This window comes from Dipteris shenzhenensis, chromosome 15 (assembly GCF_047967505.1).
Source record: "Dipteris shenzhenensis isolate YYH24624 ecotype China chromosome 15, Dip_SZ_1.0, whole genome shotgun sequence".
Taxonomy (NCBI): domain Eukaryota; kingdom Viridiplantae; phylum Streptophyta; class Polypodiopsida; order Gleicheniales; family Dipteridaceae; genus Dipteris; species Dipteris shenzhenensis.
The window spans coordinates 51,557,683-51,629,771 of NC_141610.1; the positions used below are offsets into that span (position 1 = coordinate 51,557,683).

The window sequence follows — 72,089 nt, forward strand, 5'->3', positions numbered from 1 at the left end:
TGCCTCATTGTTGTGCACTAGCAATTGGAGTTCAAGCTTGGAGATGATTATCTTTTGGGAGTGCATCTCATTCATTTTTTCTTTGTATTGATGGTAGATGGTTGTATATGCCTCCTTAAGCTTTCTCATTTGCAAGGTGACCTTTGCCTGTTGAGGAATGTCTTCAGTTGTATTGGACCATTGGGCCAAGACTTTGTGCTTGTGAAGTGCTGGCCTCTTGAGTGGTAGCAAGTTGGTCCTTTAAGATTTCACATTCCCTTATAAGCTCATCAATGCTGAAGGTACGCACTACCAAAGATTGTTTCATTTCTTCAAGCTTGTCTTTGCAATCCTGGAGCTCTTCTTCTTTGTGAATTAGAGTGAGTCGAGCTTGTGCCACTACCTCTATCTATTGAGCATGTGTGGATGTCAAGGAGTTATAGTAGGTATGTAGGATTGCCATTGCTTGTACTGCTGTTGTCAGCTGTGTTTGACTTTGGTGGAGGTTGGAGGTCACATCCCTCACTACCTTCTCTTGAGCTTGGGGAGCTTGGTTCATGTGCACTTCTTCTACCTCCTTCTCATCTATCTGTGACCGAAGTGCCTTGACCTCTATGTCGATTGCCTAGAATTGGTCTTCGATTTCTATTGCAATCTGTCTTTCCAATTCTCTTGCATATTCTTCCTTGGCCAAGCTAGTCAATAGTTCTGACATTTGGATCATTTGGCTAGCTTGATGTTGGAGAATGACAGACGGTGATGAGGTCTGGCGATACTATTGATACAAGTGGTGCCCATGTAGCCAGCCCGATGATTCTGTAGTACTTGGGTGAGGTTGTTCCAATGGTATTTCAGTCCCTTGTGTACAATAGTCATACTATTGATCTGGCACTAGCTCCCCTTATGGCTCATCGATTGGCATGGCATCGATGGGCGGTTTGAGTGCTGATGTAGCCTCAGGCTCTGGTGCCGATCTTTCCTCAGGTGTGGGTGCCGATCTTGCCTTGAGCTCTAGTTGTTGCTGTTGTTGGAGAGATATTGGTTGCAATTGTGCATCGAGCTGTAGCATCTCTTGGGGCAATGCCGCAATCCTGACCTCTAGAATAGGTATTTCTTCTAAGGCAACTGCACTTATCAATGTGATAGTAGGAGAAGTTGGTGACGGCTCCCATACTGGTGAGAAGGGTATGTCCAACTCCTCAATTGGTTTTGGTGACTAGGGGGCCGAATCATTTCTCTTTCTTGTAGTTCTTTTTTTATGATTATAGCCAGTAAGTGTGGAATTTTACATTTTTGGCACAAAGACCCATCTAGTTTCTTTATAAAGAAGATGACGAAGTGCTAGACCCAGTCTTGTTTTAGCTTCCTACTCAGCAAGACAAATGTGTGGAGTGGAAGGTATCGATTCTTACCACACTTAACCCCCAGGATTATGGATAGGAATTGTGCTGCTTCCTTGAGGTGATGGTTAAGGATTGTGCGAAGCAATATGCCGTCTCTATGGATCAGTGTGCCCTTAGTGAGGAGAGATTGCACTTTGAGAAACTTTACATCGATAGGCCGTTTAGGGTATTTAGTACCTTGCGTTGGCAGTGAGAAAGCCTTTTGAATGACTGTATTATCGAGGATAATGTTTAGTGGGCTCTGATGTACGGTGATTGTACCATACTGGCCAACCTTTGCATTGCTAGAGTGGTAAGAATGGAGAAAGTCCTTGATGTATGTGGTCATTGTAGGACTGTCTTCCAAGGATTTTAGGATCTCATGCAAACTACCTAGACCCCTTTGCTCTAAGTAAGATGTTGCTTCTTGGGAAAGAGCATAAGTCAATGTAGGTGGCCAAACAAGTTCTAGTGACTAGGCCCTGTCAATGGCTGAGTAGGCCAGTGGTGACTAGGGTGGCATTTGCTCTTCTTGGTCATGCACTGAATCCTCTTTGGAGCTTTCGCTCTGACGACGAATGGCTGTGACGCCTTGGTTGAGAGGATCTAGATGGCTGCAAACTATGGAGGGGTCTCGTGGTTAAGGTAGTGGGCTCTTTTTGCGCATCCTCTTTAGTGGCAGCATCTTTTCTGAACCTACATCCATGTGCATGTGGTGTACCATTGATCATTAGATTGGTTGGCATGCCGGTATGACCTTTTTGTGTGAGTGTGAGAGATCTTATTTTTATACATGCTTTGAGAGTGTGGAATGACTAACTATATGCTTTTTTTTTGCTAGGATTTTCATAGGGTAGCTAGAACTCAGGCATCACTTCTAAGCCCTGGGTTAAAATCGATTGACACTACCTATATGTACAAAGATGTACATATGCAAGTGACTACTCGTGAAACAATCTAATCCTAACTAAGGAAGACTTGATTTCCCAAATCTTTGTTTTTGTCGGAAATGGCTTGTGTGTTGATGTAGTAGCGCTTTAGTCGGCTCCTGTTTATTGTTGTGTTGAATTGGACTCCATCCAATGTTTCTAGCAGCACACCTCCGATGGGATTCATGATTCATCTTTCATACTCGGTAGGGTCCTTGACCTAGATACTTCAGTTTCCCCTTGTGTACTTTGGCATTGTATAACAGGACTAAGTCGCCTTCCTTAATGTCTTTAGCTTTCAGATTTATGTCAAACCATGCCTTTCTTCTACATTTTTCTATTGTCATGGCATGGCAGGCGACTACTAATCTTGTCTCTGTATGCTTCTCCAACTGATAGAGCCTTTCTTGCAAGGATTCATGGTCTCCCATGCGTTCCTATACTGCTATGCATAGACTTGGTATTACAAATTTGAGTGGGACCACATCTTCAAGGCCGTACACCAATTGAAAAGGTGTGTTCCCTTGAATGTGGTTGTGTATGCCCATAAGGCTGCATTCAGTTTCTCTGCCCAATCACAACGCTGAGGTTCTAATACCTTGGTGAGGATAATGCATATTATTTTGTCGGTGGATTTGGCCTGTCCATTCCCTTGGGGGTAGTAAGGTGTGCTTTTTCTATGGATTACCATGAAGCCAGACAAGAGTTCTTGGATTACCTCATTAACAAAATGTGTGCCTCTATCTGACACAATTTCAATGGGGCATCCGAATCAGGTGATCACATTTTCGTATAAGAATCTTGCTGTGCTTCTGGCATCTGCCTTTCTAACTGCTTTAGCTTCAGCCCATTTTGTAAAGTAATCAGTGGCCACAATGATGTAGCGTGCCTGTGTTCCTTTTGTTGTTGGATGTATGGGACCCACATAGTCAATCCCCCATTTTTCAAATGGTTTTTGTGCAACAACTGTTGTTAGGGGATTGAAGTCTTTGTGTTGTGGTGTAGTAGTCCGTTGGCATACATCACTGCCTTTTACATATTCATAGGCATCTGCCCACAGCGTTGGCCACCAATAGCCTACGAGGAGAACTTTTCTTGCTATGGGTTCCCCTTGGAAGTGTCCTCCTGCAATGCCTTCATGGACTTCACTCAGGATGGGCATGATCTCATGAGGGAGGAGAAGGGAGGAGAAGAGAGGAAGAGGGAGGAGGAGAAGGGAGGAGGAGAGAGGAGGAGGAGGAGGTAGGAGGAGGAGGAGGAAGAGGGAGGAGGAGGAGGAGGAGGGAGGAGGAGGAGGAAGCAGGAGGAGGGAGGAGGAGAGGGAGAGGATGGGTTGCAAGGTTGGAGGAGTTGCAAGGTTAGGACATGCTTTTGGACATGGAGTGCAAGGAAGCATGGACACTTGAGACAATTGCTTGGAATACCAAAGTAGAACTCAACACAATGCCCCAAAGAGTGTGGGCTTCATTCCATTATGGGGTATTTATATAAGCTGGAGAGCTTCTCTCTCTACATGTAGGTATTATAACACATTCTCTCTCTACATGTAGAACTTGCATATAGAAGTTGCATGTAGGAGTTGCATGTAGAACTCGCATGTAGAACTCGCATGTATGAGTTGCATGTAGAACTCGCATGTAGAACTTCCATGTAGGAGTTGCATGTAGAACTCGTATGTAGAACTCGCATATAAAAGTTGCATGTAGAACTCGCATGTAGAACTCGCATGTAGGAGTTGCATGTAGAAATCGTATGCAGAACTTGCATGTAGAACACGCAAGTTGGATTTATAAGAGGGATTATTTCTAGTCTCATGTAAGTACAAGCGGAGCTTTGCCGCTACTCTACACACACATTCTGTTCTACCTAAGTCCATGTTGGCATAGAGACAACAGCTATGCAAATTTAAACACAATGGAACCAAAAAGTGCATGAATTGGATGACAAGCTATAGTATGGATACATTGAGGAGATAACCATGTCTTTGAGATAATAGAAAGAGTGTGCTTTGAATCTCAAAATAGTGGGAATAAATGAGAGGAAGGAAGAAGACATGGTAGCAATCCTAAGCATGAATTGGATGAAAATCTATAACATGGATACACTAATGAGATAACCATGTTTTTGAGAGAATTGAAAGAATGATAGGAAGGAGGAAGACATGGTATCAATCCTAAGCAATGTATTTTGAAAACAATGCACATTTTTGTAATCTATGGTAAGAAGGAAAGGAGAGATACCAAGGCATGTAATTGTGAAATTCCAAGATGGACAAAGTACTTAACCATAAGCAACATCTCAAAGGACACTCTATCTAGAGACATCATGCAAAGCCAATAATATGAAAATCTCAAGGAGACAAAGATGATGAAAAGGCATACATAAAGAATGAGAAGTAGTCATCACAAAAAAGAGCAAAGGAGGGGGTAATAATGCATAGGTACTCGAGATCCTTATGATATTTATATGGAATGTGAGTGGATACGCCCTAGCAATGGAAGAGGAGATGTCAAAAGGTTGATATGCTCTTAACATTAGAAACATGGGAGCACAATGGAAAACGAATCCCATAAATGTAATGTTTCTAAAAAATGTCAATATGGAACACAAAAATATGCATAGGAGGATGAGGTTTCCCCATGAGATGTATGGTAGGTGTAAGTTCCTACACAAAAACATGGCTCTAAAACAAATAAAAAAATGATGGTTTAGAGGGATAGCATTTTACATTAACAAAGAATGGGGGAGCTCAATTAAGCTAATAAAAGAAAGACCCATATAACAATGTCTGTGGCTCCTATCTTAGGATCAAGCTCAATATTCATATTAGTAGCAAAGAGACCGAGCATGTTGGAATTATCAAAATCAACACAAAGCAAAGGTCAAATGCTTCTTTTATAAAGACGAAGGGCACATCAAAAGGTGAATGTAAGTTGTGGTAAGAGCATGTGAGAGCCATTTGCACCCACAATTAGACCCAAACATAGATTCCAATCATTGCTGAACAACGTGATAGAAGATCCCCCAAGACAAGTTCATGTTGTAACCCAATTACAAGAGATTGTCCCCAAGCAACCAAGGGCATAGCCCCAAGATAAAGAAATTCATTGAAAGGAGCAAATAGAAGAAACATCTAAGTTACTTGAGATTTGAAAAGCAAAGTTCTGGTAGTTGAGATTCACCAAGAAGAACTAGAGTACCTCTCAAATTTGTCACAATCACCAAAGAGAGGATGCACATACCTTTGACCATGCAACACATATAGGGCAACTTGATTGTGGAACCAATCAAGCCACCAAGCAAGTGACTCTCAGCCCAGCCTTAGTATTGACTATGCAACTATAACTAAAGAATGAGATGAGAAAAGATGATGCCATAAAGGCATGGGAGATCTTCAAGATCTCAAGAGAAGCATCAACATAAAATGATTTCTTCAATTGGCCCCCTATTGTTGCACTTCTTTGCTAATCAATACTGGTGACACCAACCAATAAGCATGGTGGATACCTTGGTTATAATCCCTATGCTTGACATACCCATCGTTCATGCGATAGTTCCCATCACATCACCATTAAAATCAAGAAGCAAAACATCCAAGAAATCATAGTAGATAGTGGGCATAGTTGTGAACATCATCTTTAAGCACTTAGTGGAAAGCTTAAGCTTGAGAATCTAAAGTTGTCACCCTTCCTAGTTTGTATGGTAGTTCCTCAAGGCATGCTATTTGATGTGGTCATCACCATTGTGGAGCTATAGCATATACTACATGGTAAGATTGATTGTCATTGCCATTAGAGGAATCTAGTGTACATTACATAGTAAGATTGATCGGGGGACTATAGTGTATACTACATGGTAAGATTCATTATCATTGCCATGGAAGGAGATACCTACACCTTGTCGTTGGGATGACCTTGGCTAAAAAGCGACAAAATCTTGCATGATTGGGGTATTGTGATGATGACCATTTGCACTCAAGGATTGAGGTCTAGATTACCACCGATTTGGGAAAATTCCAAGAGGGTTATTGTTCCAAGGGTTAAAAGTCAATGATTAATTCACATAGGATGTAGGGACATGGTTGACGGAGCTTAACCTTTTCTCAATATGGGAAGTCCACTTGTTCCAAGTCATACCCTAGCCCAAGTAGGCCCATTACATTGAGAAAATTATCAAGTACAAAGAACCTCTACCCCAAAAATTTCTTGGAAGATCAAGAAGGCCGAAGGCAGATTATAAAAGCTTGAGCCACTATACAGTGACTTTATACCAATATGCTTCTCCTTGAGCCAATCCAATACTTGAACTTGAAAAGTGAGAAGGCACCTTGCATATTAAGGTGATCCAAGATGTGATGCTCCCTCATATAGAATATCTCTTTATTGAGTACTAGGATGTATTTTCATAGAAATACAGAGATCTCCAAGGTGTTACCCCAAGATTTGTGAACATCAAATACCCTTGCTGCTAGATGCAAAGCCAATATGCCACTAGCACTATTGCATAAACCCAAATTATGCCAAACAGCTAAAGGACAAGCTACGCAACTCATTAAAACAAGTTCCATTTACGCTATTGATAGGAAGTGTTGGTTGTTCCCCATAGTTGCCATGAATGGAAAGCTCTGACAAATTGAATGTGTAAACCATACTAGATCCATTCCCAATTCTATTTTTAAACATTATCCAGGACCAAGTAGTTGTATACAAGTTTTATTCCTTCATGGATGGATATAATGTCTACAACTAGATCTCAATTGGTAAAGAAGACTAGAAAAAGGTGGCATTCATCTTGAAGTGGGGTCCTTATGCTTGCAAGGTCAAGTTTGAATTATGAAATGCACCTTATATCTTCCAAGGAGTTTATGATTAAGATCCTTAGGCATTACCTCATCGAGTAACTTGACACTTATCTAGAAAAAAACATCAATCAATTACATTGTTTCAAGAACGTCTTTATACATGTCATAAAGTAGGCTTCTCTCTAAGTCCTACTAAGTGCCTTTTATGTGTGACGTCTAGCATTTTACTCAATCACTTGTCCTCCCAAGATGGAATAATGACTGGGCATTCAAGAAAGAAACCATTTGTTAGAGGCCTAAGCCAAGAAACTTACAATATCCCACTTCGTTATTATCTTTATTAGCCTCTACCACCAATTTATAAAAGATGTTGCTCAAGTAGCTACACTCTTGTATGAGTTCATCAAGGAGGAAACAAAGCTCAGTGGATAGAATCCCAAGCTACAACTAACAATTTATTGAAGGACTGGGCAACTACAACGCCCATCCTTAGATAGCCTAGATGGGACATCATCTTACATCTACATGTACAAATGCTAGGGCATGCCATTAGAATCATTTTCAAGAAAACCACATGGGCACCTAGACTACCTAGTTTATTATGCTAGCAAAATTATGATACCTTTAGAATGCAAATACAACACAATTGAGCATGAAGCCCTTAGAATGCTTTGTAGTCTTCAAATTTTTTGGCATTTTCTTTTGGAAAATCTATTTATCTTTTATGTTGATCACCAATCCTTATTATATATAATAATCAAAACCATCATACAAGGATGCCTAGTGTATCGGATGTTGTATTTGTAGAATTTAAATTCCACATCATTTAGAGATCAAAACATCACATGTGGGTACATACTACTTATCACAACTATCAATGCCTCAAGCAAACAACTCAATTGAGATTTTAAATGCACACTTGTTTGTAGTCAAAATATGATGAGTTTCTCCATTACCTCTACAACAACCTTTCTAGAGGAGATGCCCCAAGAATAGTGGAGATAGTTGGCTCTCAAATCCTAGGCAACTACAAGACAACTTGTCTCATAGCAGTATAAGGTCCGTCTTTAAGCACATCATTTGTAGGTTTGGTGGCCAAATCGGGTTTATTAGTGAGCAAGGCACATGCTTTATGAATCAAGGTTTTCATATTCTAGTTTGGGATTCTATGATGATGCATTGAGTTGTTACCACTTATTACCATCACTACAATGGAAAATTTGAGGCAACCAATAAAGTTTTAAAGTCCATTTTGCAAAAATGTGAAATCAAATTGCACAGACCAGGGCATCAAACTGCACAGACTAATGTAAGACATTCAACCTAGTGAACTACCTACAAGGTCACCACCATTTTGACCCCATAGTGAATGCCCTATGGACATTATCCACTCATGGGTGCCCAATCATTTGAAGAGATCACATGTGTGGGATCTTGAGTTGCCACCAACCATTCTTAGTAATCATGGGGTGAGTCGCCTACATTATAAGTGCCTCTTCTCTATGTCCATGAATCCACAAAACAAAATCCACAATTCACCTACATCACTAAGAGATCCTTTGACCATCCTTTTCATTGTTATGTTGCATTCACACATTGAACATGGTTTTGACAAGTTGGTACAAGCATGTGCCATGGTTAAAGAGATTATACATGATGCTCATGAAATTGTTAAATTTGTATGATTACATCAATGGCTGGAGACCATGTAGGAATAAGATTTTGTGCATATTGTTTAAGATTACAATCATTGATTAAAAATAATAATTTTTCATTTGAATGAAAGAAAAAATAACACATTAGCATTATGGAAGTCTTTTGAGTATGCCATGAGGATAAGAATTACTGTCATGTTTGCATTGTCATGAGAGCTTTAGACCCAAAGGCCCTATCCATTGGGAAATCTTGGATGCACTTTTGGAGCATAGAGCAATCACTCATTGCTAGGAATTCACCAATGCATCCAAATGAGCAAAACGTTAGAAGCCACTGTAATGCACCAAAATCAAGAAAGTAGTGGTATTTCTTTAGAATGCAAGGGGGGAAATCTCAAATAGTCGTAAAACCCAAAAAGCTCTATGAAGTCATGAATGCCTTCCATAAAGTGGTTTGAGTAGATTATCCAATCTACAGTAATTAATTGTTGTAATGAGCTAGCTAAGTAAAAATGCAAGGAGGGTTTATTTCCATTTTCCAATGTCTCAGTACAAGCCAAAAATACGCCTAGATGGAAATGCTGGATGATGAATGGTGCTAGTTTTCAGCTCCAACATCCACTTACCATGAGGATTTTGGCATGACCATGCTCTAGCTCAAGTTCTAAAAGGAATTGGAGCTAAGATAAGTACATCCACAATACTTATGAGAAATAAATATGCTACTTCAAGAGATGATGGATATGAGGATAATGGATATATGATGAGGTAGAGCAAGAGGTGGAAGGCGCACTGCCAATGAAGAAAATGAGGAAGTGGAGGATGAGGAAGACCTTATTAGCCTTCCAACCATAGTGATGATGAGCAAGATGATGTTGACTCTAATGGTCAGAGCCTTGATGATTTTTGAAGGTCGACTACATTTTTCAACTCTTTTGACAAATGACATAAATGTTTCGAAATTTGAACTTACTTTTGGGATTCATTGGCGAATATGTTTTGAAAGTTGCAACTTTGAAATCTGCTTTAAATTTTATGCTTTTTTTGTATTTAATAGTTAAAGAGATAAATTTTTTAATATAGCATTTTGTCCCCAATACCAAATTGACCATATTGTATACAATCCTCTATATCCAATCTTGTGACTTGCAAATAGTAGTTAAAGAGGGAAGAAGCAATCCCAATGTTGATATTTTCAAGATAGAAGGGTTGCTCTAGTGATGATGTGCACTAGACCAATGAATTCTTGAGAGAAGAGAGTAAAGAAATCAAGTTCTAAGGTTGTCTATGCAAGAGGAAATAGAGGCAAATAATGAATCAATCTTGGGAAGCGTAGCCATGCGACCTCAACTCATTCCCATTTATTGACATTTAAGTGCTATTCTAGCCATGTGACCTCAAATCATTCCCATTTAAGTGTTATTCGAACCATCCCTTAGAGGTTTCACCACTTTGTGTGCTTCTCCTTAGTCAAGGCACTCAATAGAGCATTAGGAATATGTAGTTCCTTCCTCGAGCTTAGTAGCTGAGGCAATTCAATAAGGCAACAAGAGAATACAATTTGTTCCTTGAGCTTAGTAGACAAGGAGATGTTTCTCACACATTGCATCCTTCTTCAAGATCTTTGGCCTCCTTGTTATCATTATAAATTTGAAATCCTCACCCTTTACACCAAGATCTTAGGATCTCTTGACTACAATGCTACCCCAAATCTCTTGCCCTGCTACATCCACACTACACATTTTGCATCTTACCTGTCACCATCATCTTCATGTACTACCTTAGCTATGTCACCACCATCTATATCATCCATGTCACTATTGTCATCTCTAGGCCATAGCCATAGAACCAAATTTTGCCCATAGAGTATATGTGGAAAATTATGGCATGGTAAATCAAATACCATAGCCACCTCTCACAATTAGCCATCCAGTGTATCAACTTGCAGTCATTATGGTACATGGCCAAACTATGTCACCTTATCATGACATGTGGCAGTAGGACCGATCAAACATACATGTGGTGGTAGGTCCCACATCATCACTACCACATATGTAGTCCAATTAACAATGTCTTATAATGCTAAATCATTAATAGTTGGATCAAAAGCCAACACGTTATCTCTCACCTCCAACACTGACATACGGTAGTATAGCAGTAACATGTAGTAGTATTGCATACCTCAACATAGCTGTGGCAACTCATTACTATGCTACCTAAGCACATGTACTGCAACATATGCAAACACACTTCCACATCATCACCTATGCATTCCAAATCATTAGCACTCTTTTTAAAAAGATTTGGGTAGAACTTCAACTTTTGATCCATAAAGAATTTTAAGGTACTATAAAAAGGAAGCGTGTAGGATATCTGGTGCTCTATGCATTGGTCACTTCACATGTGAGTTTTGACCTCACTTTGTAATTTTGTTTAGCTTCATCATCAAAACCACGTCTTGATTGATTGAAGCCTTGTCATTGACCATGCATCATCACAGCTTCAAGCCAACACCTTTTTAAAAAAAGAAATGAAGATCTTTTACTACATTTCTCATCTTGACATGAAGTCTAGCTTGTAGACTAGCATATGTTTAGAGGACCAAACTTTATAAAGTCGAGTAATCTTTGCCTAAAAATCCTTAGTAGCTCCTAGTGGCAGCAAATTAATTATATCTATCATTAGTTTCACACTCATCTGTTTAACACCACCTCAATAGTGATTCACTTGGTAAAGTGATTTCTTTTGGATCTAGGACCATTGCATTATTTTGGCACTTCAATGCCATCCTTGTAAGACCACTTTATTAACTATTTCTAGCATAGTTCTTGCACATATCAGCTTGATAAAGGCTCTTTGCTATTTTTGGAACATCGTTGCCAATATCTTAATATAAGTTTGATCTTCTATATCCAGAGTATTACAAATTGAGCATGTCAAGCATAAGCCCCTTAGAGGTAGCTCAAATCTCCTATCTTTAATCCCATGCTTAGGTTATAAATGTTTGTAGTTTAGCATTCCTTCTTTCCACATTTAGGGACTGTCCATAGTGAAGCATCTCAATGTTACTCTGGGTGAAAGTGGGGTAAGCCTAGCTAGTCTCATTCATTCACATTTTGACTATAGTGATGATATTATAGTCATAATTCTAGATGGAACTTGTGAGTGAAAAGAGCAAGTGTTTAGTCCTTTTTATGCCAAAGGGTATGTACCAAAATACAATTCTGATTCAAAGCGATAAAAATTCCAACTAGGCTAGATAAACTAGCTCAAATGCAACTAGTTTATCACGTGCTAATAGGGATCAGACTCCACTTTTGATCATGTAAACCTCCAAGTAAGCCCTTAGCATGAGGCTCTTTCATCTACATTTGCACAATCTAATTTTTGCAGGGATGACATTCCTTTTTGTTAGTTTAGCATTTAGTAGCTCATATGCTTCTGAGATAGCTCATGCATTCTCTTTCGCAATCAAGTCCATTAGGCCTTCTTACAAATAGCTCTTTGATGAGATAATGTCAAATTCAATTCGATCTGATGCTATTGTAGATTATCTTCAGTTCCTATTACTTAAGCATTTAGGATATTTAGGCTACCTGGCCTTTCCCCATGGAATCTATTATGTCCTTCTACTATCATACCTTTTTGGGTTTATGAGCCATTTCCACAAGGTAAATTATCTTATTTGCAAATACCATACTTGATCCTCTAGCCCCTAATGTTATGATGCCTTTGTTGGTATACATTATTATCTCCCTTTACTCAATAGAGCTTATTTTGCTTTCACATTACTTATGTAGTCCTACCAATTATCTTAGCTTGGTCATACGCTTTGTTGTTAATTTTTCTCTCATTTCCAATTTTTGAGGTTTTGGTTACTTACAATCATGGTTACTTGGTCATTGTAATAGAGCGACCATTGTTGTAGCATAGGGCCTTGGGTTGTATTCTAGTTGGAGATGTAAGCTTAAGCATAGAAAGCGGTTCTCACATTTAGCTTAGTGAAGAAGAATGGTTGTCCATGATGGTTGATATAGGTTTCTACCTCCTTTAGGAGTTTTGAGGATAAGCAAGAGTTGTAGGGTGCAAAAAAAGGTTGCAATGTTCAGAAAGCTGATAGGGTTGAGGAGTGAAGAGCTTGTCTCCTTCATGAGGGGGAAGCTTAGCATTTTACAATCCCCCGATTTACTACATCTGGATAGGCAAAGAATAGGGGGAGTGCACAAGGCTACGCTCCTCCCGAGTTATAATAGGACATAGCTACTTTCTAATACTATCATAAAGTGGTCTTTATAATGTCACTTTAAGACTGAACATCTTTGGGTTTAGATTTGAAGTCCTAATCTATGCTTGCCCATCGCCCACTTGCCTACCTTGCATGTTTCCTTTACTTTGGTGAGTTCACCATTGCTTTGATTAAGCTTGTCTCCTTCATGAGGGGGGAGCTTAGCATTTTACAATCCCCCGATTTACTACATCTGGATAGCCAAAGAATCAGGGGAGTGCACAAGGCTACACTCCTCCCGAGTTATAATAGGACATAGCTACTTTCTAATACTATCATAAAGTACAATTTTCCTTCTAGAGTATACCTGTGCTTGTGTGTTTATTTGACTGATATTGCAAATATCATTTTCACCCATTCTACTTGTGGTGAAAGAAGAGTTTGGAAGGAAAGAGAGGGGGAGAGGATTGGAAATTTTAGCATTCTTTCACACATTGATAGTGTTGAGGAAGCACGGACACAAGGAAATCAAGCGCATGAACACTTAAACTAAACTAAAGATTGAAATCCAAAGAGTCAAAGTTTCTTTCCATTAAGAGGTATTTATACATGTTTTTCAATATATCTCTCCTCAAAAAGTGTAAGCCAAGGATTTTCCATCTCCACACAAAGTATATGTCTCTACACAGTGTGTGTCGAGGTTTTAAACATTTCTCATTCTAAACCATAGAGTCCGTTAGACTCCCCATGGACTTTGATCGCAATCATCGCATCTATCTATCCACCCTAATAGCAATTAGCTTAGCATAGTCCACAAGATCCTAGAATAGACAAAACTCCTCCCACATTTCTAAGTAAAAGCCCGAAAGGCTTCTCCCCAAGAGCCAATGGCCCTGACATCTAAACTTTAAGCAAATTCCTTTTGATATTCAGCACATACACAAATTCCAATCGCTCCCAAGGACTCTATCAGTCCTAACATCTAAAGTTTAAGCAAACTTCCAACACTTACCACTCTCCTTTGGATATTCATCGCATACACAAATTCCAATTGCCCCCAAGGACTCTATGGGCCCTGACATCTAAACTTAGGCAACTTCCAACACTTACCACACTCCTTTGAATATTCAGGGCATATGGACTTCGCACTTTAAAGACTTGAAACATAGAACCTGAACGGTTGAGAAGTTCCCCTCACTATCCCTACGGAGTTCCTTAGCTCCCGCTAGACTTTTGGGTAAAATACATCAATTAAACAAAAGGAAAAGATAACAAGAAATAAAGAAGAAAAAAAGTGGCCCCATTCGTGATTCAAAAGAGGAACAAGCATAAAAGATTCTGATCTTGACAATAAATATAGTCCCCATTTTTGTCCAAATGTCTGCTCTTCCTTGCATGACAGCATGGCAGTCATGCTGCCTCGAAATTTGTCATTGCCAGACCTTAACAAACTTGTACATAGATCAATCTGTGCTTCAGTATCGGTGTCTTTTATTTCCAATATGATCCTCCTTGTTGTAATCAACCCAATCCCTTCCATATGAGAAACCTCTCGTTCCTGCCTGAGAATCTCCTTCCCTAAACCACATCTTCAAAACTTCTCAATGTGACCACTCACCTCGGACACTCTTGTCTTCAATAAGAAATTTTGGCATCCAAAGACCACAAGCTTCTAACCCCTTCCGTATGAGAAACCTCTCATTCTGCCTGAGAATCTCCTTCCCAACTTAAATGACAGAAACCCCAATTTTTCTCTAAGATTTATAGGCCTGTGGAGGAGAGAGCAGCATTCATGCTTTCGCCCCCCGCCAATATCGGAAAAATTAAAAGTAATCCATCAGAATATCTCGTACCAAAACAACGTTCATTGCATGTTCTAAAACAAACTAGAAAGATGAGCACAGAAGGCTCCTTGTCCAAATATGACATATTGCTGCTCGACTATGAAGTTGAGCCACGTTAGAAAAACAATTGTTACCCCGATTTCATTTCGCAAAAAGTGCTGTATTCTCGTTAATTTTGGTATCAGCTCGATCTCTGTATCTATTTGTCTCACAAATGAAAATCATAGAAGTAGAAATCTAACGTAAAGTGTACATCGTTTGTTGCGGAGGTGGAGCCATTACTGCACGCCTATCCCAGGCAGCCTCCTCCCTCAACCTTCGTATATGCAATTCCCTGTATTCCTGGCAGAATGCGCAGTGCCAGCAACAGAGATGAACAAGGCAATCTGGAAGCGGCCTTTGCGGAAGATGGTACCTCGACCGCAGCTTCCTCCGATAACCACAGGAATATATCCAGCCGCAGGCGGTCAGCTGCTGCACTAAGTACCACACGATGCAAGCCGTGCCACAGGAAGTCATGCCATCGTCTAATCGTTCGGCAATCTTCCCCAAGAGCACACAAGGGCAAAAGCATCCGAGCAAGCAAATGGTGGGATCGGCACAGCAGTGACAAAGCCCAGAGCTCCACTCTGGAAGTGGATGTTGGGGCACGGGAAAACCGAAAGCCGGGATGGGTTCAGCTGGATATCCGGGAACATGCTGGTGGTGGTATAGGTTGGACGAATGTTCGTGTTGAAGAGAGTAAGGGATCGGTTGAAAGGAGGGAAGAAGGGGCTGGAAATCTGGTTGAGGGAGGGGAGGGGCAGTGGGTTGGAAATCCGGTTGAGAGGCCATGTGCATGTACAACACCGTGCTTCACCCGCTCTCTCTGTCTGTCACTCTCTCGCTCTCTCCCTCCGTCCTCTCTCCGATGGCAATTCAACTTCCAATCTAGCTAGCTCGACCTTCTTCGTCTCGCTCGCTCTGTCACACCAATAGCCAAGAACATAGAAAACCCGGCACTAGCTCGACTCAACAGAGCACTGCATCACACACTGTCTGTCTCCCTCCGTCCTTCCTTCCTCCCTCCCTCTCCGATGGCAATCTGAATTCTAAACTAGTAGCTCGATCTTCCTCTCGCTGGCTGTGGATCAAAGCAATAGCCAAGAACGAAGCTTACTAGCTCCACTCAACAGATCACTACATCACACAAACACTTTGCTCCGAGGAAGAAATCTGTGCAACGTGCCCTCGTTCTTTGCATTCAACGGCTACCCTTTTTTGTCCTGCAAGTGCTACGCTGTTATATAATAATATTTAAATTTGGATTCTTTATTTGATGATTATAATATTTATTTATTTAATGTAATGTTTAAATTGGATTCTTTATTTTATGATTATAATATTTATATTGGATTCTTTATTTCTTAGGATGATGGTTCCTCTTTTCGCTCATTCCGAAAAGGGATAACCTTGAGAGGCCCCAAAACCACTTCTTCGGCTCGGATTCCCCAGAAAGCTTTTCCTGATTATTTGGATGAGTGCTAATTAGCGCCTTGTAATTCTATTAATGGTCCAAGTTTTCAAAACACAAACTTCCATGTGAAGAATTCATGCAATTCATGATTTCTTAGGCAGCTTGTCTGAGGATTTTTTTAATGCATGCCTAGATTGTCCTACTTTGTCAACTATCCTCACGGAGATGTTCCTTTTGGAGAAGAGGCGAACTTTTGTGGTTCACAAGTTACATAGTCAGAGGTTTCCATTCGAATTGGTTATTCTTGAGTGCGTGCGGGGTCTCAGCAACAATAAAGATGCAACCCCCAAGATCATTTCGAACATTGGCGAACATTTGTAAAGAATGCGAGGATTCTCTTTACCTCTTCACTCCTTGCTTCACTTGTAATCCTTCCCCCACCCCCTCTTCCTCTAGTATCCATGTTTGTCTTTTTGGCCTCTACCTTGCTCTTGTGAGATTTTCTCTTGGATAAAACGACTACTTTCTATAGCCTGTTGCTACTAGTTTTGACTCATGAGTTGGATCCTCTCCGACAATTCACAGGTACATTTGTCCTTGTGCATGGTCTCCTCTTCTTCCTCTTAGTCACCGGCCTTCTCTTCTTTGCTAGCAGTAGCTTCCCCCCCCCCCCTCCTTCCCTCAACTCGATCGGCTAACCAATCTTTCTCTTTGCTTTCCTCTTTGCAGCATTTGCACCCGTTTCTCACTCCGCCCCCCCTTGCAGATAACGCTTGTGGTGATCTCTACTGCTCCAACCACGGCACCAATACCACTGCTCTCTTCAACTGTGGCCAATGCCTACTTCGTAATCACTTGCGACGTCAACTCCGACCCTAGTTGGTGCATGGGTGGCCATCAAGAGCAAAGCCATTGGAATGTGGGAGTGTTTCTCGATGAGGAGGACAAAGGAAGGGAATCGTTGGAGTAAAGGGGTTGTGGGATCGGCATTGCCATCGATTTTGGGGATTTTGGACATGGGTTTGAGGAGCTCAGAAGCCACAGAGGAACAAAGTTCTCCAACCATGGCCATTGGGAAGAGATGGGGGCAAGGAGTGAAACTACACAACTAATCATGGGCTCAAGACACTCAAGCTTAAGCTCAACATCAAACTTACTGAGTTCGAGCTCCTTAAAAAAGAAAATGGCGGGAAGATCACTGTCAATGAACAACTCCTTTTTTTGTGAGGCTCACCACTGGCACACTCATCACTCACACTTCTAAGAAAAACCCTGAGACAGAGTTCTAGCATATTGATGACATTTTCAAGTCTCATTTGTGCCTGCTTGTCAGAGGATTCTTTCAATGCATGCCTAGACTGTCCTATTCTGTCAACTATCTTCGAGGAGATGTTCCTTTGGAGAAGAGGCAAACTTTTGTGGTTCACAAGTTACACAGTCAATGGTCAGAGGTTTGATGGTCACCTTGAATGTACATTAATTGCCATTCGAATTGGTTGTTCTTAAGTGCAGGCAGGGTCTCAGCAATCAAGATGCAACCTCCAAGATCATATCCACCATTTCCAACATTGGCGGATATTTGTCAAGAATGCGAGGATTCACTTTACCTCTTCACTCCTTGCTTCACTTGCAATCCTTCCCCCATCCCCTCTTCCTCTAGTATCCATGTTTGTCTTTCTGGCCTCTACCTTGCTCTCATGAGATTTTCTCTTGGATAAAACAACTACTTTCTATAGCTTGTTGGCTGTGCTGGTTTTGACTCATGAGTTGGATCCTCTCCGACAATTCACAGGTACATTCATCCCCAGGAGGGAGATGATGGGAGGTAGACATGGAGAGGGCAGCTTGATGGAAAAAGTGGTGGTGGAGGGAGGAGCTAGACAAAAAAAGTGGTGGTGGTGGTAGTGGTGGAGATGGTGGAGGAAAGATATCGAGGCTTGATGGAACTTGGAGATCGAGGAGAGATGGAAGTGGCTTGGAAAAATGAGGAGGAAGAAGCAAGGGGGGGTGGTGTTGCTTTTATAGGATGTGGGGGATTTAAGGGTTAATTTTTTGTGATTACTGTATTAATGTGCTTATGTAAGTCAACATTGTTTAGGATGTAAATCTCATCCTCTTGCACCAATTGGAAGCATCTTTTGTAGGGGACCTTTTGGACAAGAGTCCCTCCACCTTTTGGGGGGACCTCTTGGGTCTCTACACAAAGTGAGGGAGCCTCATGAGTCCCTACAAAAAGTGGGGGGACCTTTTGAGTCTCTACACAAAGTGGGGGGACCTCAAAAAGTGTAGGCTTTTAGTCTTTCGCTCTCTAGTTTTAGCCTTTCTCTCTCTAGATCTTGATTTTACAAGTATGATTGGATCTTTTCTATAGAGGATTTTGGCTATCTTCATCCTTTAATATTCATCATACCATCTTTAAGGCTCAAGTTATTACAAGCGAAGCTTTGCCGCTACTCTACACACACAATGATCTCATTGTTGTTGCTCTAGACTGCACTTCTAGGAGGCTGCCTTGTTGCCACATGGTTAACAGCCACAACTATCACAGCCACCGGAGGGGTGATCCCTAAGCTTAGAAACCCCATCAAGGCACTATTCAAAAGGAAGGCTCAGTAAGGTCCTATCATCGAGACGTCTACCACCATTGTCAACAAGCGCTCGAGGACGAACACGGATCAAGAGGCACAATCGAAGCTTGCCATTACGGTGCCTCCCACTCAGCTGGCCACGCCAATCAAATTTTCCCATCTTCTTCCACCAAGAAGTATTAGGTGGCCCACTGCTATGCCCAGTACCTAACTGAGTACCTGGCAATCGACCAGACGGAGAGGTTGCACCAGGAGCTTGCACAAGCCAATAGCAAGAAGCAGCAAGATTATGAACTGGCACGGTTGCGACGTTTGGGACTAGGGTATTCCAGCTATCACAGAAGGTCAAACGCCTCAGGCACGTGCAGCTACTATAGGCCAAGGAGGAGCCTCCGATAGGATCATGCAGATACGACATCATGAGCTCTTTCAACCACCTAGAACCAGCCAAAAAGTGAAGTCCCCATGGACGATGCCATAATGACGGATCTGCAAGCACTCATCACAGGCAAAGTAGGCCGAGCGGTGGAGACAGCACTGCATGCTAGCACCCAGCTACAAACAGATGGCTGTTCTCAGGAAAGACAAGCCAGAGCCAGATGCGAACGTGGCCGGTGCTTTCACTCTCCAACCACAAGGAAAAATGTGCATCATCGTGCCAACCGGCCAATCTTCAACATAGGGCATCACCAGGCCAACCGGCCAATCTTCAACACAGGGCCAAGAGATGACGCTTGTGCCATATGCCACAGCAGCCAGAAGCAGTCTGCCTTGTCTCTTGCAAAGGAAAAAGCCCCCCCCCACGATAGAGCCTCCATGGATGGCCTCCATAAATGGATGGCCTCCTCCTCCTTGCCGGATTGACTGAAGTACAGTCCCCTCAACCCCAGCTTCTACAAGAACACATTCTTGTCCTGCAACGCAACTAGGACGATGCCAAGGACAAACTTAGAGCAACCAGGTTGCATTGTTGGCTCGAGTCCAAGAGCTGGGAGGAGCAGAAGTATGAGCTCAGGCAACAGGTTAAGACACTCAAGTAGAGCGTGAGGAAAAGAGCGCAGATGTGGAGCCAAGGAAATCCAGATCCTCTGAAAGATGTCTCGGCCCATGAGTCGCCCCTGGTCCTGCCAGCAAAGAAAGATGCCCCCCCCCCCAGCTCTAGCATAGAAGAGAGTGCAGCACCTTCCTCCCTCCAAGACAGTTCTGCAACAAGTGCAGGAGGAGCACAGCAAAATGGCAACAACGGTCCGCATACTACGAACAAAAAACAATGACCTACTCGAGAAGCAAGAGCTCCAACAACAAAACCTCAATACTTCCTAGCAGCAATTGATATTCAACTGGCAGATTGTTGACAATGCATGCATGGGCATCCAGTGCCTTGCGCAGTTGGCAGCACAGTCATAGATTTCAAAACCCCTGGTATCTGGCGCTCTCTAGGTTCTCCCAAATACATGCACGTAATCAGGCCTCTCTTCTCTAGCTACGCCATTGCCTCCACCCGTAGCGCCGAATCCGCTAGCCATTGTGCCTCACCAACAAGTGCCTTCACAGCCCGGCTAGCAGCTCCACTAGCAGCCCAGCCAATCAACATTGCAGAATTGGAGATCGTCGGATGACACCCAGTCTTTTATGCAGCAGGCATTGCCGTTTCTCCCACGACAGATAGCTGATAGCATTCGCCCTCTCAAAGATCCAAGTGTTCTTGGTTTGTCTTTGGATACTGGCCTGACTTGAGGGCCTCTTCAGTTGCCTTGCCTACTCCTTCAATGGCTCAGCAACTTTGGAACGATGCAGAGGAACATGCCATGCAATCAAAAGCTCCTCCTCCCTCTCATGGGCTCATGACAATATGCAGTCCAAAGGGGAATGGTGCTACGGAGGAGCATCTTTCGAGTCATTAGGAGAATGGTGCGGCGGCGCATCTTCACAAGCCTTCTTTACAGGTTCTCCTTCAGCAAGCATCTTTTTAGTCATTATTCGGGCTCTCAGCCTTAGCTATGCCATAAATTGATGTAATTTATTTTTCTCTCAGTCCTATTGTTAATATAGGTTAGCTCCCCTTTAAGGCATCTGACCTTCCTCAGGCCTTGTGGATTCTTGGATTTTCAACCGTTCCCTTGGGAGTGCCAAAGTAGTAACCGTCCGACCATCCCAACTGGGTAGGTGTTCCGATAACACCGATAGGTCCAATCGTTGGAGTCGCCCCCCATAGAGTTTGGCCGAGCTTCAGTATAGACGATTCTGTCATACGCACCTCCAAAATCAGGGCAATTTGTTGCTCTACTGTAATGTTGATCCTCACCTGACACCCCAAATATCTCATTGTCCAGCCCTACAGGATCCATTGAAAGCCAAAGGCAACACCCCAATCTCGAACCTCATGGGCCTCCTCCATTTCTACAAAGAAGCCGATCAATTTGGTTTAGTTGATCCGAACCCCTGAGGCCTCGCAATATATGGCAAGAGCACCAAAGCTCCTCTGGATAGCTCTAGGCTCGAAGTTGACCCCTCCACATATAGCATCATGTCATCTGCGAACTCTGAGTCTAAGAGCTCCTCCTCCTGTCGGATTGAAGTCGCATCCCTGTGAATCCCATAGCTTGACAGCGTCGGAAATAGCCAAGCGCCTCGAATACAAAGAGGAAGAGGAAGGGGGAAGCCTTGTTGTACCGAGCGGGAAAGAGAGAATCCCTCACCAGTGTGGCCACCAATGAGCCTCTGGCTAGATTTCCTTACGTATAGGGCTGAAATTCCCCAGATGCACCAGTCTGAGAAGCCCAACCGACACATAGTTCCCCCTCTAGAAGGACCATTCCACCCCATCATAAGCCTTCTCGAAATCCAAGAGAAGGATGGTTAGGGGCTATGACTCCTCCCTGATCTAGTCTATGGCCTCCCACAAGGTGAAAATATTGTCCAGGAGGCTGCGTTACTGAACAAGGCCCGTCTACATGTCGTGGATAATGTCAGAGAGATGGGGACGCAACCTCAAGCTCAAGATCTTGGCTAGGATCTTGTATGTGGTGTCAAAGAAGGGTAACTTGCCTCCATTGGCAGATATGAGATCTATCTCCCCCCTTCGGGATCAAGCAAATCCAACCCTGGCTCAAAGAGTGAGGGAGTGAGCCGCGGTCGAAGATCTCCTAACAAGCGTGCCTCAAAGGGGTGACAATAAGCTCCCAAAAACTTTGAAAGAAGACAAGAGTCAGACCATCCTCCCAAGGACACTTCTAGGGAGGGAGGGCCTTGCAGGCCTCCAATAGCTCCTCATCTGTGAACGGTGTCTCTAATTGTCTACTCATTCTCAATGGTACGACTGATGGAGCCTGGTCCCAAACTGCCTCCCTAGCTAAGAGGACCGAGGAAGTCTCCACCTCTGACTAGAACAACTGTCTGTAAAAATCCATGGTCATCTCAAGGATCTCCTAGGGGTCCAAGTGCATCCATCCATGCTCGTCTTGTAGTCACTGGAGCTAGGTTCTTGCAAATCGAGGTCCCGCAATTTGGAAGAATTGCCTAGTCATCCTATCTCCCTATTGAACCCACTTGTGAATGGTATCATAAATTTGCTCATTGGACCTTTGTGGCTTGGAGCTCTAGCCTCGCACTCTCGTAGTGATTGCTAAGCCACTGAGAGCCTAGATCCTGCTCTTGTGATTGCTAAGCCACTGAGAGCCTGGATCCTGCTCTTTGAGCCTCTCGATGGAGGCTAAGTCCCATAGGTCTCTCTCCCACTCCTGAAGAGTGTGTCTCCATCTGAGGGCTTGTGCTGCCTGAAGCTTTGTGCTAATCCTCTGAATCGCATCAGCCACCTAGGTGGCCCAACCCTCACTAGGCCCTCCCTCCGACTATTGCCAGATCTCTGTAACTGCTTGTTGCACCTCCTCATCTTGAAGGAGCTTGTCTCGGATGCGGACCCCCCTTTGGGGGAGACCTCTACAAGACTAATCTAAGTGTAGCACCGTATGGTAGTGCTCCGATAACATGGTGTCTACCAACATCCCTGTAGAGCACCCTCTATGTAGCACCCAATCCCCAACATAGAACCAGTCCAAGCGCTCCAATAGCCCATCATGTCTCCTCTGTCCAAAGGAAAAGAGGAGGCTACTAGGATCTAGGTGAACTCAGTCTCCCTTCATGGATCTCTACCACTAACCGCGAAGATGAACTGCTTCCAAGTTCTCCTCTCTATTGCTATTGTAGGCATCTCTACGTAAGAAGCATCTCCTTGTTTGTCCTCAACGAACTCTAGACTGTTAAAGTTGCCCCCCACAATCCAAGAGTCTACGTCCGAGAGGCACTCCATCAGATGTCTCCAAAAGGCCGAGCGGTGCTGTTGGCAGGCTGGTGTGTGGACGCTCAGGATGCCAATCTTGGACTCACCCATGTAGAGGCCCATCCATTGAAGAGGCTGTGTCTTGGGTAGATCTGGTCTATTGTTGGGGAAGGGGAGCCTCCACCTGAGGGGGCGAGGTGGGGGGAGAGGCTCCGGCTTTCGCGCCACGCGCAGGCTGAGGGGTTTCCTCCAACTGGGATGAGGAGGTGGGGGGAGGAGGCAAAGGAGGGGTAAGGGGTTGCTATAGCAGAACGTGGAGCAAGAGGGGGTGGGGCAAGGGAGAGGGAGCGGCGGATAGTGACGCATGCTATAGCGCGAGCGGTGGGGGTGCAAACTTTTATAAAATAACAAAATTGCACACAAGACAAATGGGTCCACTTCTCATAGCAATTAGCCACACAAGGTAAATTTTGCATCAATATATAGCTATCCACATAGGACCAATTAATCCGCGCAACCCTTTGCAAAGACTTTTCAATGGTGGGAAATTGGGGCTATCGCCTTCTAGCGTCACGTGACTTAATAACCCCATATACAAGATGCCAAATGAGCGTCACATGTATGTGCTAGTGTTGGCCGCCTCTAGGCTTTGAAGCTTGTGAATAGTTGGGGGGCAGTGTGGGGAAAGTATGAAAAACAAATCGAGCCTTGCTACTCATCTACAAAGATGTAATGCTCTCTATGCTCATAGGCAGACTCCTAACACAAGCCACAACAGCCAGACTATCTATTGTAACATATGATCACGCCATTGTTTTGAAAATCTCCACTTCTATACAACCAACTCATGAAGAATTGCAGATTGCCTTCTACACTGTCCAAAATGGTAGGGTGTCAAACTAGCCATGAAAGACTAACCAGCCACTCATGACCTAAAAACGTGCATGAACCTCCTCTAAGTGTCCGGCTCCCTAATACACACTCATGGCCTCATAAAAGCAAAGTCAGTGCCAATTGGCCCCTCTAGGTGAAACATGGGCTTCTTGTGTGTGTGCGGCGGGGTTGGGGTTTTGGAGGGGGGGGGGGGGGGGGGGGGGGGGGCGGTGCGGCTTGGGTTTGTTGTTAAAGTTAGGAGAAACCACCTTGGGAACCAAAGTTACGATTTTCAACAAAATTTGTGTTTATAAATAGGTTTTAAAATCCACCTTTTTATAGTCCTCTTAGGACCCTTGTTATATGCATTTACATGCATTTAGACATTGCATCTTTGCTTTAACATCTTGCAGAGACTAACTTAGAATTACTAGTGAGAGTTAAAAGGTTAAGGCAAGTTAATAGATGCAAATAACTCTGTTAATTTGTTAATTTGATAAGACAAGTGATACCCTCAGAGACCGCTGAGTTCAAAAACATAAGGCGCGGGTGTGGTCGTGTATCACATGTACAACACTTTTAAAATTTGTGGAGTAAAAATCACCCTGTAATACTTTGAATAAAGAGTATTAAACAATTGCCAACAATACTGCTTTTAAAAAACTGAGTAAATTTTCAATGTAACATTCCCCTCCATACTGAAGTACGATTGTGTGATGATGGGCATTCGACTGTATAACATGGATAAGCAGTAGCAAAATGAACAACATGAATGAGGAAGCCTGCTAACAGACACGCTGATGATAATAACCATCCTGCAAAATCATGTGCACTGTTTTGCTGCATCTCTTTTTCCCCCTATTCTAATAAGCTGCTGAATGACCTCTTCCGTGACCACGTCTGGTGAATACTTTGCCACCATGGTCTGCCTGGCAATCAAACCTTTTGATTTTGCTTCAAGAGGATGGGAGAATATATGTCTCATCAATATCTGAAGGCGATCTACTGATGGCTCAGCCCAGAAATGACCCTTGAAAGGACCTTCCTGAATTTCTGCAAACCCATCAACAGGCAAGGGATAACTGTTTGCTTCTGTCATATATTCAGTCATGCCAGACCAGTTCGTAGCAATTACCGGCAATTCCATAGACATGGCTTCTACATATGGCCGTCCCCATCCTTCCCCCCTTGACGGCAAAACAAATGCATTGGCTGACTTGTACAGACCTGGAAGATCAGCCTGTGGTATATGGTCATCACTAACATAGAGTGCTGGCCAGCCTTGCCTTGGTTCATGTAAACCTGAGTTCTTCACATATTTGATAATTTCATTATCATATATTCTGTCAACATGGTAAGCATTAGTCAAGAGAAAAAGAACAACATTATCTTCAGCTGAAAACTCTTTCATGTAGGCTCTGATTAAAACATCCCAGCCTTTACGAATTTCCCACTTGAAGATGCTTAGAAAAACATAGCAATTGCCAGAAAAAGGCTTCGTTGTTTTAGGCCCAAATACCTGCCCTTTGGTAGGTAAGGCTAAAGGCTTGACTTTTGTGGGGTCAAAAAACTGCACGTCAACTGACTGAACTACCTTAACCAATTTAGAGGGGTCAACCCCACTTCTTGTAAACGTGTCCCTGTTGAATTCACTTGGTACCCAAATTTCGTCCATTCGGTTGCACCGCTTTACATGTTCAGCACTCACCCTGTCAGTCTCAAACATAGTTCGGCCAATGACATAAAAAGGTTCATCATAACCAGTTGGAGGACATGGATTTGTCTGGAAAAGTGGGGGAAACCAAGCTCCAGGCTCGCTGTGGCAAATCACAAGAGTATCATTTAGAGGATAACCTGGCTTAAAGGATTTTATAAGAATGTTTTTTGTGTTTGAAGGCAGGCCTCTCCAAAAAATCTCATTTACCAGGTCTCCATGTTGTTCAATACTTAAGAGTGGAACGAGCCCACTTGATGCCAGTCCGACAATGTAAGACAAGGCTTCCGAGGAGTAACCTCCACCAGACAAAAAGGGAGCCATCCAGAGCAGCCAATGTGAAAACACGGTTTTGTTCTTTAGTAGTACTAAAGAAGTGTGTCTTCTGAAAGGAAGAAATTTTCTTAGCTTCCATGCCAAATTATAGAAACCCATGAAGTAGTGCAGTCTGCACAGTAAAGATCCTGAAGTCGTGCAAAAGCCTTGTAACAGCAGACCAACAGCTACAGCAAATAGGCCTGTTGAAAGAGCAATGCCAGAGTAAACCCATTTCTCGCATGCCATTTTCTGTCACACATTATAAATGGAAGAAACCAAATGACAGAGTTAGTCCACATCATACAGAAGCACTGTAAAAAGTCTATTACAGAAAATATTCCAAGAAAGCTACCTTCACAGTCCAAAGGTCCACTTCGTCATCAATTATGAATTAACCTTACCCAAAGATATATTGCGTGAGATGCAGAATTGTGTACAAGTTAAAGACTAACAAAATACTGAGATAGCATGTGCACAGGAGAGAACATATGCTGAATTGAACTGCTCTTTGCTGCCCAAATACGAAAGTACAACACTGCGGACAAAACTGCCCGAAGGTATGTGATCAAGAGCTGACTATACAGGCAGCTTGCTGCTTCAACTGTGTGCTCCCCTGTGGGGCTCCAATAAGTTGGAAAAGCTAGGGACAAAGGTCTAAAGTCACTACGTCCAGGTAATCACTTCGAGTAAGAATCTGCTGACCTGTCAAACCACACCAATGAGCAGACAATCACAAGATAACTGGAGCCCTACGTGTTGAGCTAGCTAGCAAGCTCACCTCCCAGCCATAAGTAGAGTTCTCAGAACTACCCTTGAGCCTGAAGTCTAGACCACCACGGAAGCTAGTCCGCTTGATAGTTAGAACATGTGTGAAACTGGCCTCTAGCAAACTTAGGGGCAGTAATCCACAAATAATTTCTCATCCACATTCATTACAACCATAATGCATCACTTTCAGGCACTTCCTTTAGTTAGAACCACTGAGAAATAACCTTTAAAACACTGGAAGGGAGGCTAGAATGCCCCTACTCATAAACCATACACAAGAGACATAGATTGGCCCCAAAAACTTTGGCGCCCCTTTCGGTATTTCTTAATTTGCTTCTGTCAATGGAATGTGCTCTATTACAACAAGGGCTCTCCCTTGAACTTGTCCTCACTGGCAATTCCACTGTCCAAGCCAATTCTTGGCTTCAGTAGGCATCCAATTCCAAGTACAACTAGTACCCAATTGCCAAGGCAAGGCTAGGCATTCCAAAGTGTCTGTGACCAAATGGAGCTGTCTAATGCATTCCACAAAGCATCCAGCTTGCAAAAGAGTGTTCGGCAGTCCCAAAATCAAATATCCAGCCTCCCAGGCAACAAAGCAACAACACAAATCCCGAAATGCACAAGTGACCTCAAGGCAAGATGAAAAGCACAAGACTGACCCTTTGGCACCAATTCCAGCACACCCTTTGTATCTGGGTATTTATTCTCAGACCGAATTTGCTGGGAGAGTATTTCAAATCACAAGAAGGAGACAAAGAGCTTCAAAAATGGCAAAAAGAATCCGAAGGAAGGTCAGAACTGATGTACCCGCTGTCCAAGGAAGAGGGGTGATCTCTGGCCTCGCACCTATCCTCTGTCCAGGCCCCCAGCAGTCGCAGACCACCTTCAGCCACAAAGGAGTTGGAAAACAGCAACAAATGAATTCAAACCAGGCGTCAAACCAGCTCCCAGGAGGTCGATTTTTGGCTGGAGCACCTCATAAGGGCAGCAGATCCACATAGCCAGAGGGTAGCAGGAGAAATCGGCAGCTTGCACACACAGAGAGAGAGAGAGAGAGAGAGAGAGAGAGAGAGAGAGAAGCAGAACTTAGGCGTGGAAATGCCCACGGGGCAGGAGAGAAGGCATGGAAATGATTATGAGCAAGAGAAAAGAGCCGCTTAGCCAGCCAAAACCCTCGAAATACATGAATAAGGCATGGAAAACAATCACGGGCAAGAGAAGGGGAGTCGTACAGCCAGTGGAAAACCTTGAAATGCGTGCTAGAGAGAGGAAGGATCAAAATTCGCAGCCAAAGAGGTCAGGCAGCAGGGAGGAGCAGCCGTACAGCCAGCAAACTACCTCGAAATGCATGATAGAGAGAGAAAACATGCATGCAAGCACATGCAAGGTCTTGGACTGCCACGTGGAAAATTTCCTTGCCAGCCTCTAACCCACTCTTTTTGGTCACACTTATTCCTTGCCTTGGGCCTAGCACTTGGGCCTAGTAAATGCACCTAGCACTAGACCTTGGGCCTATCACTTTTTACATTGTTTTCTAGGGACTTTTAGAAGTTTTCACCTCCTCTAGGTTAGTCCCCCAAAGTCAAATTAGTCAAAGTTTGTTTACATACAAAAATCACGTCTCCATGACATACCCCCCTCTTGAGACAGCAAACTATTGAGTTTGCTGCTGAAAATTACAGCAAATAAACAATAATGAAATAGGCATGAATAGCTCATACCACAATGTGCATCAATATACAACTAGCAATGAACATATGGTGTAGGAGAGCGCACAAGTCCATATATATATCAATAAATCATCCATCTGGAGTGACTAGTACACTCATCATAGAGGTCCCGTGGTAGAAATACTGTCAGCAATCAGTACCTCGGGTGAGACATGCAATGTCACCAAGCGACCTCTAGATACCTAAGCCTCTCTGTCCTGAGGGAGTGGAGGTGCTACCCCCCTCTTGAGCATCAAGCAATGCTCCAGACCTTTGCTCTGCTAAGCCTGAACGAACCTCAACCGCTCAACCGCAGTTGGCTCAAGCTGAAATGCTTCTAGGAAGAGCTGCAATAACCCAGGTGAATCTGCCAGTTCACCTTCCTCCGTCCACTTCGCATCCAGTGCAGAATAATTCTTGAACTTCACTAGATAACGATGGGAAACTCTACCTCTGACCTTTCTTTCCTTATGTGCCAAGATCTGCTCTGGAATCAAGATCTCATCCAGGCTGTTCCTCATCAGGTATCTCTTCCAGCACATCCCCATGAAAAGGTTTGAGCAAACTCACATGGAAAGCATTGGGAATAGTCCAGTATTGTGGTAGCTTCAGCCTGTAAGCTCCATTATTGATTTTCCGCAAGACGTGAAAGGACCCATAATACCTCATATTCACCTTGCTATACAGCCTTTCTTATTCCTGAGTCTTGCTTTTTGAAAACACAGCTGGACCCAATCACCTTCTGTGAAAATTAGCTCACGGCGATGATGATCAGCTGCACTCTTTTACTTTTCCTAGCTTTTCTAGAGGGCTGCTTTTACCTTCTTATAAGCTGCATCCAAACTTTCAACATATCTATCTGCTTTGAAGATCTTTTCCTTCGTTTGCAAAATGATAAGGACTTTTCTTCCACCTTCTACTATTTCAAAGGGTGCTTTCCCTGTGGAAGAATGTACTGTGTCGTAGTAGTGGTAACACCTGTTCCCATTTTACCTTAAGCTCTGAGACATAGCATTTTAAAAGATCGAAGACAATAGAATTTGCCTCTTCTGATTGTCCATTTGTCTATGGGTGGAAAGAGGATGAGGTTGATCATACACGGATCCCTATCACTGACAATGAATTGAGGCATTTCATCATACACGGATCCCTATCACTAACTGTCACGAGCATCTACACGCCCATGGCCATGCTAACTAGTACCAGCGCAGGCAACCAGGTCAACGGCCATGTAGGTCCGTACATCCATTCAAGCAGCCCTGCGCAATTAGCAACCAGCACATAGTCAACAGACAGTCAACGCCACATCATCGCAGGTCAAAAAATGCAGAGTTGATTTTTTTGTCAAAAGCCATCGCGTTGACTTCTTGGTCGACGTTGACTTTTTACCCGCCTTGGTCAACGTCGGTGTTGACCAAGTCGGCCAGGCTGACCTATCAGCCTATAAAAGGGCAGCCTTTGGCCCTCATTCTTCATCCACTCCTCAGGCCTTCAAGCCTTCAGAGCAGCAGAGTCAGGCCTCCCCACAGCAAACAAGCAAGGTAGCCTCAGCCTCTTCAGGGATTAGTGAGGATTCACCTCCTCTAGGTAGTCTTAGGTCTAGTCTTCCAGTTTGCAATGAGGGTTTCAGCCCCTTCATACAGTTGTATTCAGCCCTGTGGGCATTCATTATTCAGTTGTATCTATTTCCTCTTCGAAAGTCCACCACATTCTCTCCCTCTGATTCTCTCACTCACATGCACAGCTCACTTTGTGTATTGAGTGCATCATCTTGCAGTTGCAATTAGTATTGAGCAGGAGAGAGAGTGAGGATAGTCTATCTCCCACTACATTGGTATCAAAGCTTCAGTTTTCTTTCCTGAGATAGGGAGGGTCAATTTAGGGGCAGCTCTATTGTTTTATGGTCCAGACGAGATCCGGCAAGGACACCATGAGCACTAGTGTGAGCAGTCCAACACCAGGGGGTGAGGGTTCAGTGCGTCAACTGCCACCACCACCCCCATCGCAGAATCCTGCCGACACTTCCATGTCTGCCATGACAACCATGTTGCAGACTGTGATGCAGATGCAACAGCAACAGTTCGAGGCTCTCTTTATCCGCATGACCCAGCTTCGGGAGATGCGGGAAGATCGTGAGCAGGCCGCTAGAGAGCGTGAAAGGCTAGCTCGGGGAGGCAAAAGAAGAACGCGATCGGGAGGCTCAGGAAGGAAAAGAAGAACGCGATCAGGAAGCTTGCAAAGCTGAAAGGGCAGCTTGGGAAGCAAAAGACGAACGCGATCGAGAGGCTCAAGAAGCCAAGGAACTCCAGGACCGCGAGGCTCAAGAGGCCAAGGAGCTCCGAGAACGTACTGCTCGAGAAGAGAAGGAAGAACGGGATCGACAGCTTCTCATTTCTCTACTTCGACTAGAGGGGGGAGAAAAGGAGAGACTTCCACCTCCAACCAAGCCTTCTTTTCCGAGGAAGCTCAACTTCACACGGTACAATGGTAAGCAGGAACCCTTAGTGTTGACTTCATGGCTCAATCAGTTTGAAAGTTATTTTCAGTGATGCCTACGAAGGACAACGAGCGGTGCATCCTAGCATCCATGCACCTCACAGGCGAGGCGGTCACTTGGTGAGAAGGACCACTATGATGCAGACAAGGAGACACCTCTCTACAGCTAGACGGAATTAGTGAAAGATCTTCGATCATGGTTCCTGCCACCGTAGTACCTAGATAGGCTCTACAGTCAGTTCTACGAGCTACGCCAGGGAGACACCGAGATGGTGAATCATTATGCCAATAAGTTCACTCAAGTGTTTATACAGTTGCAGTTGGAGGACAGTCAGAAGTTGAGCAAATTTCTCCATGGGCTGTGTACAGACATCCAGTGGTATGTCAGAAGTTTTAGGCCATGGGATTATGAGAGTGCATATGAGCTTGCTCAAAATTTTGAGCTCATGCATAAGGGTCAAGGATCCAAGCAGGTCAACAGTAAAAAGTCCCAAGATTCCGCACCAGGTGATGGTGGGAATGGGCAGCAGAAGAAGAGTTGGATGGCGAAGGATAGCAATGGCTATGGCGGGTACTTGGATACAACGACACGAGCACTCTATGCCAAGGAGAACCGATGCTTCCATTGTCATGTGCCGGGCCATAATAAGAAGAATTGCCCGCATTACCAGAAGCTCCTAACAGCAGGAGCCCCGTCAAGTGGTTCGGCAACGACTTCAACAACCTCAATAGTCATTGAGGAGCTTGATGAACAACACACTACAGGGACAACCTCAGTAGCCATCCAGGAGCTTGAAGCTCAGCAGAAGGGGGAGCCTCGTCAGTTTCTCAATATGTTTCAGTTTTATGGACAGGTCAGTGGTCAAAATGTCCTTATCCTGGCAGACTCTGGAAGTTCCGAGGACATCATCTCCACCAAAGCAGCTCAAAAGGCTCAGTTGCCTCTTACGCCAACGGAACCAATGACCTTAAATGGTGCATTTCCAGGGCAGCAAATAGAGAGCAACATGCAGGTAGCTTCAGCCACTCTGAAGATCTCAAGGTGGGTACACAGTTGCCCACTCAAGGTCGCACCTACTCAAGCAGTGGACGTCATCTTGGGAGCACGATGGTGGCCCCAGTTCAAAGTCCGACCAGATTATCAAAACCAAGGCTTGGATGTCAAAATCCCAGGCCATGGGTCCAAGTTCATCAATTGGAGTAAGGGTGTTCCACCTCGACCTTTGATATCAGTCATTCAAGGGGTTCGAGGCTAGCGCCAAGAAGACATAGTATTACAGCAAAATACAGTGTTACAGCTGGATATAGTATTACAGCAGGCAACAGGGTTACACCAAGACCGGGATGCCTCTCTCCAACCCAGTCTTCCTCTGTCCCTATCACCTGCATGCACTGAGGAAAACCACAGAGCCTCATCCTGGAATATTAGCCCACAGCAAATATCCATACCAAAAGTTAGCACCAAATCTAGGCATTCAGTACCTGCAGATTAGGATTCATGAGTTCAACAACCATTTTCGGATTCATGAACCAGGCATTCAGATCAGGATTTATCATCCAAGTATACCACAAACAGTCACCTCCATCAGCATGATGGGAAGCCCCTTTATACCCTAGTTCAAGTTTTAGCAGAAGAGGATGTCACGGGCATCCACACGCCCATGCCCATGCTAGCTAGTGCCAACACAGGCAGCCAGGTCAACGGCCATGTAGGCATCCGTACAACCATTCAGGCAGCATTCAGCAATCAGCAATCAGCAATCAGTCAACAGATAGTCAACGCCACATCATCACAAGTCAGAAAACACATAGTTGACTTTTTGATCAAAAGTCAACGTGTTGACTTCTTGGTCGACACGTTGCCTTTTTGCCCGCCTTGGTCAACGTCGGCGTTGACCAAGTCGGCTAGGATGACCTATCAGCCCATAAAAGGGTAGCCTTTGGCCCTCATTCTTCATCCACTCCTCAGGCCTTCAAGCCTTCAGAGCAGCAGAGTCAGGCCTCCCCACAGCAGACGAGCAAGGTAGCCTCAACCTCTTCAGGGATCTAATGAGGATTCACCTCCTCAAGGTAGTCTAGTCTTCCAATTTGCAGTGAGGGTTTCAGCCCCTTCATACAGTTGTATTCAGCCCTGTGGGCATTCATAATTCAATTGTATCTATTTCCTCTTCAGAGGTCCACTACATTCTCTCCCACTGATTCTCTCACTCACATCCACAACTCACTTTGTATATTGAGTGCATCATCTTGCAGTTGCAGCTAGTATTGCATAGGAGAGAGAGTGAGGATAGTCTATCTCCTGCTACGCTGACAATGAATTGAGGCATTCCATGATACTTGAAAATATTGTGCATAAAAATTTTGGCCACCTGATCTGCTATAATCTTCTTCCTGACTGGAATGAAGTGGTCTTGTTTGTTGACTCTGCATATTACTGTCCAAATCCCATCATGTCCAGTCGGAGTACAAGGAAGATCAAACACAAAGTCCATGGCAATGCTCCGCCAAGGTCTATCTAGAATAGGCAGTGGACATAACAATCCAGGAACCTTTTGCCTGTCATATTTTACTTTCTGACAAGGTCTATCTAGAATAGGCAGTGGACGTAACAATCCAGGAACCTTTTACCTGTCATATTTTACTTTCTGACAAATGATGCATGCTCTTACATATGCCTCAACATCTTTCCTCAAAGCTGGCCAATAGAAGAAATGCTCCACTGCTTTTACCTGTGTCATCAATCCCTCTATGTCCTTCATATGGTGGGGCATGACTCTCTATCAAAACTTTTGGCCTTAGCTGCTTTGTAACAAAGTTTGCCATGCATCATCAGAAAACCATCCTTGAAAGTGTAGTGCTCATGTCTTTGGCCCTCAGCGAGCTGATCAAAATCCTTGCAAAGTTATCATCATTTGCATACTGCTATTTCATAGCATCAAGCTCACTGTGGTATGCAATTATGACAGCTGAAACTTGCGGTTTTATTGATACTGCATCAGGTATTGGCTTCCTTGAAAGTACACCAACAACATTTTTCTTGCCAGGCACATGCACAATCTGAAAAAGGAACATTGAAAGGAAGTTTGTGTTGGGGTAAAGGCACATTGCCAACCCTTCATTAAAAGATCACCTATGACTGTCTTAAGACAGTCATAGGGTAAACCTAATCCTAATAAAACACAACTGAGTTTGTGGTGTGGCTCATCATTTCACACCCGCACATCTTGGAGTTCTCTCTCTCTCACTCTCTCCCTCTTGCTCTTCTTCCCCCTTCACTCCCTTCAACTGGTATCAGAGCCTACCCATTCTCTTCCACTCCCTAGCCCACCCCCCTTTCCGTACGGACGTACGTCGAGCGCCGTACGGACAGCACCGTACGTCATCCGTACAGTCGTACGGACGAGCTCGACTTCGAGCAGCGCCGACATCGCAGGGCGGCGGCGCATTGGCGAAGGCGGGCTGCAGGGCGGCAGCGCATTGTGCAGGCATTGCGCAAGTACAGGGCAGCGCAACAGATCTGGGCTGCAGGGCGGCGGCGCATTTCGCAGCTAGGGCGCGAGCTTCGAGCTGAGCAGCAGCTGCTAGCTGCTAGTCTGTGCAAGGGCAGCCTGTGCACAGCACCAGGCTACGCGAAACCAGAGCGCGCAACGCGCGCTCAGGTACGGTTATCCGTACCTGTTGTACGAATTCCGTACAGGAGTCGTACAGCCGTACGGATCTCCACAGCGCAGGTACAGGCAGCTGTTTTTGATTTTTTGTGCAGCAGGGAGGTACATTTTTCCGGTTTTTCGGGATCTGTGTCAGAAGAAATTTTTTTTTCTCTCCTTGGATCTGGCTATTGTACAAGTACAGCAAGTACGAAAGTACAAAAGGCATTTTTTTTTGTTTGGGGAAGAAAGAGAGTTGAAACAGCATTCTGCTCTTCATTCCTCTTGATTCAGGGTCATTTTTCAGTTCACAAAACTGTCTTATCTTGAAAGTACAGCAAGTACTTTCATTCATCTCGTGCTTGAGGTGAAGAGAACCACAGTGTGTGGTTGATTGCACAGTTATTCTGTTCTGGGAATGTAATGCCTTGATTTTGCAAGAGGACATATGCTTTTACTGGGTTTGAATCTCAGTTCACAGGTGAGCAGATCATAGGGCTTTTGCCCGGAAGGTGATGCATTGTATGCCTTGAGGCAGTGTGGTGCCAGAGAGCACACTTTTGTCTTGATTTCCGCAGTGTCGAGGTGACATTTTCTTGCAGGTCACATTTCTTGTGCAACACTCAGAGAACTTCAGTTGAGCCACGCTTGGCCAGGGCGCATCGAGTTTACTCGGTCCCTAACTGTCCATCGTTGACAGTGCTCAAAAGGTTCCTCATTGAGTGTTTGTACGTTGGGATCTGTGTATGTCATTTCTACACAGGGCAGTATATGCATTACATTGGTGGATGATTTTGTCAGAGAGATTTTCATATTGCATGCTACCTCAGTGTTGAGGTGTTCTCCACTTGATTCAGGTGTCAGATCAAGGGGCTTTTGCCCAGACTTTGTTTGATAGCACTTGGGTTACCGACAGAGATCTTCAGATGCATTTTCTCCCCTTGGTATAAGGGTGATTGCTTGGGATTTATCCCATTTACTGTTGCAGGTTATGTGACAGGCTGAAGTGTCATTTTTTTTTTGGGTGTTTGCCAAGTGGTTTCTGCAATTTAACTCAGTGCAATACCTCATCTGAGGTGGGAGAAGTGATCAGTACAGTCAGTACAGCAGTGTTTACAGCAGTGATTGTGCTTTGTCAGATGATTATGCACTGTTAAGCACTTGTTGAGCAGCTGCAGCAGTCTGAAATTACTGTTTTTATGCCTCTTTGAGCACGGTACAGTGTGTCAGAAGGTACAGTATTTGCAGGGTCATTTACTGTTTTGCTGCAGATTTTCCTGACAGTAAAAACAGCACTATTGTGAGTGCTCCTGGCTCTTGATAGAGCAGGTTTTTTTTTTTTTCTGAGAAATCAGAATTTTTTATTCAGTCTTTTTTACTTCCAGTGAGTCAGATACTTTCCCTATCTGATATGGCATCAGGGGGAAGTGATTCTTCAATTCTGAACATAAAGAAACTGGAAGGAGCACATAACTATGCATTATGGGCAGAACAGTGCTTGAATGTACTTCTGTTAAAGAAGATTGCTAAGCCCATAAGGGTGAAGGGTGTCAAGCCATCTGACATGGCAGCTGATGACTGGGAAGAGCTTGATTTGTCTGCGAGGGCAGCTATCATGCTCACTATTTCAGACACTCTTGTGTTCAATGTACAGGCTGAAAAGACCTCTTATGGTCTATGGCAAAGACTAGAAGAATTGTATGCCCAAAAGAGCTCAGCCAGTAAGGTTTATTGGCTGAAGAAGCTGGTCGATCTTCGCATGAAGGAAGGTACAGCTATGACCTCACACTTGAGTGAGTTCAATGCCATCTTTACACAGCTGATTGCACAGGGGTTGAACCTTGATGAGGAGTTCTGAGAGTTTGAGTGAGAGAGGAGGAGAGCACAGTGACACACAAGTTAGGGGATAAGCAATGAGTAATGTGTGTGCCTCCCCAAGCACACGGTAGACCTTTTATATTAATGGATAAGGTTACAACCACTAAGTACACTGTACTTAGTGTACCTAGCAAACAAATGTACTAACTGTACTTAAGTGTACTAACTGTACCAGGGTGGCATTAGTGCCTTTACCCCCACAACCTCCCACTTAAAGGCAAAGTGCCCTTAAGTAAATAAAAAAAAACAGCATATACACAATGGAGTACATAGCCCAGTTGGGCTCATCCTATACCCATCAAGTGTCGACAGTGTGCTAACCGCTCTGCAGGCAAACCTTTTGTCAACAGATCTGCTGGATTGTCATCCGTATGAACCTTGACAAGCTGAATCAGCTTATCATCTATCACCTTTCTGATGAAGTGATACTTCACATCAATGTGCTTTGTCTTTGCATGGAAGACAGGGTTATGTGCCAACTGAATAGCACTCTGGCTGTCACAATGCAACAATGGAATATCACCTGTAATGCCCAAATCTCCCACTAGCCGAGATAGCCATAAGGCTTCCTTGCATGCCTCTGTAGCTGCAATATATTCAGCTTCAGTGGTGGACAAAGCTATGCACTGCTGTATCCTTGATACCCACGACACTGCACCTCCTGTGAATGTATATACATAACCGGTAGTAGACTTTCGGTTATCGGGATGACCAGCATAATCTGAATCAACAAAACCATGCACCTTTGCATCCTGCTTGCCAAAGCATATGCACAACCCTTGTGTGCCCTTCAGGTATCTCATAATACCTTTCACTGCCTCCCAATGCTTCTTACCAGGGTTTGCCATATACCTGCTAACCATTCCCACTGCAAAAGCAATATCAGGTCTGGTAACAACCATGGCATACATGAGACTGCCACAAGCTGAAGCATACGGAATTTTGGCCATCTCAGCCCTGTCAACATCTGACTGTGGGCTGTCCATTGCACTGAGTTTCACATATGGAGGCAATGGAGAACTAAGAGTCTTCCCCTTCTCCATGTGAAACCTTTGCAAAACCTTGCCAATATATTCTGACTGAGACAAGTACAACAACCGCTGTTTCCTGTCTCTCCGTATCCGCATGCCCAGTATGTGATTTGCATCACCAAGGTCCTTCATATCAAAGGCCTCATGCAATCTCCTTTTAAGATCATCAAGCTCTTTACGAGCTTTACCTGCAATAAGCATGTCATCCACATACAAGATAAGGATGAGTAAGCTGCCATTTGCAGCCCTTTTAGTATAAAGGCAGTGATCAATATCACTTCTCTTGAAACCTTGGGACCTCATGAAGGTATCAAACTTTTTATACCACTCCCTTGGTGCCTGTTTGAGCCCATAAAGACTCTTCTTTAACTTACATACAAGTGACTCCTTGTCCTTGACTGCAAATCCCTCTGGTTGCTGCATATAAATCTCCTCTTGAAGATCTCCGTGAAGAAAAGCTGTCTTCACATCCATTTGGCATAATTCCAAATCCTCACATGCAACCAAAGCAAGTACAGTCCTGAGTGTAGTCATCTTGACCACTGGAGAGAAGATCTCATCAAAATCTACACCATATTCCTGCTTAAATCCTTTGACTACCAACCTGGCTTTATACCTTGGCTTAGCATCAGGTGTGACTTTCAATCTGTATACCCACTTGCATGGTAGTACTTTCATACCCTTTGGCAGATGCACCAATTCCCAAGTACCATTTTTATGGAGACTGTCCATCTCGGACTTCATGGCTAGTTCCCATAGCCTTTTATCATGCATTTGCACAGCTTCCTTGTAACAGGAAGGCTCCCCACAATCAGTAAGCATTATAAAGTCTGCCCCTGGAACAAACCTTTGTGGCTGCCTTGTCCTCCGAGTGGACCTTCTGACCCATTGGTCTTGCTGTCCAGCCTGGTTTTCACCTAAAACAGGTGGCTGTTCCATCAAATTCTGTGGCAAAACAATGTCTGGAACATCTTCCACATGTGGTACATCATTTAAGATGTCTTCCGCCATAGCGGGCTGTCCATTTGGACCTGCTGCAGCCTGTTGTGGCTGATTTACAGCTTGCCTGAACTCTACAGAATGTCCCAAATCATCAATGTCAATATCTGACACATGTGAGGGCTGTTTTACAGCTTTAAACATGCATGATTCATCAAATAAGACATCATTGCTGCGTACAATTCTTCTACTGACTGGATCCCATAGGCGGTACCCCATCTCACCCTTGTCACCATATCCAAGAAATATGCATTTAAGAGACTTAGGATCTAGCTTGTTGCGTTCTTCTCTGCGTATGTGCACGTACGCAGTGCAACCAAAGACCCTTAAGTGCTTATAGGACGGAGATTTCCCTGTCCAAAGCTGTTCAGGCACTTCGCCTGCTAGCCTCTTATTAGGCGACCTATTTATGAGATGTACTGCTGTCTTCACAGCCTCAGCCCAAAATCCATAAGATAAAGCAGCATGTGACATCATAGAGCGGACCTTTTCCTGTATAGTTCTATTCATGTGCTCTGCTGTACCATTTTGCGGTGGACTGTAAGGAACAGGGAGTTCCCTTTGAATACCTCTAGCATCACAGAAATCACTGAATGCTTTAGATAAATACTCCCCTCCATTGTCTGAACGCAAAACCTTCAGTGTTTTGCCTGTCTGGTTCTCAACCATGGCAAGCCATTTCTGAAACACTGTAAAGACCTCACTCTTCAGCCGAAGAGGATACACCCACACCTTCCGTGTGGAGTCATCAATGAAAGAAACAAAATACCGTGCACCTCCAAGTGAAGGACTAGGCATCTCACACACATCTGTGTGTACAAGCTCAAGCTGAGCATCCTTATGTCCTATTTTCCTTTTATGAGGGCACTGTAATTGTCTGCCATAAATGCAATGCTCACAAAATTTAAGATCAGAAAATTTGAGAGACGGTAAGTAGCCAAGACGAGCCAACTGCTCCATTCCACTTATGCTCATATGTCCCAACCGGCTATGCCACATAGAAATATTCGGCAGCTCGGTTGCATAAATATCAGCATGATTACATACATTGGCATGAAGAGAATACATAGTGTCAACCTTGGGACCTTTGGCAATAACCAAGGCACCTTTGGTGACCTTCCATAAACCATGACCAAAGCTGGTCACAAAACCTTCATCATCCAACATACCAGTAGAAATCAGATTTTTCTTGACTTCAGGAACATGCCTGACATTGTGTAGCATAAGCTGAGTACCATCGGCAAATACAAGCCTCACATCTCCAATGCCAACAATATTGCATGCATGATTATCTCCCAGAAACACGACTCCATTACTGCCTCCTGTGTACCTGACAAACAACTCTCTGTAAGGTGTAACATGGAATGAGGCACCTGAGTCAATAATCCAAGAGTGCATATCTGCAAGACTGCCTGCATGAAGAGAATGAGCATCCAAAGTAGAGAGAAAGAGAACCTCTCCCTCACTGTCATCACCATGTGTAGAATGAATTTCTTCAATCTTCACTGTACTCTTGCCCTTGCTTACTGGTACTATTGCCTTTGCATCTGCATCAGATTCCTTGGCCTTGTCTCTCTTATCATTCTTCAGCTTATAGCATTGCTTCTTTGTATGTCCCTTCTTGCCACAGTAGTGGCACTCAATATCTTTGTTGGAGCGGGACTTGCTCCTACTCTTTCCCTTTTCCTGGGATTTACCCCTTTGCTGATTTCTTCCCCTTGCATTCAAGGCATTGTTAGGCTTTGACACATTCTGAGCTTTCAGCTTTTGCTCTTCCTGCATAATCAGCCCTGTAATATCTGCAAAACTTATAGAAGCATTTGCATTTGTAACAGCCGTGACGAACGTATCCCAACTCTCAGGAAGGGATATCAAGAGTGCCATACCCTTGGTTTCCTCGTCCACCACATACTTCTGATTTGCAAGCTGAGTTATGATAGAATTGAACTCATTCAGATGTGCATCAATGGAAGTGCCTTCCTTCATCTTCAGGTTGAAGAACTTCTTCAACCAATATATTTTTGTTGCTGCACTTTGCTGCTCATATGTGTCCTGTAACTTTTTCCACACACCCCAGGCAGTATTCTCACCATCAACATTCCAAACAACACTCTCATGGAGTGACAATTCAATGATGGATTTTGCTGACAAATCAGCCAGTGCCCAAGCATCATCTGTCATGCCCGTGGGCTTTACACCTTTGTGCACTATTGGAGCATGAAACTGCCTGAGAATAAGAACATTCAGGACCATCTTTTTCCACATAGGGTAGTTAGCAGCACCCTGCAACTTCTTGATGTTAAGAAGTGAAGACTCCGATGATGAAGCCATTATAATCAGCAAATAAACAATTCAACCCAAGTTTGGGTGCCTGACTCACTGCAAACCAAGTGCACACTTGCACTTGAACTGTGCTCAAATATTTAATTCCCGCAGCGGAATAAATAGGAACTGAAATGCACACAATATCTCCCACTTAAACAGAGATGTATCACTGTTTACTGCTTGCTGCAGTTTCAGTACAGCAACTCTGTTTGCATCATTTAATGCACTTTTGTACAACCAGCTTATCTCTGAAAAATCAGAAGCATTTGCCCTTGTAAAATCAGTAAAAAATAGCAATAATAAAAGCTTTTTGTACCGCTGTACGCTGACTGAATTCAGTCAAACCTGTTGACTTTTAACTGTCCTTGACTGTACCAGAAAGTACAGCAACAGATTTTCACTGTTTAACAGTTCAATGTCATGAATTTCAACCTCCTTGACACTCCTAAAACTGTATTTAACAGTTTAGGACAGAAATTGGGCAAAAGCCCCTTGACTGGAGGTAAAAAAAATCACAATTTCACTGCATTACTGCTCTCCTGACATTTATAAGGCATATGCATAAGTCTCTGGCAAAAAAAAAAAAAAAAAACATTCCCTTTGCAAAAGCCCCTTGTTTGACTAGCACATTCCGTGCTGAAGTTTGCATTCACTTCCTGTGTACCATTGGTCACAAATGCATTTAAATCTGCAAAATTCAATCTCCAATGTGGAGTCAGAGACGCAATTCCTGCGTACACAAGCCCAATGTAGGCTCTGGCTACAAAAGCCCCCTTGACTCTGCAAAGGAAATTGAGGATTTCCTCACACAGTGGCATACAAGCTCACTGTATTTGCATCTGACACTAAAGATGCTCAGTTAGAGCTCACAGGACCCTGTGGCTGTTCCTGCACCTGCAAGGACAATTTTGTACCTGCTGTACAACTGTACTACTGTCTGTACCTGCTTGCACGCATCCCAATGCAAAAAAAAAAACTTCTGCTTCTATCCTGTCACTTGTTCTCTCAAATCACATTCTTATCCGCAAAGAACAAAGATGTACCTTGCTGTATTTCTGATTTTTTCAGACAAAGAATCTGATTTTCATTTTCTTTTTCTTCGTCAGGTGCGCTATGAAAGGGAAAAAGCCTCTATACCAGAGGAGGTGCGCAAGACGAGGATTGAAGAGGGAAGGCTAGTCGGAGGCAGATGGCTGTCGGCCCACAGCCGACAGTCGGCAGTCAGCTGTAGGTCGACTGTCGACCTGTTAGAGGTCGGCCCTGTCGGCCTTGCTCCTGGCCGACAGAGATGCGCGCGACAGCACGCCTGTATTGCGCGCTTGCCTGCAGTAGATGCGCGCGACAGCGCGCTTCGCTTGCGCGCTTATCTGCTCCTCCACACCTCCTGCTGGCAGTCCTTGCGCCCGCGTGCTGCTTCTGACCTTGCCTTAGGCCAAGACTAGTGGCCTTCGGCTGCTCTTGCAGATGTCCAGCCGCAGCTTAGCTGCCGGCTGCTGTTTGCCCTTGCCACAGCAGACGGCTGTTATGCAGCCGACCCCTGCTCAATCCCTCGCACGACCTGATGTGACAGCAAGCTGCACGCCTAGCTTCAAAACGCGCAATGAGGTAGATAGACTCGTGCGCAATGCAGCCGCCTCGATGGCTCCTGGAGAGCTACTCCTTCGAAGAAACAAGGACGAGCTGAAAAATGAGATAGACGGAGAGAAGAGCTAGAAGAACTCGGAGGGAGAAGGGGGATGGGCAACCCGGAGAGGGAGAGATTGTGTTCCTCGCTCTGATACCAGTTGAGAGTTTGAGTGAGAGAGGAGGAGAGCACAGTGACACACAAGTTAGGGGATAAGCAATGAGTAATGTGTGTGCCTCCCCAAGCACACGGTAGACCTTTTATATTAATGGATAAGGTTACAACCACTAAGTACACTGTACTTAGTGTACCTAGCAAACAAATGTACTAACTGTACTTAAGTGTACTAACTGTACCAGGGTGGCATTAGTGCCTTTACCCCCACAAGTTCAAGGCTACTTTCTTGCTGTGTACCCTCCTCGAGAGTTGGGACACTTTCAAGACCACCCTGTCAAACTCGAATGTCACTCTTATTTATGCTGATGTAGAGAGCTCTCTCCTTATGGAGGAGATGAGCAGGAAGAATAATGCGGGCAGCAAGTCTTCAAATGCTTTGCAGGTACAGGATAGAGGCAGGACTCAGCAGAAGGGGAGATCTGCTAGTAAGTCCAAATCCCGCAGTCAGTCCCGTGGCAAAAAGGACATTGAATGCTTTTATTGTGGCAAGAAGGGACATGTGAAGTCTAAGTGCTTCAAGTTCATACGGGATCAAAAAGCCAAGAAGGCTGAATCAAAGGATGCAGGAAATGCAAGCAAAGGCAAAGGCAAGGCCAAGGCAGATGACTTGGATGCAGTGAATGTTGCAGCAGAGGATAGTGACAGTGACATACATGATGTTTTATGCTCTTCTGCTGTAATAGCACATGCTTTGGTTATTGATGGCCATGACATGCACACCTGGCTCTTGGATTCAGGTGCCTCTTTTCATGTTACTCCTCATAGGGAGTGGTTTACTTCCTACACAGGTACTCATGGAGTTGTTCATCTTGGGAACAACTATGCATGTCAGATTGCAGGGATTGGCAGTATACAAATAGTATTTCCTGATGGACGGTCATTTATGCTTGATGGTGTTCGCCATGTGCCGCAAATCAAGAAAAATCTGATTAGCACTGGCTTATTGGATGACAGTGGTTACCACACCAAATTTGGGGATTCCAAATGGGTAATTACTGATGGCCAGACTGTAGTGGCTGAGGGTTTTAAGAGTGATACCTTGTACCCTCTTTATGTTTCCAGTGTGGGTAATCATGTTGTTGCCATAACCGAGCTGCCAAAGGTTTCATTGTGGCATAGCCGGTTGGGACACATGTCTGTTGAAGGAATGCAAGAACTGTCACGTTTGGGTTATCTGCCGCCTCTTTCTTTTTCAGATTTGCCTACTTGTGATCATTGTATTTTTGGCAAGCATTCTGTGACTCCTCATAGGAGGAGAACTCCCCAGAATAGAGCACCACTTGATCTAGTGCACACTGATTTGTGTGAGATGCCACAGTTATCACTAGGGGGTGCAAAATATTTTATTACTTTCATTGATGATGCCACACGCAAAGTGTGGGTCTATTTCTTGAAGCATAAAGGAGATGCCTTAGATGCTTTCAAGAAGTTTGTTGCTCAGGTTGAGAATCGGACAGGTCGCAGGCTGAAATGCCTCAGGTCCGATAATGGGGGTGAGTATGTGTCACATGCTTTTGTGCAGTTTTGCCAAGCTAAGGGCATCAAACAGGAACTCACAGCCCCTCATAATGCATCTCAAAATGGTGCAAGTGAGCGGATGAATCGAACTATTCAGGAGAAGGTTCGATGTATGTTGTCTTATGCTGCATTACCCCATGGCTTTTGGGCAGAAGCCGTGCAAACAGCAGTTCACATTATTAACAGGTCGCCAAACAAGGCTTTGGAGTTGAAAGTGCCAGAGGAGGTGTGGTCTGGCAAGCCACCTTCATATAAGCACTTACGTGTATTTGGCTGCGAGTGCTTTGCTCATGTACGCAAAGAACTACGCACCAAACTGGATCCAAAGTCTATCAGATGCATCTTTATGGGTTATGGTGACGAAGGTGAAATGGGGTACAGGTTATGGGATCCCGTTAAACGGAAGATTATACGCAGCAATGATGTCATCTTTAAGGAGGATAGTGTACACAAGGAACCCGTGCAACCTGTGGAATACAGGAGGGTTATTTATGATGATGTTGGACAGCAAAGAATGCCCATTTATATGCAGCAGCAGGCTGCTGCAGATAACCCTGTTCAAGAGGGTATACAGGCTGAAAATCAGCCAGATAATTTTGCCAATGATGCACCACTGGATATGCCAGCAGATGGGGCTGTAGAACAGCCAGATATGGTGGTACAGCCACCCGTCATGCATGAAGAACAGGCTGGACAGCAGCCTAATCCAGAACATTTTGTTAGGAGGAGCTCCCGTGTACAATGGCCTCCTGCCAGGTTTGTTCCAGGAGCCAATAATGTGGCTGATTTTATCATGCTGACAGATTGTGGTGAGCCTTCCAGCTTCAAGGAAGCTATGGGAAGAACGGAGAAAAAGAAGTGGGAGAAAGCCATGCAGTCAGAAATGGACTCCCTACTTCAGAATGATACATGGGACGTGCAGTTACCTGCAGGCAGAAAAGTTTTGCCATGCAAGTGGGTTTACAAAGTCAAAGTGGATTCAAATGCTTTACCGAGGTATAAGGCCAGATTGGTTGCCAAGGGATTTAAGCAGGAGAAGGGCATTGACTTTGATGAGATTTTTTCTCCTGTAGTCAAGATGACTACTTTGAGAGCAGTGTTAGCTCTTGTTGCTCATGACGACATGGATTTATGTCAGATGGATGTGAAGACAGCTTTTCTTCACGGAGATCTCCATGATGAGATCTATATGAGTCAGCCAGAGGGATATGCTGTTAAAGGGAAAGAGCAGCTTGTGTGTAAGCTCAAAAGGAGCTTGTATGGACTCAAGCAGGCGCCAAGGGAATGGTACAAGAAGTTTGATGCCTTCATGCAGTCCCAAGGGTATCATAGGTGTGAGACCGATCATTGCTTGTACACCAAACGGGCAAAGGATGGCAGTCTGATGCTACTCATTCTATATGTGGATGACATGCTTATTGCCAGTAAATCTCAGCATGAGATTAGTGCTTTGAAGAAACAACTGCATAAGTCTTTTGACATGAAATACTTGGGTGATGCAAATCATATTCTTGGCATGCGGATTACTCGTGACAGGTCCAAGGGACTTTTATTTCTGTCACAGAAAGAGTACATTGACAAAGTACTGCAGAGGTTTAAAATGGAGGGGGAAGTCTATTAGTACCCCGTTGCCTCCACATTTAAAACTCAGCAGTAAAGACAGCCCCAAATCAAATTATGATAAGGCTGAAATGGCCAAGGTTCCGTATGCATCTGCAGTTGGTTCTTTGATGTATGCCATGGTTGCCACTCGTCCGGATATTGCTTTTGCGGTGGGAGTCATCAGCAGGTATATGGCAAATCCAGGCAAGCGACACTGGGAAGCAGTGAAAGGTGTCTTGAGGTATCTCAAGGGTACCAAAGACTTGTGCATATGCTATGGTAGGCAAGATGCATTGGTGCATGGTTTTACAGATTCAGACTATGCAGGCAATGCAGATAACCGGAAGTCTACTACCGGTTATATTTTCACATTTGCAGGAGGTGCTATATCATGGGTGTCTCGGTTGCAGAAATGCGTTGCACTGTCAACCACAGAAGCTGAATATGTTGCAGCCACTGAGGCCTGCAAGGAAGCAATATGGCTTACTCGGCTGGTGGGAGATTTGGGCATTACAGGAGATATGCCAGTTTTGCATTGTGATAGTCAGAGTGCTATCATGTTGGCAAAGAATCCGGTCTTTCATCAAAAGACCAAGCACATAGAAGTGAAATATCATTTCATCAGGGAGGCACTGGAAGACAAGCGACTTGAGCTTGTGAAAGTGCATACTGATGATAATCCTGCAGATTTGCTCACTAAGAGCTTGCCTACAGAGCGGTTTGCACATTGCCACCACATCATGGGATTAGGATGAGACCATTCTTATTTTATGGTCTTGTATACAGTAACTGTATATTGCTGTAATTTTTTATTCTTTTCTCCCCTTTAGGCACATTGGCCTTTAGGTGGGAGGTTGTTGGGGTAAAGGCACATTGCCAACCCTTCATTAAAAGATAGGACACCTATGACTGTCTTAAGACAGTCATAGGGTAAACCTAATCCTAATAAAACACAACTGAGTTTGTGGTGTGGCTCATCATTTCACACCCGCACATCTTGGAGTTCTCTCTCTCTCACTCTCTCCCTCTTGCTCTTCTTCCCCCTTCACTCCCTTCAGTTTGCCCACCGCATATGTTTTTTGACAGCCTTCTCTAAGTGAGAAAGTACCTCAAGGATTGATGTCTGTTTCCATATAAAAATCAGCACCTACAAGAAGTGGAAAGAGCATGTATGACAGCCAACATCTCTTTCTCATAAATCTGAAAATACATTCCAGCATCTCTGAGCACCCTACTCTCATATGCAACCACTCTTTAATCGTTGCATAAGAACTCCCCCTCTGCTGTTTCCACAGGCATCATATTGGACAGCAAAGCGTTTGCGTAGGTCTATCAAGATAATGCGGGATCAGATCATAGTCTTTCCTTAAGCTCTTCAAACGCTGCAATTTCCTTGTCACCCCACCTGAAAGGCACTCCTTTCTTCTGTAAAGCATGAAGGGGTGAGGCTATCTCAAAGAAATAGCGGATGAACCCCTGTAATACGAGCATAAACCCAAAAAGCTACGTACTTCATGAATATTCTTCAATGGTGGCCAATTCCTAATTGCTTCAACTTTGGCAGGGTCCATCCTGACTCCATCTTTGAACACTATGTGCCCCAAAAAGTGGATCTCATGCATGAAGAACTCACTCTTCTTAGCATTGATAAACAACTTGTGCTTCCTGAACTCTGCAAACACAACTGTTAAATGCTTCTTATGTTTAGCTTCACTCTTAGAGAGCACTCTGAAGATTTTGTTCATCATTTTATTGAAGGTGGCAGGGGCATTTGTCAACCCAAATGGCATCACAAGGAATTCATGCAAGCCAAATGTGGTTCCGAAAGCTGTCTTATTCACATCTTCACGCCAGTACCCACAAAAACTTTATGCTCTCTGAAGATTATGTTCATCATTTTATTGAAGGTGGCAGAGGCATTTGTTAACCCAAATGGCATCACAAGCAATTCATACAAGCCAAATGTGGTTCCAAAAGCTGTATCCGTATCTGGTGATACCCACCCTTCAAGTCTATAATCCATCTTTCTTTTGCACAAGCAACACAGGTGAACAATAGGGGGAAGAGCTTGGCTGAATCAGCCCCTTTTCCAAGAGAACCTTTACTTGGTTCATGATCTCCTCCTGCTGGGCTGCACTAACTAAGTGGGGAGGCTTGTTGGATGGGGTGCTTCCTAGGATTAATCTATGGTATGATCCTTAGGTTTTTCTAGAGGTAAATCCCGTGGTAGGGAGTCAGAAAAGCAATCTTGAAACTCAAAAAGAAAAGCTGTCCTCTCTTTTTCCAGCTTGGCAAGATTAGATCTTCATCTGGCTGTTTTTCTATTGCCAAAACTAAGTACATTGAAAGATGCTTTTTCATTACATTAGAAATGGCTGCAGCGGATACAACTAATATAGATTCCCCTTTTAGTTTTACATCCAAAGCATGGGTTTTTCCTCTATAAGACAGAGCCAGCGTCTTGTGTCTTGTGCCCAAAAGAGCCCCCACTCCATCGTGCCAAGGTATACCCGATAGAACATCGCATCCATTCAAAGGCACAATATAAAACTCACATAGCTTTGAATGCGCATGCGTAACTTTCCAATTACCAGAGTGACTGCCTCGATGTCCAAGGACAAGCCATATCTGTATCACAAAGAGTCCCATCTCTTCTACTCTGATTCGTAATATTCCAACCAGCTCACGGGCCCCTGGATCAAAGAAACATAGCTATCGGGTCACGGAACTTTCCCCATGCTCTGCATAGCTCTGTGGAATCCCCATTTCGCTTGTCCCCAATCACATCCAGCATAAGATCAGCCGTGGACTTTGGCCTCTTGCCCTTTTGGTCATTCTTCTTTTCTTACCTTTGCTCGCCCTATTCCCTTGGGTGGGTTTCTTTCTCTTTCTGTTCGGGCACTCAAATGCCATGTGGCCCTCTTCCTTGCATATGTAGCACTGGTTGACATCATAAAGTGCATTTTTCTCTTCAGGTGTCATCAGTTGTCAAGGCGGTCCTCGCCTCTGTCCTACAACAAAGCTAGCCTTGGAAGGCTTTCCAAACTTCCTAGAATTCTTAGAGTCTTCCTGGTTTCTTCCCTTAAAGCCCGAAGTCTTTCTTCGCAAGAGCATATGTGGTAGTGGCATTCTCTATGAGCTGGGACATGTTAGAGACTTTAGTTTAGTACAATAGTCTCTTATTTCTTGGCAGCCCACAACAGTACTTTTCTCTCTGCACAGCTCCACACTATGAGCTTACAAGCAGCAATGCTTCTCAGAACTTCTTCTTGTACTATTCCAAGTTTTTGCAATTTGCTGCATCAAGCTTGTGCCAAGCTGTCCTGATATCCACCTCAAAGGTGGTTGTGAGCCAAGCAGCTAAAAACACTTGCAGGAGCTCTACCCGGAAGAAGCAAGTTGGTCCACCAGTGAAGTGTGTTTTCTTTAAAAAAGGTGGCTGCCTTTCTTACCTTTGATGACTTTGTAAAGTTTCCTCCAGCATAAGCTGCATCAAACTGCTGCACAAAGGTTAAGGCCTTCTGCCTATCTTGCATTCCACTAACAGTCTCAAACTTTACTACAGCACACCTTCTTTGAAGTCCTTCAATTTACCCTTAGGTGTTATATTATCATATACAGGTTGCTGCAAAATGGTGGTGGCATCATCTGACCCGTGTTCTGTGCATTACTGCCACTTCCTACGGTTGGGTTGACCATTCTTGGTCCCATCCCCTGCATTTGAGGCATGCTCATTGAATCACCCATCATCCCAGGCATTACCATTTGCATTCTGGGTTGCATTCCTATATTGGCACACATCATATTTGCATTTCCAGACTGCATACCTCCCCTCATGGGTTGCTGAAAACTTTCCACTCCTGGCTGCATATTGCCGAGTAAGTGCCAGGCATTCCCATCCCTTCTATGGGATGTCCCACCATTGCCTGAAAGACAAACTCTCCTCCAAAGTACCCTAGGTGCATCACTGAATGAGGAAAGGTTTGATGTTATTATTGGCCTGTTGGGCATTTCCCATTCCGGGACCAAATGTAGACTGATGGATACTATGCTCTCGCACTCAAGGCATCATGGGTGGCTGTCCACCACCAGAGGGTGCATGACTATGAGTATGCCTTTGTCTCTTTTGCTTCTTTTTAGCTGCCTTCCAGCTTTTAGGAGGGGCATTCAAAATTTCAGCAAGGTTTTGTGTTAACTGTGTCAAGGTGCCCACTGCACTTGCCAAATATGCCTTAATAAGGGCATCTGCATCTTGTTCTTCAGCTTCATCCGCTTCATCTTGGGAAACCTCAGTGGCATGCTCTGAGGGAACATGTTGTTCCTCATCATCCTACTCTTCTTCTTCTTCCCACCATGGCTTATATTCAAAAGCCTCTGAGGAGTCCTCCCAATCACTAGGTGTGTCCACCATTGTGGCTGAAATTTTCGGTTGTAATGCAAATGCAATGAAAGCTTTCTTTTCCCAACACTACCAAGACTCACCTCTGTGAGAAGATTGTGATGATCCCAGCAAAGGAACCACTGAAACCGGCCTCTAGCAAACCAAAGGGCAGTAATCCACAACTAGCTTGTCATCCATATTCATTACAACCATAATGCATCACTTTCAGGCACTTTCTTTAGTTAGAACCACTGAGAAATAAAGTTTAAAACAAGGGCTCTCCCTTGAACTTGTCCTCACTAGCAATTCCATTGTCCAAGCCAATTCCTAGCTTCAGTAGGCATCCGATTCCAAGTACATAATCTGCCAACGCAAGGCCAAGGCATTCCAAAGTGTCTCTGAACAAATGGAAGCTGTCTAATGCATTCCACAAATCATCCAGCTTGCAAAAGAGTGTTTGGCAGTCCCAAAATCAAATGTCCAACCTCTTAGGGCAACAAAGCAACAACACAAATCCCAAAATGCACAAGTGACCTCAAGGCAAGATGAAAAGCACAAGACTGACCTTTTGGCACCAATTCCAGCACACCCTCTGTATCTGGGTATCCATTCACAGACCGAATTTGCCAAGAGAGTATTTCAAATCACAAGAAGCTGACAAAGAGCTTCAAAACTGGCAAAAGGAATCCCAAGGAAGGTCAGAACTGATGTACCTGTTGTCCATGGAAGAGGGGCGATCTCTGGCCTCGCACCTATGCTCTGTCCAGGCCCCCAGCAGTGCACAGTTGACCTTCAGCCACAAACGAGTCGAAAAAAAGAAACAAATGAATTCGAACCAGCTTCCACGGGGGTCAAACCAACTCCTAGGAGGTCGATTTTTGGCTGGAGCACCTGAAAAGGCAACAGATCCACAGCAGCAGGAGAAACTGCAACTGGAGAGAGAGAGAGAGAGAGAGGAGCAGAACTCGAGCATGGAAAAGCTCACAGGGCAGGAGAGAAGGCATGGAAATGATTACGAGCAGGAGAAAAGAGCCACTGAGCCAGCCAACAGCCTCAAAATACGTGAAGGTGTCATGAGCAGGAGAAGGGTAGCCGTACAGCCAGGGGGAAGCCTCGAAATTTGTGCTAGAGAGAGGAAGCATCAAAATTTGCAGCCAAAGAGGTCACGCAAGAGGGAGAAGCAGCATTTGGGCCTAGTAAATGTACCTTTTACATTGTTTCCTAGGGACGTTTAGGGGTTTTCACGGTACAATGTCTCTAGGACTCACCTATCCAAGACATCCCAAATACTGAGCCCCGATCTTATATTTATAAGCCTAGCTCTAGCTATCTTTAGCATCTAACCCTAATTATAGAGGTATGCCGTAAATCACCTAGCTTTCCATGATAATCATTCTCAATGCACAACATCTCCAATGGCTGAATTCTATCCAAGGAACATACCTTCATAACCAATATATATCTAGATGAATCCAAGGGCATGCCCAAACCCATCCTCTGAAAAGACAACACTTAGTTCAGTTTCAATCTCATGACACTCACAAGATTGAAAACCATGATCTCCATACGCATCTCTGCGAAACGGTGTTGCTGAGAGAAGAAATAGGTCTCTGATGGAAATGGCCAAATGCATGATCAAAGGGAAGAGGTTGCCACACAGACTTTGAACAGGGGCAGTTATATGTGCAGCACACTTTTGAACAGATGCCCAACCAAGGCCTTGAAAATTGTCACTCCCTTTGAGGCTTGGTATAATAGAAAACCCAAGGTGGACTACCTCGGGGTGTTTTGGCTGCACAGCCTATGCACAAATGCCTAGTCAGTTGAGAAGCAAGCTGGATGATAAGGCAATTATGTGCATTTTTGTTGGCTACCACAGTGAGAGCAAAGCTTACCGTCTCTACAAACCTCAGACAAGTATGGAGATGTGATTTTTGCAGAAAACTCAAATCACTCCATGACTGAGTTTGATAGACAGCAGCAAACAGGTTCTCAGAATATGTTTTAAGGGTTACTACTAGAGGAGACCGCCTAGCATATGAGGCCTGGGAGCATCGGTACCAGATTTCCAATGATTGTGCTGAGACAGTTCGTGCCAAGAGGGGGGCTTCATTGACAGTACCTGTGGCAGTCTTCAGCAAGACGGGGCATCACGCGACAGATTCCTACCTGTGGCAGTCTTCAGCAAGACGGAGCATCACGCGACAGATTCCTCCAGTTGTTCCAGCGGCACTCATGTTCCATCCAAAAGCTGAGAGGGGGTGTTACCTGTATATGGCTGCATGGCGGTCCATGAGGGGCCTGCAGGGGGTCGTCAGCCCCTTGGAGCAGGTCAGTAGGGCAGAGGGGCAGGGGTCCAGCCCCTATTTGGCTGCGTGGGAGCCCTTTGTAGGGCAGGATGCTGAGGTGGCCTGGTCGGCCTGTGCATGGCAGGGGAGCAGCCCCTTGATAGGGCTGCGTGGCAGGCCCTATGGGCAGGAGAGGGGGTCAGCCCACCTACAGCAGGGGTCCACCCATTTACAGCAGGGGTCCGCCCATATGTACCAACCAACCAGGGGGGGGTATGGCTGCCTATATATAGGCCCCTCCCAACACTTGTTGCGCATCTCAGTTTGTAGTAGTTTGGTGCGTCATTGAGAAGAGGTTAGTTGTGGGGTTTTGTCCTGAGATCCCTTGCAGTCTCTCTTGTCTCTTTCACTCCTCTCCCGTTTTATTTGTGTGTGGTTTGCTCTCTCTCTCTCTCTCTCTCTCTCCATTTCTGTCCAGATCCGCTGCACTCCTCACATTGACATGGGTGGCAACGGCACTCGAGAAGAGAAAAAGGAAGGAAAAGGGGGCAAAAAGGGGGTGCTGCAGAGGAATAGCAGCCCCCAAAAAACAGCCCAACCAAGGGGGCTAGAGTAGGAAAGACGTTCCTGTTTTAGTCCACCACTGAGGGCCAGCCCAGGGCCTTGAAGAAGACCCCCAGTCCAAAAAGCAGCAGCCACGAGGAGAGCAGTTCCTCAAAGAGCTGCTGGCAGACCGGAAAGGAAAGAACCCCCACGACCAGGCTGAAGCAAGAACCAGGCCAAGGGGGGCTGCCGCTTGCTTGGCCAAAAGGATGCCCGTGAAGCAGCGTGGCAGCGAAAATAAAGTGCAGAGCACGCTAAGAAAAGAGGCGAGGCTGGGGAAAGAGGAGGAAGAATATTTTTTTTGGGGTGAGGCTGAAGACAGGGTGGAAGGCGGCGAAGGTGGCGAGGGGGGTAGAGGGGATCGCAAGGGGAGGTGCAGCTGAGGTGGGGGGAGAAGACAGCAGAGGAGCTGGGGTAGATGGACGAGCAGAGATACAGGCAAAGGGGGTGCTGGTGCTAGCAGGAGGGCCAGCAGGGAGAGCCATCAGATGTTTCAAACACCCTCTCTAGGTATGCACACAGATGAAATTCTCTCCTGCCAAGATTTTACTCCTGGCAATAAAAGCTCCTTATGTGGGTGCTGACTGAGCCGTTGCATCAAGATGACCTCTTGACCCATTGTCTCTTTTTGTGCCTTGCTTGGTCTATGCCGTTGCTTGTTGCCGACCCATGTCACCTGAAATCTTGATCCTTTCTCTGAAAACTGTACTTCGTCCTGTTAGAAAATACCCAACAGAGGGCACACGCAGCAGAAGACTTATAGTAATGCCCAGGAGCTCACACAGTGTGCGGTTTGGGTGTGGAATCACAAATTTCTTTACTTGTGTGCATTCAATAGATGTGCAGACTCATCAATAGACAATGAACCAGCCAAATAGAGAAACCACCAAAATATATATTTCCGTCCAAAACTATGGACACAATACAAAAGAGATAGATCCAGAGTCCCACCAATGGTGTGGTCCTCTGATCTTACCACAAGGTCCTTCTCCTATCTGCTGGATATCTCTAGACTCGAGCCTGCGTGCTCCACCTCAAGCATAAGTAGACTTTCCGTCCAGAGATCTCAGCACCTTGCTGCCCTAGTAGACAGCCTAGGCTCAGCCCCAAGTGAGCTCAGTCTGCAGCAACTCTGGTCCTGCTTTGCCTCCTGGATGTAGGCCCAAAGATCAGGCTTCTGCTGCTCCTGCTGCTCCTCTGTCTGCTGACTTGCTGGATGAATAATGGGTCATGAAGCCCCTCCTTTTATAGGCCAAGGGGCCTGTCAAAAACCCGACCAGTCTGTCCCAATCTGGGCCGACTGGACAGACCAGGTTGGCTGGTCCAACCGACCTGGTTGGCTCAGCCCAACCAGCCCTTTAAGGGCTCACAAAACTAGGCCTTTATGGCCCACACTTCTAGGGCTTTTGGCCCTCCAATCTAGGCAGGGGCCCAGCCTATATAAGGCATGCCACTGCCCACTGGCAGCCCAATTTGCTGCTCCACCAGGCCCCAGCCATGTCAGCACCTGTTCACCCTGCTGCTGCTGGTTCTGCCCTCTGCCAGGCTCTTCTCCAGCCACGTGTGCAGCGCTGTACTGAACCGTACTGCTGCTAATGTCATCACACCCTGCCAGGTCAGATCTAGGGCTTGCTGTCCCCGCCTTCTGCTCCTTCCACAGGTTCCGTCCTTTGTAGCCTTCTTCTCTTGTGAGGTGCTGCCCATGTGGCAGCCCCCTCTCTCTCTCTTCTCTGGGCATCTTCTGCCCTAGGTCTCCCTCCCCCACGCTCTCCTCATTTGGGGGCTTACAGATGGGGAGGTGACCTTTCCAACAGTCCCATGACCCTTTCACAAACATGGATCCTTGCTGACAACTTGTTGCTTGCATCATCTCCATCAGGCTCAGCTCCAGCCAAGGAAGAGTGTCAAACGATAAATCTGCGAGTAGAAGCCACTGCTTAGTCCATGACTTGTAATGAATGTAGTAATACCATAGAACCAGTGTGACAGCCACATCCTGCAGAAATATACACCAAAGAGCAGGCTAGAGTGTATGCAACCGCTTTTAGAAACAGCTGACAATTGGTGCAAACTTAGCACTAGTCCTTCCTTCCAATTGTTCAATGCATGAAAAGGGGATAAACTGTCGGAAACTTCCACCCCCACGCTTGATGACGAAGAAAGGGGATGAAATGTTGGAAGCTTCCACTGATGCTTGATGATGCTCCTACCGACCTTCTGAAGGTCTGAAGCAAAGGGATGCACTCATCACACAATGTAGTTGTGGCTTGCTGTCCTGCTTTTCATGTCCTTGCTGTGAGATGTTACTCTTCTACTTTGACCTTGCGGCAGCAAGAGGTGAAAGGGGAGAGATGGGATGGAAAATCAAGCCAGAAAAGCCAGAAGGCTGCCTTGCAGAAGACAAAGTGGCTCACCTTGCTCCCAAGTGCCAAGTTTCTCCACCGTGTGCTGTCCACAGTCACAAAAGAAAAATGGTACTAGCTCTTCCTAACTCTTTATATGTGTGTGATAACTCTCATGAAAAAACGATTTCGTTCAGATGAGTGGACCTTAAGAATCTGATGGAGCAAAACAGGTGCCGTCAGACTGAACGACTAGCTCATAGAAAAATAATCATCGCTCCCTGGAAAGTCCTAAATGAAGCAGTCCTTGAGCTTCACTTAAAGCCTGATACAAAATAGCCCCTTATGCTCAAATGTAGCCCTGGGCTTTTTGGCTATTTATATTGAGCCAGCAATCACCAACAGACCTGACTTCTTAAACGAAGCCTTCTATTGACAAATTTATTTTCAATTGCATCAGCCTCTCTTCATGTTCAGACAGAATGAAAATACGCCCTCGGCCAGTGAAAGCATGGCATACTATAGTTAACGTATATTTTTAAGCTGTTACTCAAAGGAGCAAGTGTTGTAAATGATAATTATTGATCTGAAGGAGTTAAGGGCACGAGAATGCAGCGACCTGTCAAAAAGGCAGAAGCAGCGTATTCAACATGGCAAACAACAAGAAGAGATTGTTTACTACAGAATTGCCTTTAATTTTGATAATACTGAGCACGCAGTGATAAATCTTGCATCGTGGAACGGCAGCTCACCTAATACAAGCGAGCATGAAATAGAAAAAGAGGCATAAGGCTTGCATAAGATTCGGCAGAATATATAAACATGCAACAACCAACCCAGGCCAAAACTTCATAATTTCTGACAAACATAAAAACTCAACCATACACATTCTCCAAGCCACCAGAACCAAACATGTGAGAAAGTAAACGAAATGCCACGGCAAGGGCTTCAAGAATTCCCATATAATGCAATAGGTGGAGCTCTTACCGCGTTCTGGAAGGGAAACTTCGTGAACACAAATGACGGCACTGAAGCACGGTCCGCTAAACGTTCGATACAGATCTAGGGTCCGGAGCTTACACGAATTCTCATGTTGTACACCAAAATTCTGGTACTTGGTAACACTGTTGCCAGCAGTGATCCCATTGGTGGACACTCCATCAACATCTTATTAGACCAAAGATGGGCAGTTCATGTTGCCCAATCAAAGTTTTCCTTTCTATTTCTTAGAGGGCCTCCCCACCCGGAGAACCTGCAAACTATATACAATGAACCTGCAACGTTTTCATTTTGAGCAGTAAAAAATATTTTCTCAATTTTGTAAAATCTCTAAAATTTTAAGCATTTAGTTAGATTTTAGCTAAAAAATCAGCAAATTATGAGGAAAAACCTTCGAAATTTGAAACCCCAAGTTTGGAGATTTGTTGAGAAAAATGTTTTATGTGAACACTCCTCCTCACGTCGAGGCTCAAGCTGAAGCTCAAGAGCTGCTCTGGGCTCGGTCTCCCCCATGTCTCTGTCTCCCCCATGTTTGAGCCCTCATGTAAGTTTTGCAGACTACTTCAATGAATGGCATGGAGGATGGAGCTAATTAGACTCTCTCGGCATTGGAATGTTGAACCAGCATGCCTGCAAATAGGCTTGCTGGACTAGCAATCCAATGCTAGAAAAGCTAATCTCGAGCATTCCTATCAGCCATGGGGACATTTTCTCTATTATGGAGGGCCTTTAGCAATGATCGGTCCTATTGCTCAATCATGGAGGACCATAAACAATGATTGGTCATATTGCTCAATCATGGAGGACATCTAACAATGATTGGTCATATTGCTCGATTGTATATTGGATCTTTAGATTGCTTAAGTGTCAATGAGGGATTGAATTCATTTACAAATGTATGAATTAAGTATGTAAAGACAAATGTTGACAATTGCAAAAACTATATAATGAAAGTCTTAGAAATGTGGTGCTCATATGGAAATACACACGTTGACAACTACAAAAACTATCAAAATGTAAGTCTTATAAATTTGGTATTCATATGGGACTAGTGATCCTTGAAAGTTAGAGTGGCATTTGATGGAATAGTCTATTCTACAATCTCCATTTATGTATGTGTTATAGGAACATTCATGAGACCAGAATAAATCAAATATTGAAGCTTTCCAATAGAACAACAGTAGATAAAGTACTCGAGAAAAATGTAACTCAAAATCTATTGATAATTTCCCAACTCATCTAGATTTTGATTGTGCTTACGGTCCAATTTAGTTACTCGCATCAATTGGTAAGTCAACTTGAAGACCACAATGTCACGCATAAAAAGTACATGCATGTGTTGGTTGCAAGCCCTAGCTACTCGGACACCCAAGACATGGGGTGCCAATACTTCAAAACCAACAGGTGCACCTGGCTTCCTACTCCCCCCAACTAGCTTCTTTAGCCTCGCAGGAACAGTCCACAGAAACCCCAACTAACACAATCTCCCCCCCACAATGGGTCCTTTCACCTGGTAGGAACAGTCCACAGAAACCCCAATAGGTCCTTTAGCCTCGCAAGAACAGGTCCTTTTCACTAGGCTAATTTAACCCATGGAGTCGCATCTAGGAATCCATTTACCAACCAAGGAAATCATTTTGAGGGCAATAACTGGTATGCCCAAGCCACCATGCTACTTCGATGCTTTGAAAGTATCCCATGGAGTGTAATCCATCTACCTCCTGCCTCCTTGTTAACAGCCATCAAGCATGCTAACGGATCTGGCCCCTCCAAACCCTACAATTTTTAAGCCACAAATGGCTTAGTTTCGAACTAGTCGCCAGGATCGCTCCAATTGGCAAGGATAACACAAGAGCCATTTGGATCCAATACATGGATAACACAAGAGCCATTTGAGGACTGAGAGAAGGCTGAGAGAATCAACATATGCCTTGGTGCCATATGGGCCCAAGTAAGTGTAACAAAAGAGAGAGAGTGATATAAGGAATAGGTTTGGCCCTCCCTTCAAAAGGTGACATGTATAAAAGGCCAAGTGGTTGACTTTGGTCTTCATTGTTGTATACAAGCTCTCTTCTTACTCATGTGTTGAGATTGAGGTTTGCTTACTCTCCTTGTTTGCCTTTGGTGTTTGCCACGATCCCCCTTCACCTTCTTCTCCTTCTCCCTCCCCTTCCCTTCTTCCCTCCCCCCCTCCCCTCTCTTTCTCTCCCCCTTCTTCTCAGTGGAAACCCCATTGCAATGATCAGGTAGGCACTCGAGTGACAGGAAGAGTGAAGGCTTTACTATGCAATGCTCCCACAAGGAGTAGCACGGGAGTGAGGAGCTTCATTGGCACACTTCTAGCATCCTCATGACATGTGTAGGGGAGATACGAGGTATCCTTTTGCGTTTGTTTAGCTTCCTCCTGTAAACAACCCATTGCACATGTCCTTAGGCCTTGTTAGTGGAGATTAGGAGTGGATTGGAAGCAGAAACGCCGACCCATCACCTTAGTTCTATCCCATCGACCTGACACGTGTCAGTCACCTAACTTGCCACCTTATTTATGATGTGTCAGGGTTTGCTATCCCACCGGCCTGATAGGTGTTGACCCGATGCCTTAACCACCACTATCCCTCCGACTTGTCAGCATACAACTAACCCTTCGATCGGTGCCATTCTGGTATCCCTCCGAGGCAAGCTATCCCACCGGTGGTTAATCCTATGACCGTTGCCATATTTCCATCCCACCGACTTGAGTATCCCACCGCCCGTTGCTTTAACATTAACCCACCGACTTGGAGGCATACCAACCCTGACCCAACCTACCGACACATGTCATCTGCGATCCCGCTGATAGTCGCCTTAAGGCTAGCCCTCCGACTCATTGGCATACAGCTAACCCTTTGACCTGAGGGATAGCTTTGGGAACAAATTCTCTGACAAAAAATACATAACTGAATTTGAAGTAGGGTGTACCTTTGCAGGGATCTCATACATGCACTTGAGGTCCAGGAGAATTTTGTCCAAGGAGCCTAAGTCCGAGGATAGCATTTCGAACTACACACAGCCCACCCTTCACCCTGGTTTTGGTTCAACTCCAACAGGGAGTTCAAGTCCCAGCTCTCATTCAGTGTTAGGGCCCCGACATAGTAATCCCTCCAGTGCATGCGAGACCGAGAGCTTGAATGAGGAAATGCAAGAACCCACTAGTCCAAGGGCCTCCGAAACCCCTACACCAGCATAGCTCCACCCCATTCCCCTGCTCCTTCCATAGCCTCCATATTAAGGGGGACTATATCCAACATGTTTGGCTGGTTAGGATGAACGGATTTAGCAGAAATGGAGAACCCTTTCACCAGCATGCCCACGGAAAGGGGAGGCTAATGACAACCAATCCTTGAGCCACAGGCAGGGACTGAGGCCATTTTTGTGGACTTAGGACCCATAGTCTTCGTGGGGCACCCTGACCCAAAGCGCATGGAAGACGAAGACCTGTGGATGAGGGACTTTGCAAGACAAACCCCTGGCCTTGGAAACTCACAAGACTTCCAAGGAGGAAACCCTTATGAACCTCCAACCTTCCAGGTGCCCCAACATTTGTCGTTAGGCCACAAGCCACCAGCTATGTGCCCTTGCAAGCTCCACCCTATGGACTAATGCAAGGAGTGTCCATACAGATGCCTGGTAACGCACTTCTTCACGGAGTCCAATCGTTTACTCCCATAGTTACAACCCCGATGTTTGGGGGAGTAGGCTTCACAGGCCCAACATCGATACCGGCAAACCAATGGACCCCGCTACCAGGGCAAGGCTTGAGGCTATGCCTCTACGTCTTATTAGGCTCACAAGAGTGCCGCCTCCACAAGCTTCCCAAACCGTGCTATCCGATGAGGTGATGCACATCCTGGTGGATGCACTAGGAAGGAGGGATGCTCCACCCCCGACTGTATCCGTATTTCCACAGAACACCAATCCCTCTAGGAGTCGCGACCCATAGCCATATCCAAGATGATGACTAAATTTCTTGGAGAAGGAGATCCGGTCTCCCACATGGAGCGATTTGAACAAATATGTGAAGCATTCCGTGCTCTCGGAGATCTGGAAATGGTTAATGCATTCAGCCTCAGCCTAGATGGCAAGGCAGGCCAATGGTATAGGGCCCCCAACTCAAAGGAGAAGTCAACTGGGAGGTGTTACGAAAAGCCTTCATTGTAGGGTTCACACCCAATGGTCATAAGTGGAGCCCGATTAATCAGTTGTATGAGGTGAAACAGAAAGAGAAGGAATCTCTTCGAGACTACATCGCTAGGATCAAACACCTCAATTCCCACTGCAAACCGCATGAGAGGATGAGCGACAAGCGACTATTGCCATGCTTCCTCATCCGATTGGCGGATCCGAAGCTACATGACCATTTAATGGTTATGAACCCCACTTCTTTCAAACTCTGCACTAAGGTAGCCATCCATATAAGTGATAATATGATGGATAAGGACGTCAAGGACAAAACTACAACTTCATCTGAGGTAGCACAATGGGTAAAATCTTCCAATACAGAGCCTACCAAGAAGGATGGTAAAGAGTCTAAGGGTTTAGATATCGGCGAATTGGCCTCTAGTCTACTGAATCAGCTGGGCCAGTAGTGGAAGTGTTAGTGGTGTCTCCAAAATACTAAAAAAAACCTACACATATCCACTCCTGGCAATGGAAATGCCAAGGTCGGCTGACCAATGTTGGAAAGACGAAAAGATAGTACAAAACATACAAAGAACTGGGACAACTACTTATAGAGTGGAAATGTTGCTAATAGTTTGTATTTCAGAGGATCACAACAACAACCCTGATACAGGCAATGAAGATCAGCTTATAACATCATCCGACTTCAGTCAGGTAACAGTTAGAAACAGACACAGTTCAAAACATGATGTGGTGGATAAGGCCACTACTACTGGCTATTAGAGAGAGTTATAACTGTCCCTACAGTTACAAAATTATCCACTACTCACTAGTGTAACTTCCCTTTACTACCAGGGGTGTACTAACCCTCCTTGGGTGAAGTCCACATGGGTGGAGTCAATACCTGGCACTCTCGGTGGTGAAACTTTTTGCAAAAAGTGGATGACTCGAAGCCTTACTGGAAATAGTCCATCAGATGGACCTTGATGGTGTGGGTTGAGTTTAGATCTATTACTGCTGCCTTAGCAGCAATGGGGTCTGCTTCCTCTATATCTTGCTTGCTAGTGTCATTCAACTCTGGTTCCTCCTCAATTTTTGCCTCTGCCTCTTCAAAATCTGCAGTGGGGGCTAAGGCCTGGTTGGGGGTAGCTATGATTTCTATATCCTAATATTTCTCATCTGTGAAAGTGGCATTCTTTGCAGACAATTGTGTGGTCTGTGTTGCAACCGGCTTCCCAGGCTCTGTTGTCAATTCAAAAATTTATGTCGCAGCATCCAATAGCATCTGACTCTATTTGGCACTCTGTGTTGTAGCTCTCACGGTTTCCAATTCATGTGCCATGATTTCATAGGCCTAAGCAGTAGATGCAAATGCCTCATAAGGTCATTGTGCAATGACAAACAAGCCTTTTTTTAGACTGGACCACAGGTCCTGAGATGTCTTTGCCAGCTGTGTCTTCATATCTGTGAGATCAGAGGAGCTTAAAAATATACCATCAACCTCCTTTGCCATTTCCGTGAGTTTCTGATCAACTCCTTCTAAGGCATTTATCCGTTCTTTGAGTATAAGATTCTCAATGTTCAAGTCGAAATGGGCTGCACCCATGCGATCCAACTACATAAAAAATCTGCTTTCATTTCTTCCAACCAAGTCGTGACAGTGGGTAGGCATTCTTTTCGGACTCTGACCTGGGCGGTGAGTTTGGAGACTTGCTTCTCCTGAATAGTTCTGTATTGTGCATATTCCCTCTTGACCTCCTCTAGCTCCAACTGTGGCATGTAACTTTTTCTACATGTCGGCCTGCTTCAGCCTGTATTCATGTCCAGCTTTCTTATCCTCTATTAATTCATGTACTTACTGCTTCAGCTACAGCTGAATTTCCCTCTGTTCATCAACATAGCATTGTAAAACTTTGAGTGCATGTTCTGGCTCCATGTTGGCATATACTCCTTCCATAGTTGGACTTTTCAGCTTCTAGTTTGGGGATGCTATCGTCCATTCTGTGAACAGGGGAGAATGGTTCGAAAGAGCTTCTGGAAGGTGTTGTAAGCAATATGCTAGCAATGTTATCTTCTGGTTTGCTCTAGTTCTCTGGATTTTGAAGCACAGATTTTGACAGAAGATTTAACTTGATCTTCTTGGAAGACTTTTGCTCGTGTGGCTAGCAACTCTTCTCCTGCGAGAGGCATGTCCCAAAGATGTTCCACCAAGGATTGGCTGTAGACAGCCATAGTGGCTTCCTCCTTGGAGTATTGGGCCTCTTCCAGTGCTTGCATCATGACCTTCTTTGCCTTGTCCTCCTGAGACCTTTTCTCGTGCTTTACTTTTGTGCGCTCTTCACTGTACTGATGGACTTCCTCTTGGGCCTTTGTACCCGTCTGACCAACAAATTCAAATAATGTTGCAATGAATGGCCCTACCTTTGAATGAGCATTCAAGGCACTCAAGTCTTTTCTGGCAATTTTGCTCATCAGTCGAGAGTGTAGCAGATGTGCCCATGAAATCTTGGTTCCCTTCTCAGCTGCACTAAGCATAGCATAGGAATCTCTGCTCATAGTGTTAGTCTTGATGAGCAACTGCATCCTTTTGAGATGCCAAACAAATTATTGTCGTCTCCTCAAATCTTGAACATTATTGATGAAAAAGTAGTTCTTTTGTGTCTCCGGGGGTCCGAACTCCTGCTGCATGTCAGAGTCGACATTTTTTTTGTAGACAACCTCCTCTTGTTATGATAGGAAGCTGAAAAACCTGTGTAATAATCTCAGGGGAAAGCATGATATTCCTAGTGAGCATACTCCCGCTACGTTGGAAACCTTCGTATTGTGTGAGAGCATGCGGGGAAGCTTTCCATGACGCCCAGGGCAAGCTAACGTACTACAATAAGCCAATCTTTTTTAGTCATTCCTGATGCTTTGACAAGTCCAATGATACCTTGGAATTGGTGAAGCTTGCTATTAGCATCTGCTTTTTGTGCGGTGGAAGCGGTGGTTCGTCATCTGATTTCGTTTGCTCCAAATCTGGGATGTCGACAATCTTCTCCACGGTCGAAATTTGGCGTGGGCTTTTTCGAGCAAGGGTGAGAGATATTTTAGAAGCCATGGCTGCGTCAAGGAGCACTACTGTGCTTAAGAGTTGGGGGTTTCGCTCTAGCTCTTTGGCTGGGTTGGGAAATGTGACGCAATGACCTCGTTTAGGTCCCATATGTAGAGGAGGCTCGTGGGAAAAGCTTATGTCGATCTGGCATTGCAATGGACGGTCCGTCAATGGCGCATGCAATGAACTGGTAGTGGTTTTTGACGTGTGTGAGGGACTACTTATCATCTTTCGTTTGGCACTACGGGAGGTATGATTGATGATGGAGTTCATTGGGGAGAATGGCTATTGTGGGGGTGTGAGCCTCATGCGAGTGAACAAGCTTGTCGACAAGGGTTGGATTCATACCGTGTACGTCCTTTGGCTATCCTGTCGGTATGGAGGATTGATCACGTGTGAGACATATTCCTTTGTCATAGGAGCAGGGTCGAGGCACTGTCGGAGACTCTTCTATATGTTGGAGCTGTGTTGGATGGCGAAATAGTAGTCGGATCGGAGGTGTAGTGTTCCCTTTTGCGTGAAGCGGAGCGGAAGCAGATGTCGGAGGCGGATGTGAGTCGAAGTAGGGTCCAATGGGATGAGTAATGTCGCACGTGTTGGGTGGATTAGAGTTGGAAACATTCACCCACTCGCAAGAGCTTGTCGGATTGGCCTCGAAGTCTTGGACATTGTGGTCGAAGTTGGATTGTACTCAGAGTGCTAAGTCATTTGCAATGTATCCATCAGATTGGAGTCGGAGTCAGAGTCGGTCGTCGGATGGTCGTTGGGGCTAGGCTCACCACTGTGGGCACTTCATTTAAGTTTGGCGTACCTACACCACTTATTGGATTTGACTAGTAGGGATTAGAGCATACCTGAATGTTTCTGTAGATGAAACAACACGTTTCATTTGTGTATGTCAGACTGGTGTCGAACTGCAGTCAGAGTCTGTTGAATACAACTCTGTCAATTTGAATAGTTGAAACATATATATCATCTTGAGCGCCTGAAACCATTGACTGGTTTGTCAAATGCATTCCCATGAAGGTCAGCTAATTTGAAGGCACCTTGATCAAAAACTTCAAGCACCTTGAAGGGGCCATCATATCTGAGCTTGAAATTTCCTGGCATTTTCCCCAACTTTGTGTTAAACGTTAGCACTAAATCACATTTTTTGAACAATTTGAAATTGATGTTTCTATTAATCCATGTTGCCCTCCTTTTTTGAATAATATTAGCAGTATGTGAACTTGTGAGCCTATCCTCATCCAATTGTAGAAGTTGTTCTAATCTTGCATTGATGGATTCTTCTGGGGATAAGGCTACCTGCCATAAATTCCATAGGTGCTCCTGCTTCATAGCCATACACTAACCTGAAAGGTGTTAATCTAGTTGCAACCTTGTGTGCTATTCTAAGTGCCCATAGTACTGAATCCAAATGTTGATCCTAGGCTTGCTCTGTAAAACAAGTTTCTTTCTCTGATCCTTAGATAACGTTTTAGGGATCAAACCATCAGTAAGAAAGAACAACATTTTACCATACCAATTTGGTGGTTCTTCAATTCTTACCATGAAAATGCTTGCATTAGGAAGTTCATCTAGTATTCTTGTTGGAACTTCTTCTGATAACAACCTGCTTAAGTAATCAGCAATTGCATGTTGCTTTCCAGGCCTATGCACAATGCTATAGTCAAATTCCTCCAACAAGAGCATCCATCTGGCCAATCTTCCTGTTAATTCCAATTTAATCACTAAGTAAATGAGAGCTTGATGATCCACATGAAAATGCACTTTGTTGCCCAATAAATAATGACAAAATTTGTGCAATGCATAGAGATCATTCCAAGTGCTTCCCTTTCTGTGACTGCATAGTTCTTCTCATGCTTGGTTAAGATTCTACTAGCATAGTAAACTGGTCTGAACCACTTTGGTGTTTTTTGCTGCATAAGTACTGCACGTACTGCTGCATCAAAAGCATCAACAAAAACCTCAAATGGAAGAGATTAGTCAGGGGGTTGTAGTATAAGTGCTATCATCAACATTTTCTTTAGGATATTAAAAGCATATTGATGTGCATCACCTCGGATGTATGGCTTAGCTTCCCTTGTGAGTTTTGTGAGACGATAGTAGATGTCAGCAAGGTATCTAAGAAATTTGTAGTGCCATTTAATCTAGCCTATAAATCTCTGAAGCTGCTTAATGTTTTTGGGTGGTTTGGCATGTTGAATGGCTGAAACTTTGTTTGGATCTCTTTCCATTCCATCTTGTGAGATAATGTGCACTAGGAGAATTCCCCTACTCACAGCAAATGCACATTTGGCAGGGTTTAAAAGCCATTCTACACTCGACAAAGCATAAACTCAAGTGTTGTCGATGCTCCTCTTTTTTCCCAAATACTGAAAAATCATCAAGGAAGGCTTTCATGAAAGATGTAAGATGCTCAGCAACAAATACTTCCTGAATGTACTTTTGAAAGGTTGGAGGAGCATTCTTAAGACCAAATGTCATAACATAAGAAGCAAAGACTCCCCATTCAGTGACAAATGTTGTCTTGTCTTTATCTTCAGGTGCCATTCTTATCTAGTTGTACCCACTGAAACCATCAAGAAAACTATAGATTTCATGACCTGCTATAGCATCTAGTAAGGAATCACAAAATGGTAGAGGAAAAGGGTCAGTAATGGTGGCAGCATTGAGCTTTCTATAGTCCACACATATTTTGAGTTTTCCATTCTTTTTGGGCACAATCACAATAGGTGAAAGCCATGTAATATGGGTGAGAGGATATATAAAACCAACTCTCAACAACTTATCAATTTCCTCTTTGACTTGTTTTGCATAGTTTGGATTCATTCTGTATCTTCCTTGTATCACTAGGACAACATCTTGCTTTAAGTTGATCCTGTGTTCACAGAAATTAGGGTCTACTCCCTTCATATCAGTATAATGCCAAGCAAAGATGTCCTTATACTCTGTCAATAGGTCTTTTTAAGCCATTTTGAAAGGCAGAGGGAGACCTATACTTACCAAAACTGTCTTAGGGTTCTGGGGGTCTCCAAGGTTCATCTCCTCCAAGTCATCCTGTCGGACTTCGGCACTCTTTTGCATATGCTCTTCAAATTGAGCTTCAGCTTCTAGGATGGTCTACACAACTGATTTCTGGTTGTCTTCATGTAGCATGTCGTCTAGGTGGACATGACTGTCACTTGTAATACTGTTGGTGATAGAATCTACTTTCGACTATTTTCTGACCGTGTTCTATTGTAGCGTGGTCGGATGTAGGTCAAGTGGCTTTGTTTGTTGATTTGAGCATGTATACTGATCAATGATTTTGATTACATCAAAATATCCAGGCTGCTGGGTGAAGTCCATAACCACAAATCAAACGGGTTACGTGAAATCAAACACCCTAATGTTAATACCTGTGAGAACCCCTAGGGGTCCAACAGTTCCGTCGTTGGCTAGCTTTACTACTAGATGGATTCGCTTGAGGGAAGGTTTTCCCCACATTTCCCAACATACTTTGGTGCAGACACTCACACCTGCTCCCCCATGTAGGATGGCGTCAACCTTTTGGTTCTTGTAGGTTATGGGGATAGCTGCATTAGTGTCATCAACTTCGAAGTATTGGCCTAACTTATTGATGGGAACCTTAGGTAGGTTCCGGCCCTCATCCTGTGGCTAATTGTCTTTGGGGTTGGTAGGACCTTGTGCCAAGATTTGCCCGCTCATCCACCTTGAGAGGTCTCATCAGAGTGTTCACATAGTATCCAAGAACAGCATCTCCATGGATTACAATAAGATCAAGCTCATTCTAGAGTTGCCCCCCCCCCCCCCCGAACACCAAGGGAGTTCAATGGTTTATAGGCCATATGGGTTACTATCAAAGATTCATCCTATTATATGCATACATAGCCCGGCCATTATACAAGTTGTTAGTAGTCTTTGAGTGGACCGAGGAGTGTCAGAGATCCTTCGAAGCCCTCAAGCTAGCTCTGGCTACTATAGCACATGTATTACAGCCCCCAGAATGGAATCTAATATTCCACATCCACATAGATGCCTCAAAATTTGCCATCAGATGTGTGTTAGCCCAATTAGGGGATTACAACTTGTACTACCCCATGTACTCTACCAGCAGTCGGCAATTATGATTATGAGGTTAATTACACTACAACAGAGAGGGAAGGTTTAGCCATGGTTTATGCAGTTAAGAAGTTTAGGCATTACTTTGCTAGCCAATAAGTTTGTTTTTTTTGTTGATCATCAGGCACTACTATATCTATTAACAAGCCCTGCATGATGGGATGCATAACAAGGTGGATGCTAATCCTCATGGAGTTCGACTTCACAGTCACGGGGCATAAAGGAAAGACTCACATCGTAGCCGACCACCTCTCTAGGATTCCCAGTAGATAAGGAGTTGAGGATGACCTCTGGGATGCTCCCTTATTTCTCATTGACATATGCACGTAAGGTGTTACAGGCAGGCATCTAGTGGCCAACCCTCTTTGGACATGTAGCCGAGTTTATCAAGCGATGCAATCCCTGCCAAAGAATGAAAATCCCACATAAAGCGGATATGATGCCCCTAATAGGAATAATAACCGCCGATCAGCCTTTTGAGAAATGGGGCATATATTTTATTGGTCCAATAAGCCCAACAGCTAAAGGAACAAGGGCTAGATACATTATCCTGGCTACAGATTATTTCACCAAATGAATGGAGTGTTGAGCCACAAGGAAAGCTGATGCACGGTCCATGGCTAAGTTTGTATATGAACAAGTAATCACACAGTTGGGGTGTCCCTTGGAACTAGTCAGTGATCGAGGAACTCATTTCCTCACTGAAACAATAGCGATCCTAACTAGCGAATTCATGATCATACATAGGAAATCTATGCCGTATTATCCTAGAGCAAACGGCCTAGCCAAAACTCAAACAAAACGTGCTACACGATTATAACTTGCAGAGTTGAAGGCAGTCGTACCAACTAGAAGCACAAGCTCACCGTAGCATTGTGGACCTACCGAACATCTTACAAAGTGGTAAAGAATTGCACGCTCCACATCAAAATTCATCTTTTGAGCTTGACACTAGCTAAAAAATAAAATTTAATTCATTCAAGTGAGAAGCAATGGAGACCCCTTCCTTCATCTTCTCATAAGTGGCACATAATTTCTTCCACAAATCTTTCGTAGTCTGCTCATTTACTACTATGAAATAAACTAACTCTGCAAGATGAAGTCTAACAGTAGACTTTGCTAATGCATCCAACTCATTCCAATCATCCTCAGACATATCTGCACGCTTAGCTTCAATCCTTACGAAGGGTTTAATTAGCTTCTTTTGAATAAGCACATCCCTTATCTATTCTTTCCACAAAGAAAAGTTTGTCCCATCAAACTTTTTAATGCTGAAAAACTCCTTTTTAGACATGGAAGAGGATGCCATGATGCAAATGAAACAAAATCCCAAATGCTAGTACCTACAAGAGAGAAATCACACCAAATACCAGGTGCACCCAAATATGTCTTCCTTAATGAAGGATAGTGTCACCAAAAACTCAAGGCTCAAAGCATAAAAATACATCTTACTCATGTGCATATACTATGCATCCATATGAGCAAATCTGGCCCAAAAGAAAATGTCAACCTGCAATGACAAAAAAATGTCAAACCCAATGCCAATAAGAGCCAATGACTCAAGCATAAACACTATCCATGGGCATAAGCATCAATAATGTCTCATCCAAGAGAGCATAGCACTATGAGTGCATCCACTGCAATATGTCAAAGCTATCCCTCAGCATAAAATAGCATCTGTGTGCTAAACATTCATCAATAAAGCATCCCACAAGGCAATCTAGGCCTATCAACGCATCCAACAAGGATCACAATGCATCCAAATGGCATGTAAAGCATCCAGTACAACCCAATGCAAACCACGAATGAGTGCACATGGCTCAGACTGCAACCAAAGTGATCTGCATAAGGTATATCCAAAAAATCATGACCCCCACGACAATGATCGCTAGTGAAAATAGAACTTGAGATGCCTCAAAACATGGGTGTCACTGCATAATCGGACTCGGCAAGACAATCTGCAAATATCTCTCTTCTACTGGAACTCCAAAATCCCAAACGATGAATGGGAAACGGGAAGTCAACCCTTGCAATTGTCCTATAATCCAAAAATCAAGGGTTTGAAACTTTGAATGGATTTTTCACAGAGAAACAAATGATTCGATACCTCAGAGAGATGGAACTTCTCCAAATCTCCATGGAATCGTGCAAGAGCTGGCAGATAGGGGTTTTCGAGCCTCCAGAACGCAATGGAATAGATGGTTTTGGAAACCATGGTCCCAATCACTGGGACCGGACCAGAAAACGTTTTTGCAAACAGACCTATTTGCAAACACCACTGGAGTGAAATGATGAGCAACACAGAAGTTTTAGGACCTCCTGAGTCCACTGAAACTGATAGATTTGTGAATGGTTGCTTCAAACTCGAGTTCCAACACACTGGCAGAAAAACGTTGAAGCAGAGACAATGAGTCAAAAATCCAACAAAATGATGTCAAATTCAAGAATGAAGGTGTTTTTGAGCTCCAAAGTGCAATGGACACCAAAACCAAGCAATGGTTGCCTCTACTGGTCATTCCGAACTCTCAGTAGTCGAAAGGAACAGGGGAATCATCAAAAAATGTCTTTTTTGCTCCAAAACCACTCAGAGAACTTTCCAAAGGTTTCTGCACACCAGGATGCAAGTAAAGTCACCCAAAGGAGCTTATCCTTCCTCCCACAGAGCTATACAACAATAGACTTTGGGCTCCATGCTCACACCCAAGCTCAACTTGAACACCCCTGCTCTGATACCAATTGAGCGATCTCAACAACGGAAGCGGAATGAAGAAGGTGAGAGAGAGGGAGAGCCAAAAGAGAGAGCTACATGAGTTTTGGTGGGTGTATAGCATCCTAATCTTCTATGACATCCATATATATGTGTGTTTGAGTATTGTGCATTACTGGCGTTAAGGTACAGTGGCTTTTAACCCCCACATGGAGGGCCTTTAAAGAAGGGGTCGTAACTTTTGCTCCTTAGCTCAGATTGAGAAGCTGTAAAAAGGAAAAATGTTCAAAATTTCATGATATATGCAATGATAAGCTTAAAAATATAATTTTGAGAGGTATAAAGAGATAAATTGGGAATTTCAAGATGTATATGAGAGTCAAAGCTTCTCCCTAATTCATATTATGGTAAGAAGGAGTTCAGTAGGGACCCCCATTTTCTTTATGTATATATAAATATACAAATAAATATATACGGGTGTGTGTGTGTGTGTGTGTGTGTGTTGCCTACTGTCATAAGGGTTCTTGGGACTGATTGCAAAAATTTCTCGAAACAATGAAAAGTAGTGACAGTTGGAACTTTTTCACCGTCAATACTAGGCTATGGATGCCTCACCTTACAAAAACAAAAAATATAGGATTATAGACCATATATTAAATCACTTTTAGAGACTAATAGGGCTATAATTGGAGCTCTCTAGCTCCTTGAAGAAAGGTTCTTGGGACTAGTTGCAAAAATTCCTGCAAATAGTGAAAAGTAGCAACAGTTGGAACCCTTTCACCTTCAAGACAAGGCAATAGTTGCCTCAATCATCATGTTGGGGACTTGGATCCGCTACTAGTGATCATCAAAGTCATATGACCTGCAAGATCCAAAACAATCTGTGGAAGTAGAAACCATGAGGAAAACAAAGAAGTGTCCCTGATTGGATCCCATGGTCCTTCTCAAGCATAGGCACACAGACAAACTAAAGTGGATGCTAGTAAAGCATAGATATTGTTCCAAGTCTCTGTGGCAAGTTATCGAAAGGATATACTAACTAGGAAGTTGTCTTCAAGACAAGAAAAGTACAACGATCATACAACCCATCATCAAGCAAAGAACGTCCTCAAAGAAAACATACAGCATCTTTTTGAGCCAAGCAACTCTCGTTCTACTAGCAGGTAGCCAATATCCAGCAACGAATGACACACTCATCACTAGATGTGAGCATAATCTTGTGGCCTTAATGCTTAATGTAAAGAAAATGATATGACAACTAAAAGAATGTAAAGTAGAGAATATAAAGTAAAAGATTCGTATCCGAGCAAATATGTGTATGCAAAATAGCTTTCATAGAAATTCCGATCCATAGAATAATAAAATACTAAATCTGTTTTGCTTTCTAAAACAATGGAAGATTATGTCAAGTAATACACATCCCACTAGACTATCTAGATAATGTCAAGTCACTATATAGTATCAACCTATCAGGTGGTAGAGGCTAGAACAAGAAACATATAGAGGCAGTAGAGGCTAGAACAGGAAACATGTAACAACACATAACCAAGATGATCTAGATTAGCTTTTCCA

At 44.2% G+C, this 72,089-nt stretch overlaps 1 protein-coding gene across 6 annotated transcripts; it reads right to left on the reverse strand.

Moving 5' to 3' along the window:
* Positions 1 to 24,610: 24,610 nt before the first annotated feature.
* On the reverse strand, positions 24,611 to 56,665 carry LOC147893951 (UDP-Glycosyltransferase superfamily protein). Of its 6 annotated transcripts, none has more exons than XM_087386664.1 (3): positions 56,422 to 56,665; positions 26,445 to 26,737; positions 24,611 to 26,292 (listed from the first exon to the last, which is right to left on the reverse strand). In XM_087386664.1, the coding sequence occupies exon 3, from the start codon at positions 26,287 to 26,289 to the stop codon at positions 24,835 to 24,837; it is 1,455 nt and encodes a 484-aa protein (XP_087242790.1). In that variant the 5' UTR covers positions 26,290 to 26,292; positions 26,445 to 26,737; positions 56,422 to 56,665; the 3' UTR covers positions 24,611 to 24,834. The 6 variants fall into 6 exon arrangements, with proteins under 6 accessions (XP_087242790.1, XP_087242789.1, XP_087242787.1 ...); XM_087386663.1 differs by having other exon boundaries at positions 26,445 to 26,745; XM_087386667.1 differs by lacking the exon at positions 26,445 to 26,737 and having other exon boundaries at positions 25,212 to 25,354; positions 25,531 to 26,292; positions 56,515 to 56,665.
* Positions 56,666 to 72,089: the final 15,424 nt, after the last annotated feature.

Bases quoted from the DNA above. Each gene is read 5' to 3' on its own strand.
- LOC147893951 (XM_087386661.1), bottom strand. From the start codon at position 56,601: ATGTTGATGGAGTGTCCACCAATGGGATCACTGCTGGCAACAGTGTTA. The intron at 26,293-56,514 runs GTAAGCTCCGGA...AATGTGTGACAG, and splicing joins TGTACAACATGAGAATTCGT to AAAATGGCATGCGAGAAATG.